The 72,089-nt window shown below is 43.1% G+C and overlaps 1 protein-coding gene across 1 annotated transcript; it reads right to left on the bottom strand.

The window, feature by feature from the left end:
* Positions 1-4,575: 4,575 nt before the first annotated feature.
* Positions 4,576-39,091, bottom strand: LOC309796252 (nuclear RNA export factor 2-like; the record flags this gene model as incomplete). Its single annotated transcript, XM_082609296.1, has 20 exons — positions 4,576-4,761; positions 27,466-27,616; positions 30,264-30,401; positions 30,940-31,006; positions 31,617-31,659; positions 31,755-31,870; positions 31,979-32,037; positions 32,144-32,251; positions 32,395-32,450; positions 32,534-32,656; positions 32,991-33,027; positions 34,832-34,962; positions 35,126-35,233; positions 35,353-35,441; positions 35,588-35,657; positions 35,796-35,876; positions 35,993-36,097; positions 37,304-37,479; positions 37,911-38,079; positions 38,912-39,091. 20 exons carry the CDS (start codon positions 39,089-39,091, stop codon positions 4,576-4,578), a joined length of 2,193 nt encoding a protein of 730 aa, XP_082465422.1.
* Between the last annotated feature and the right edge of the window lie 32,998 nt (positions 39,092-72,089).

The following is a 72,089-nucleotide window of genomic DNA, read 5'->3' on the forward strand; positions in this document are numbered from 1 at the left end:
ATTGGAAATGGTAATTTCACATTGAAAATATAATTTTCTATTTTGTGAAATTATTTTGTGTATATTAGTCTTATATCCAATAAACTGGTTAATCACTATTATTATAATTTTCCATAGATCCTCCTGAGCTTTATATGAAGACAACTATACTCACAGTTTTGTTCCTTTTCACTTTTACACATATATTAATTAATGTATGTATGTATTTTGGCTTACTTCAATGCCTAGGAGACTCAGTAAGATGTTGAACAGAAGTGATTATATGAATCATCTTTGCCTCTTCTGATTTAGAATGGAATGCTTTTAATGTCTCATTATTACTTACAGTGTTTGTTATAGATTTTTTAAAGCACACATTATAATTTTAAAGAAATATCTTTCTATTCCCAGTTAGCTAAGTGTTATTTTTGTTGTTGTTTAATCTTGATTGGTTGTTGAATTTTATTGCATGCATTTTTTTTCTGGAATCTTTGTGATAATCACCCTTTTCTTGCTCCTTTATCCTATGAATGTGTTGAACTACGTTATGACTCTCCTAATGTTAAACTAACATTGCAAGTTTGGTATAAACACAACTTTGCCCTGATGTACTATCTGTTTTAGCCATTGCTGGATTAAGTTTGTCTTTATCTTATTTCTATTTTTTGCATTTTTATAACTAATTAAGATTGACCAGTAATTTTGCCTTCTCATGCATGCAATGTCAAGAATAAGCTGAGTATTTTGTTTCCCCAATATAATGTTCTTTTGTCTAGAAATTACCCATTCAGTGTTAATTTTCAAATTATCAGCATATCTTTTTCATAATATTATCTTTTAAAGCTTTACTGTAAATACAAGCAAGACACCTTCTTCGAAAGTGGCTTATCTGTGCCTTCTAATTTTCTTGACCCTTACTGCCAAAGGTTTCCTTATTTTTTTATATTTTGAAAGCACTAACATCTAGCATTTTTATTCAACTCATCCATATCTGTTATCAATTTCATTAACTTGTGCTCTTATTTTTTTTTCTTGCCAATATGGAAATGCATGAGATGATTTTTATCAAGTATGTGACAAATCCACAGTCTTTTCATCTACCATCACGTTTTCTTTTATAATTGCTGTCCTCGAATAGCATGGATATCCAAATATCCAGTACATTTAATTACCTGGAAAAGACCTGTGGCTTACCAGTGTGGGGGGTTTAACTAAATCCACTGTTGAAATATCAGATGATTAAGGGAGACGGAACTGCAGCATTGAAGCAAAAGAACTTCTATGATAAGTACATACGAACTTCACTGAAGAGGACAGCATACAATATAGAAAGGAGTAGGAACAGAAAGAGCGCGGATTTTGAAATCTTATATCCAGAATGTGCCCAGTCACTTACTGCGTATGTGATTTTAGGCGAATATTTTACCTCTCTGAGCCTCAATTCCATCATGCGGTAGTGCTGTTTGCCATGTGTTTCCATTTGTCCCTGTTCTGGGGACCTGGAAGAGCTGTACTTCTTGACCTCCTTTGTTTGGACAGGGCTGTGTATGTTACTGGTTCTGGCTAATGGGTTGTGAGTGACATGTGCTATTTCTGGGCCAGAACATATGGTTGTTGGATTGAGACCTTGCAGGGTCCTCTTCACCTCAGGCACAGGGACCGACAACTATCTAGATGATGGCTGCTCTGTCAGTTTGGGTCTCCAAGTCATTCCAGTAAGAATGGCTCAGACCCCCAAAGTCCACCATCCTGTGAGGGGCATGCGCCTGCCATGGACATGTAGTCGAAGTGAGGAATAAACCCCTGAGATATGGGGACTATTACCACAGCAAAATCTAGCCTATCTTGATTCTTGTATCTTATCTGTAAATTAAAATAACATCCTCTCAGGATTTTTCTGAGGTTTAAATGAGAAAACTGGTATGACAAGGTTGCCACAGTGCTTGACATATAACAGGAACTCAAAAAATGGCAGCTATAATGATTAAATAATAATAGAAAACTAGTTTTGAAAAAGTGTGGAAAATTGCTATAAAAGGAGAGCTATTTCATCCACTCATCCTTACGGGTAAGTTGTATCATCTTTTCAAGAGTGGGGCATTTTATTTTATTTTTAAGACTTCCTAATGACTAGCACTTATGCACTTATTTCTTGCCATCATGATATCAGAAACATAAATTGAGGTTGTATGTAAAGAATGAAAAAGTGGAAAGATTAAGCAAAAGAGAGAATGACTAATGGCATAAGATAAAATGAGTTAGTAATAAGTAGTTTCTCAATGAGAAGAAGAGATTATAATTATTAGTAAGCATACATTCTACTTAGTAAACAAAGGTACAAGGTATTAATGCGGCAGAAGAGATTTAGTTTGAACAGGCTTTCCCAAAATGTTTTCTGAGGAACACTAGTACTTCCAGTGGACTGTGGGAAAATGTTCCATCCCCATATAGCTTGAGGAAACTACCTGCTACAGACTGACTGTTTATGTACCAACCTAGGCTCCAAGGTGACAGTATTTGAAGTTTGAGTCACTGGTAGGTGATTAGGTCATGAGGGAGGTGCCGTCATGAATGGGATTAGTGCCTTTATAAAAGAGGACCCAGAGAGCTCCCTTGCCCTTTCTGCCACGTGAGGATACAGCGTGAAGACAGCCCTTTATGAACCAGGAAGCAGACTCTCACCAGACACTCAACCTGCTCGTGCCTTGATTTTGGACTTCACAGACTCCAGAACCGGGAAAAATAAATTCTTGTAAGTTACAAGCCACCCGGTCTATGGTGTTCTACTACAGCAGCCTGAACAAGCTAAGACACTACCCTTCTATTTGAGATTCAAGTGGCATATTATCTTAAAAATATGACATATAGAAATCCTTTTTACCTTCATTTTTGTATGTCCCATATTTCTTCAATGAATAAAAGCATTTTTGTTGTTGCTGTCTCTCAGACATAGTGTGTTGTAGGACAAACCTGAAAGTGCTGAAATGAGAGGAAAGAAATGGCTATTATATAATTTTAAAAATATATCACTCCTTTAACCATCTCTCAAACAATCTTTAAATCCCTCACAAATGTAAACACCATCTTTTACTTGCTGCATTTTACTCATTAAGTACCATCTACGTGATTTTTATGATATGTATCATCTATAATTTTACTTAATATGGTTTTCTTAAATAAATTCACTGTTTTTTCCCACATGAAGGAAAGGGGAGAATTTTCAAGGCATGTAACAAGGAATGGTTATAAAATCAAGAGGAAAATCAGAAGCCAATAGTGGCTGGCTGGACTAATTTAAGCCGTTTAGAGAGTCCAAGCAGAAAAAGATTATGGCATCCCACCCCACACACACTTTGAAAAACTACTGGTCGGCAAAGCATATACAGAAAACAAATTCTGAACCTTAACGTGCTGGCTACTTTCACACTTTTACTGGAGAACTATCAAATTAAAAAAGTCTCTCTCCTTGCCTCTCTCCACAGAACAAATTAAGAGACAGAAACTCAGATCAGATTTGAAATCATCGATACGAACTGGCATCTAGGAGTTCTCTGCTGTTCCTAATAACAAACGTGGTCAGAGGAGCGCAGAGGACACCATCACATGGCAGGTAGTGAATACGGATACGAAACAGAGATAAGCAAGAGTAGGGCTTTAATGTGGGGGTTGGGAAGGAAGAGGGAAGAGAGGGGTCCACCCAGTTTCCTGAGCCTAGCTGCCGAGAGCAGGCCATGAACGCCTGCCGCCCGCTGTCCCGCCGATTCTGACTGAACCTCTAGTACTGGAGGGCGCCCCTCCTACCCGACTACCGCCTACCGTGTCAGAATATGAATGTCGATGGAAAGGTTGGCATCAGAGCCAGAGCCTCATCAAGTTCCCCCTCAGCCAGGACAAGTACCTTAATTCTAAAGGTCTTCTTCACCTCTCGGTCTGACTCCTCAGAAGGCTAAGCCGAGCTACCCACCGTTCGGCAGGCTCTCCGCACGCTATAACGGCGCCTCCCTAGGTCACGACCTTACGGCGTCACGTGACTGCGGGGTTACGTAACGTAACGTGCCGCTGTGGGGCCCTACCTGACTTCCAGGGGCTTGGCTGGCGGAGGCCACAGAGTAGAAGGATGCATGTGACGTCAGGATTCAGGAGCCCTCAATCGTGAACTGTGACCGAGAGAACTGAGCCTCAGGAGACCACAGCATGTCCCATGACCGTAGAATATACACGACCAACAGCCGAAGGGAAGGTGCGGTGTTCACATGACGGCAGGCGCTTTGCCTGCCATGTGATGGTAGCGGCCACATCCCTGTTGACTCAGGGATCTGAAGATTCTGGTAGGCAGCAATCTTCACGAGATTAGAGATGGCTGAGCCTGATGTGTGACCAAGGGGGATATGTGACGGACCATAGCATCCATATGACTCTCAGAAGCAGGTCACCTTTGTGACTTGGAGGGCTGAGGCTGCCACAGGCCACTAGCTCCTGAGGGCCACATGACAGGATGAATCCACATGATGGGGAGGTTTTAGGAGTCTGCCATTCTCTAGCGACTTGAAAAGCTGGATCTACCACATGATCATAGTGGCAATAGGTCCAGAGAGACTACACGAGCTCAGGGTTTAAGGGCTCATGGTGCTGACATGGCCAGTAGGTCTGGGCCTGCCACATAACTGTCTGGGCCTGCCACTTGATGGCCGCATCCGCGTGAACATAGCCATAGGAGCCCACGGTGCTCAAAAGCTGGGTCAGCCTCCTGAGTGTAGCGTAGTGACAGTAGGGTTCTCCCGGCTGCGTGTTTCAGGAGGCCGTTCTCTTCATGAGAGCTGGAGATCTGAGATTGCCCACATTCCTGGGCTTCCCGTTGATGGTGGTGCCTCCGGATGATCTTCCTCAGAACACAAGCTGGCTTCACCTGCCCCAACCCCTTTTTAATGTGCTAATGTGCTTCGTTCGTGTGCTAATTTTTTTTTCCTAATAACACGTGGAATTTAATGCATAAATTAACACATAGCAATGGACTAGGTCCTCCCTAAATCCATAACCATTGCCATATTTTAGGGTCTACTTCAAAAACCTAAGCAGTGGGTACAGGTAAGCTTTGTTGCCATAATTTCATGCAAGTCTAAGAGAAATTAAAGCAAACACAGTAAGTGAATTTTAGCTGTTAATTTGAAGAAAATGTATATAATGATTACTATGTGTCAGGCACGTTAAAACGTCAACTCCTTTAATAGTGGCAATTCTATCAACTAGGTATTACGATTATTATTCCAGTTTTCACAGATGAGAAAGTGGAAGCACAGATGTGTTAAGTCACTTGCCTAAGTGGTAACTGAACCTATAGGTGCCAAACCAGGGTTTACTCCCAGGCACCCTGGCTCCAGACTTTGTGTTTCGATCACCCACAAGAGCCTCCAAAGAAAATTAAGAATAATTCAGTCTACCTTATTCAGACTAAGCGGAAAGGCATCCGCAGTTACTGAAAAGATGAGATCATAGAGGACCTCTTTAAAGTGCCATTTAAATAATTTCCAGTACTACCAGTAATTAGAACTAATCGTAGCTGAAGCCAGTTAAGGCCCTTGGATTCATTTTAAGGTATAAATATAAGCTTATCCTTAATAAGTGAAATATATGTGTATATAAAAGGTGGTATAAAATGCTAGACGTTAGTTGAAAACGTTTCCTTCTTTTATTTTTAAACACTCTAAAGAGAAATACTGCAGACTTTATGGCTCTTTTTCTCTAAATATAAATATTGCAGACTTTATGGCTCTTTACAGAATTCCAAAAGTTAAAAGTAAGCATAATCTGAATTAGATATTACTGCACTTATATTTTATTTGCATCTGCCTAGAAAGGACAGAGAAAGGGAAAGGAGAATATAAAATATAGTTTTGTTTTTTTTTTTAATCGAAGTTTTACAAACACCTCTTCTGCTGATTTGTGTGGAAAACTGAATATCTGTCTGTATATCCAAAGGAGATTTGAAGTGAACTTGCGTGTTTGCTGGTTTAGGCAAAATTAATGCTATACAAGCAGTGGGATTATTTTGCTGGCACCCTGCATCGTGGCATGGCTACATAAATAACCTGAAGAAAATATAACAGACCAAATTTTGCACCATGGTTAAATTTGAATATACTAGTAAGGATAACAGACTGTTTGTAGTTGTAAGCCTATTGAAGGAAGTAGTGATTTTTTGGAGTGACTCTGTTTGGGCACATTGGTGTTACTTAGATAATTTTGGAAAATTATTTATGGGACAAATGTAAATGCAGGGTATGAAAATGGAGCCACGTGTTTACAATAGAGCCTATTATGAAACCTCAAGATGGAATTAGGAAGCATCTGTATACAATCACTGGATGGAATCCGCCATCAAGACCTGATGTCTGTCCCAACTGAAGCTTCTGTAATGGACAAATCCACTAATGGTGATTGAGGTCAACTTCTTTCACCAAAAGGCAAACCCTGGAGTTCTAATTATAATTTTCTTGCAAAAGGTTAGATATTCTCCTGTCAGAACTAATGGTCGTATCATTTATTCTTGCCCTGCAATGATTACCAGGAGCTATTTTAGGATTAAAAAATATATTTAGTTACACCAGTGGGTGCCTGTCAGCTCTTTCTTACATACATTGGGGAAGGGACGGTAAGGCTATGGATAAACACCTATATGAACACAGCTTATGTGAGCTAGGCAGTTTAGGCACTGCACGTATCAGGTGCTGTGTCTGTTTAGGTGAGGCAGGCTGATAAGTTATTCTTCTTGAATGTTGTTTGGCAAGGTTTACTGGGAACAACTTTTACTTCTTTTATATTTCTGTTTTGGGGTGGACGTTTTGGAGGTCAGTGCTAGTGGCTTTGTTTAACACAGAGAAATGGGAAAGGAGAATAGCAGACATTTGTGATGCTGCTAAATTAAACACAAATACTCAAATGCTTTTGGTTCAAACACAAATATGTACAACTCAAGTAGAGGTCCTAAGTGAATTTACTTTCAGAAAGGAAAATTGACTTAATCTGGTAACATTATCCAAGAGAACTTATCAGATATTGCTGTACCTTTATAGAAATGGTAATCGAAACATGTTTTTCTTTGTTCCTTTAAGAAGCTCGTTAATTAACTAGAAGTGACTTTACTGTCAGTGTCAAGCAATGGGAAAGAAGAGAAACAATTGTAGATAGTGCTCCCTGTCAGAGTACTCAGTGTGCGTCCTTCCCCCAGCACAGTGTAAATTTTAACAGCTCTAGGTGATGAGCTCATTCTTGGGGACTACCACAGCGAGGAAACAAAAAATTACATCCACAGTGAAAACTTCTTTTGAGGCCAAAGGATGATAAGAGTCAAGAAGGCAGGGTTTCCTTTCACGGTTTTTGCTCATAAACTATGTCATTTGTGATGGTATGATTCTCTGGTACAGTTTGAAAATCCCTTCCGGGTGAAGACCATTTAAAAATTAAATAAGTGTGTTTCAAGGCTTTAAAAATTATTAGACAGGGAGAATTGAAGTGGTCCTAGCTTGGCTCTTGTTATCCACTCATTGTAACTATTTTTTTGCCACACCCCCCAAATAATTCTAACTATAGTCTTTGAAAGTATTGTGATATGTGTTTTTACGTAAACAGCCACATTGTTTTCTTGTTACGATATCACACTGCCATCTACTGCTGGTGGATATGTTCCCATATGATGTAAATGAGTGACATTTGCCAGCTTTCTTTAGGATAGAAGCAGGCTTTGAGGACTAAGTCATATCAATGAACTCTGCATTTTCATCACATCACCACATGATATTTTAATTATCTAATTCATGTAGCCTGTTTGGGTCCAAAGATCATCTAAAATGTACATGATGCTCTACCTTTTTTCCCCCACAAAATCTGGAAAAACCTGGCATATCCTGTGCTCTCTAAAAACTGACAGGCACTTGTGATAGGTAACTATCACTGGATTCTGAAATTCTACTTTAGTCTAGTGTATCTGTTTTTATATGGGACACGTTGATGCAATTCAAAGTCTCCCAAATAGGGAGGAGTATCAAGATGGTGCAGTAGAAGTATGTGGAGCTCACCTCTCCCCACAAACACATTAAAAATACCCCTACATGTGAGGCAATTCTCTCAGAAAACCAACTGGAAACTGGCAGAAGATCTCCGACACAACCAAAGCTGCAAGGAATATCTCTACATATCCAGGAAGGACAGAAAAAAATTTTAAAGACATGAGGACAGTCCTGGCACTGCTGGGAGAGATCTGTAAAGGAGAAAAGGTACACATAGGCAGACCCTTGCCCCGGGGAGCCCCCTTGCCTGCTGGAAAAGCCGCTGGGATAGATGGAGGGGCTGGAAAAGCCTAAACTCTGCTCACAAGGAGTGCATGCATGCTGGCTTGCTAACAATCAGGGCAGAGAGAGACTGGCACTGGTGGCTGCTGCCTTGCTGCACTTCCCAATCCAAAGCACACACAAGGTGGTGGGGCCACAGATGCACACAGCAGCTGAGCATTGAATCTTAGGTAGACAGGTCCAGGGAGAGGACTTGATCTAGATGTGTGGAGACAGACCGCAGGGCCTGGGGTATGGTCTGGGCCAAACCAAGGAGCCCATTGTCAGCCTGCACATAGTGGGGGCAGGTCCTGCCACAGTGCCCATTATCAGTGTGCACACAGTGGGGGCAGGTCTGGCCATGGTGGACTTTGCCAGCACGTGCTCCAGATGGCGCCATGGAAAGGCAGAGCAGCTGGGCACTGCATCTCGGTTGGATGGGCACAGTGCAAGGGTATGCAGTTGTTCATTTCACGGTGGGAGCACACTGGCCCCGCTCACTCTACACCATAGCTAGGAGCCAGATCTGGAGCTGACAGGTCCTGGGAGAGTTCTGACACAGAGGCAGCCCAGGTTCCAGGCAGTGGCACAACCACCTCAATTCCTGCAGCCACAGGGCTCCAGCCCCCAGCACCAGCCTACTCCACACCACATCCCAGCACTAGGTCTGGGGTGAACACAACAGAGAAAGAGATGCAACCATGTGCTGCTTCTGGGCAGAGCCATGGATGCCTGCACTGGAGGCACATAGGTTTGCAGTGACCTCACGGGCCTCATTAGCTTCAGTGGTCACCTCCTTTGCATCAGGGCATGGGCTCAGGGGCAGTGGAACCTGACTGAACCTGACCCTCAGGGCTTCTGCTCCAACATCTGGGAATCAGACCCCAGCCCCAACAGGGCTGTGACAGCCATAATGCAAAGAGGAGGCCCCAGCCAACAACCAGTGCAGCCTCTGGTCAACACAACTTCAAGCACACACCCTATCAAGGGAACAAGGGCCAGCACACTTTAAGGAAATACGTGGCAAGCACCCACACCAAAACCAGCCCTTGCACCTAAAATATTGGACTCATACTGTCTACAGAGGGATCCTCCAACCTAAAAACACCCCTTCAAGAACACAGTAGATTCATGTCTGTCCTAAATTCAGAGACGAAGAAAGTTAAGTAGAATGAAAAACAGAGACACTATTCCCAATAAAAAGAACAAGAAAAATCCCCTGAAGGAACAAATAATGAAGGAGACCTCACCAGTCTACTAGACCCCAGATTCAGAAAGGAGGTAAGGAAAAGGCTAAAGAAATTAAGGAAGATTATTGATAGAAATGCAGATCACTGCAACAAGGAAATAGAAACTATAAAGAGAAATCAATCAAACTGGACAATTCAATTGCTGAGATAAAAAACAAACTAAAAGCAATAAATAGCAGACTAACCAAAGCAGAAGAATAAATAAGTGATCTGGAAGATAGAATAATGGAAATCACCAAATGAGAACAGCAGACAGAAAGACAAATTTTTTAAAGTGAAGAAAACATATGAGATCTATAGGATAATATAAAGCATGCGTAATATACATAATCATATGCATAATGGGCACAGTCATATGCATAATAGGGGTACCAGAAGAAGAGGAGAGAGAAAAGGGGATAGAAAATGTATTTGAAGAAATTATGGCTGAAAACTTCCCAAACCTAAAGAAGAAAACCGATATCCAGGTACAGGAAGCACAGAGGGTCCCACACAAGAAGAATCCAAATAGAGTGACAGCAAGACGTAGCATAATTAAAATGGCAAAAGTGAAAGATATAGAGAACTACAAAGTCAATTGGAAAACAGGGTTTAAAATGGCAGTAAGTTCATACTTATCAATAATTACTTTAAATATCAGTGGACTAAATGCTCCCATCAAAAGACAGTGGCTGAATGGATAAAAAAAAAACCCAAGAACCTACAATATGCTGCCTATAAGAGACTCACTTCAGGGCACAAGACACAGACAGATTGAAAGTGAGGAGATGGAAAGCTATTTCATGCAAATGGAAACAACAAGAAAGCGAGGTGAGCAATACACATATCAGACAAAATAGACTTAAAGACCATAAAGACAAAGAAGAACATTATGTAACTATAAAGGGATCAGTAAAGAAGAGGATATTACACTCGTTAGCATATATACACCCAATAGAGGAGCACCTAAATATGTAAAACAAATACTTACAGACATAAAGGGAGAAATTAACAGGAATACTCTAATACTAGGAGACTTTAACACCTCACTGACATCAATGGACATATCTTCCAGACAGAAAATCAGTACGGCAACAGAGGCCCTAAATGACACAATAGACCACTTGGACTTAATTTTTACCTGCAGGACACTACATCCCCCAAATAAACAGAATACACATTCTTTTCAAGCGTGCAAGGCACGTTCTCTAGGAGAGGCCACATAGTAGGACAGAAAACAAACCTCAACACATTTAAGAGGATAGAAATGACTCCAAGCATCATTTATTACCACAATGTTATGAAACTAGAAATCAACCACAGAAAGAAAAATGGGAAAAGAACGAATACATGGAGACTGAACAACATGCTACCAAAAAACCAGTGGGTCAATGATGAAATCAAAGAAGAAATCAGGAAATACTTCAAGACAAATGACAATGAAAACACAACCTTCCAAAATCTATGTGATGCAGCAAAAGCAATTCTCAGAGGGAAGTACAAAGTGATTCAGGCCTTCCTCAAGGAACAAGAAAAATCTCAAATAAACAAAAAGAGAAAAAGAATTCGAAAAAGAAGAACGAAAAAATTCCCAAAGTCAGTTCTTTGGGAAAGATCAGAGGGAAATAATTAAAATAGAGGTAAAAATAGAAAAGATCAATAAAACCAAGGGCTAGATTTTTGAAAAGACACACAAAATCGACAAACTTCTAGCCAGGCTCACCAAAAAAAAAAGAGAAAGGGCCCAAATAAACAAAATAAGAAATGAAACAGAAGCAACAACTAATACCAGAAAAATACAAAAAAAAATAAACTCACAAAAACCAAAACACATAAGAGAATACTATGAACAGTTATATGCCAGAAAATTAGACAACCAAGAAGAAATGGACAAGTTTCTAGAAATATACAGCCTGCCAAATTTGAGTCAAGAAGAAACAGATAATTTGAACAGACCCATCACTAGAAATGAAATAGAATCTGTAATTAAAACAAAACAAAAACTCCCTGCAAACAAAAGTCCAGTACCAGACAGCTTCACCAGTGAATTGTACCAAACATACATAGAACTTATACCTATACTTCTCAAACTCTCCCAAAAGGTTGAAGAGGAGGGAACAGTCCCAAATTCATTCTATGAAGCCACCATCACCTTGCTACCAAAAGCAGACAAAGACACTATCAAAAAAGATAATTACAGGCCAATATCTGTGAAGAATATAGATGCAAAAATCCTCAACCACATATTAGCAAACCGAATCCAACATTACATTAAAAAGGATCATACACTGTGATCCAGTTGGATTCATTCCAGTTGCTCTGATAGCCTTATGGGAGTTCCCCTCCCATAAGGCTTTTTTGTTGTTTTTCCCTTGCTGCTTTTAATATTCTCTCTTTATCTTTAATTTTTGCCATTCTAACTCCAGTGTGTCTTGGTGTGATCTCCTTAGGCTTGACCCTGTTTGGGACTCTCTGTGCTTACTAAACCTGGATATCTCTTTCCTTTCCCAGGTTAGGGATGTTTTCAGCTATCATGTCTTCACATATGTTCTCTGCCCCTTTCTCTTTCTCTTTCTCTTCTCCTTCTCAGACCCCTATAATGCAAATGTTAGTACACTTGCTGTTGTCCCAGAGGTCTTTTAAACTGCCCTATTTCTTTTTCTCTTTTTTCTTTCTTCTATTCTGCTTCAGTTATTTCTTCTCCTCCGTCTTCCAGCTTGCTCATCAATTCCTCTGCATCATTTCATTTACTGTTGATTCCGTTTAGTGTATTTTTCATTTCAGTTATTTTATTCTTCTCTGTGTGGTTCTTCTTCATATTTTTGAAATCTTTGTTAAAAACTTCTCACTCTGTTCATCCAATCTTCTCCTGAGTTCTTTGAACATCTTTATGATCATTACCCTGAACTCTTTATCAGGTAGATCTCCTATCTGCACTTCACTTTGTTCTTCTTCTGGGGTTTTATCGTGTTCCTTTGTTTGGAATAGATTCCTCTGTTGCCTCATTTTGTCCAATTTTCTATTTTGTTTCTCTGTATCTGGTAGGTTGGCTATATTTCCCAACCTTAGAGAAGTGGCTTTTTGTAGGAGACGTCCTGTGTGTCCCAGCCGAGCTCTCCCCTCTGGTCACCAGAGCTACATGCTCCAAGGGTGCCCCCTGTTAGGGCTGCGTGTGTCCTTCTGTTGTGAACAGCACACTACTGTGCATGGTGTGGTAGGTGTGGCTGGCCCCTGTTCCAGTGGGTTGCCAGGCCCTGCCTTGTGCAGAGGCTGGTGACCACTGGCGAGTGAGGCTGGTTCATGAGGCTACTGGCTGCAGTGCCTCATGAAGTCCCGGGATTAGCGCTGGCCCACTGGTGGGTGGTGCTAGGCTCTGCAGTGTGTGGTGGTGGGGCTAGAGGTCCTGTATGTAGTGTCAGCCTGCTGGTGGGCAGGGCCAGTTCCACATCGCTGGCTGCCGGGTTTGGGGGTGTCCAAAAGCTAGTGTTGGCCCACTGTTGAGTGGGCCTGGATCCCAGGGCAGCTGGCTGTGGGGACCAAGGTGTCTTGGAACTGGTGTTGGCCTGCTGGTGGTTGGGGCTGTGGCCCAGAGAGTCCTGGAGCTAGTGTTGTCTCGCTGGTGGGAACAGCCAGGTTCCTGGGTCTCTGACTGCTGGGCCTCGGAGTCCTGAAGCTAGTATCTGTTTGTTGGTGTGTGGGGCCAGTTCCTGACATAGCTGGGTATGGGGTCTGGGGTGTCTGAAGGCTGGCTTCATCCCACTGGTGAGTGGGGCCAGATCCAGGAGCAGCTGGTTGAGGGGCCCAATGTGTCCCAGAGCTGGTGCCAGGCTGCTGGAGTATGGGCTGGGTCCTGGTATGCCAGGTGGCAGGGCTGTGGTGGTTCTTGGGCTAGTGTTCCCAGAGGAATATTCCTTTTTACATATTTACAAATATGTACACTAACAGAAGATGTTCTTTAATGTTATTACATTTTTATAAGACTGAATTTCTTCTAAAAGCTTGAAGCTTTTTTGTTTTTTTTTTTGCGGTACGTGGGCCTCTCACTGTTACGGCCTCTCCCGTTGCGGAGCACAGGCTTCGGACGTGCAGGCTCAGCGGCCATGACTGACGGACCCAGCCACTCCGCGACATGTGGGATCTTCCTGGACCGGGGCACGATCCCGTGCCCCTGCACCGGCAGGCGGAATCTCAACCACTGCGCCACCAGGGAAGCCCAGCTTGAAGCATTTAAAGATATTCCATATTGAAATTTAATGGTGCTCTTTAAAGAAAATTGTTGCTGATCATAAATGTTGACAATTTTCTTGCTTCTCATCTTTCATATCTTTATGAACTCTGTGTTGTATGTTTACAGAATGGTAATACTTGATAAAATTGTAACTATAAAGAATCCATTCCCTTCTAGTCAAACTATCCTGACACAATAATATCAAGTTACGGTAGTAAAGAAAAAGCTTTGCCAAAAATTTGAGAAAGAAAATAAGATTTAATTACGCTACCATGGATGCCTTTGTGGTTCTTCCTAAACTTACTGCAGGGATGAGAGCTCTAGTGCTTTGTAACTACCCATTCACTAATTCAATGTAGGTATTTCCTGAGTAGAAGTATTTGTTACCTGGAAAGACATAGTAGTTGAAAACCATTTGAGCTTGAGTACTGTGGGTATTATGCTTATATTGATAATTGTGCTTTCAAATGGGGCCTGAAGGTGACATTTTTGTTTACCTATGCAATATACATTCCTCATCTTCCTAACAGGTCTCAGATTTTCATTAGTGCATTTCCTCCCTCATACAGTCTCATGTTTGGGGGGAATTTGACTGCTAGTTCCAAGGGTGAGACCAGAGTTACTCTAGATCTCACGCAATAATCCTATGTCCCTAGCCACAGTCATTGGTTCAAGATTGGGCCTGAGTCTTTATATCTTTGAGCCACTGGATCAACTAATCTAAAGTCTCCTCTACCTCTGGGCTCTCAGTTATATAAGCAAGTATATTTCCTTATGGTATACACAAAAGTGGATTTTACTTTCTGTTACTTGTAACTTTGTTACTTACTGCTATATCTGTTTTTGAAGATATGTTATTAGGTGAATGTAAGTTCAGAATTTGTAATCTTAATACATTTTCTTTTATGGTTTGATAGCAGCCTTCTTTGTTGCAATTGCTTGATGTCTATTTTGCCTGATAGTAATACAAATTAACCACGTTCCTTTCAGTTTTACTGATCATTGGTATTTTTTACCATCACTTTATTTTCATCCTTTCTGAAAGTCTACTCTACCTGCTTCATAACCTACTGAAACACGTTCATAATGTCTGTATTAGACTGTTCAGACTGCCACACAAAAATACCAGGGACTAAGTGGCTTAACAACAGAAATTTGTTTCTCACAGTTCTGGAGGCTGGAAGTACAAGATCAAGGTGTGAGCAGGGTGATTTCTTCTAAGGCCTCTCTCCTTGGCTTGAAGATGGCCATCTTCTTGCTTCTTTTTCACGTGGTTGTCCCTCTGTGTATACACACTTCTGCTGTCTCTCTGTGTGTCCTAAACTCCTCTTCTTATAAGCACACCGGTCAGATGGGATTAATGTATCCCCTAACAGCCTTAAATTAACTTAATCCCCTTTTAAAGGCCCTATCTCCAAATCCAGTCACGTTCTGAGGCACTGGTAATTAGGGCTTCAGGATATGAATTTTGGGAGAACACACTTCAGTCAATAACAAAACCTAATGTTAAGATGACATTACCATAGAAAACAAGAGAGCAGAGGCAGGAGCAATGATGCGGAGCAGGCAGGAGGATGGCATGTTAGGCTTTCATTTTCCTGTAGCTTCTCCAGTTCCTAAAATTCTCTAATGGCCAATGAATCCCAGGCCTTTGACTGGGAAACTTGCATTGCTACTACCTCAGCCTGGACCTAACGGATGGGAACTAGTCATCCACACTAGTTAAGAGCTCACAGCTTAAAATCTAACACTTTCCTATTATCAGTAGATCTGCTGTTTTCTTCCAAGATACTTGACCCTTCTTAACCTCAGCTTATTAATTAGCCACAGAGACAAAATAATTAGTCATACAACTCCAACTGTGAGAATTAAATGAAATTGAGATCTACTTCTGCACATCATCAGGGCTGTTTGCTGGGTGGAAGGTTTGGAAAGCTGTTTCCTCAGCCATTTATGCACAGCATGTTCAGGCTCATTCTATTCTAACAGCTCTATATTCTAGGTCATGCCACAGCATTGTCTATGAGACATGCAGAAGGGGAAGAGTTGCATCTGTGCACTGGGGTTAGACCTTTTGGGGGCCCAATTATCTCACCAAATACCTCCCTTACTATTTAGCAACCAGAGCCACTTGCAGTTCTCTATTTCGACTCCTAAACTTCAGGAAGACAGAGACATTGTCTGAATTTTTTCATGGTCCTATCTTCCCTTCTTAGCACAGAGCTTGACATGCGCTAGGTGCATGAATGAATGAATAGGTGGGTGAATGATAGTTATATTCCAGACATACATGTTCCTTCTCTGACAGTTAGTAGCCCCTGGCAGGCCAGAGCCTTAGCCTTATAGCTAAGTCCAGTGGTTAGGACTCGGTGCTCTCACTGCAAGGGGCCCAGGTTCGATCCCCGGTTGGGGAATTAGGATCCTGCAAGCCGTGCAGAACAGCGAAAAAAAAAAAAAAAAAAGATGGATGCATTCTGTTGAACGTAAATTATAACTCAGTGAAGTAGGTTTTTATTATGTCATTGTATCCCTTCCAGAATCTAGACCTGCATCATGCTCATATGTGGAATCAACCTGTATTTTCAGATTGAACTGTACAGTTGGGTTTTTCGTTTGTTTTCTTGCATGCTTGTTCTTTTGTTTTTTTGTTTGTTTTTTGTTTTTTTTTGTTTTTGCCACAGCCAAGAATATTCTCAGGATCTCCTGACTTATACATACACCCACATGCTCCCCACCCAGATTTTTCATAGGCTCTGCAAACGACATGGTCAAAACAGAACTGTCAGTTTCCTGGCATTGCACTGAAGCTGGTCCCCCGTTCATTTCCCCAGCGAAGAAAACCACCCTAACCCAGCTGCCAAAATCCACATTCCAAGAGACACACTTACTTCTTCTCTATCCCTTACCACAAACGTGGACTTCATCAACAAGTTCAGTACTTCCAAGATACATGTCATTTCAAACCCCATCTCACCCCTTCCATTGCTATGACTGTGGTCTACGAGACTGTAACCTCTCACTGTCATGTGTGTTGTAGCCTCCTAATCTTGTCCCTTGATCTTACAGTTGCTCTAGTTCAGTCGGTCCTCCAAGGAACATTTAGAATGAACTTTAATAAAGTAGATTATAATAATAATTTCCCTTCCTTTCAGAAAGCACCCATCATAATAAGATCAAAAGCCAGAGTCCTTACCATGGCTCACAGGACCTTCTGTTATTGGGCCCCTCCTACCATTCTCACCTCATTTTCTAACGTTGTCCTCCCAATACACACTGGCATACAAGCTGTTCCCTAAAACTGCCAAGCTTGCCCATATCTTAGGGCCTTTCGTCTTGCTCTTCCCTCTGCCTCGAGGGCTCAGCTCCGATATCTTCCCACTGCTGACTGTGTACTTCTTGTTATTTGAATATTAAATCTAAGTTACGCCTTCAGAAAATCCTTCCTTGCCTTCCCCACCCTAGTCATTCTCTGTCACATTTTCCTATATTATTTTCTTAATGGCTTTTAAATCTTGAGTGAATCAACCCCTGTAGAATGTGAGCTCCATGAGAACCATGACCCTGTCTGTCAGGTTCTCTGATTTATCTTCAGTGCCTATTACAGTGCTTCACATATCATTGGTAACCAATAAATATTGGTTGAATGAATGAATGAGTGAGTGAATGACGTAGATTAAGCACGCTAAGTTGTGAGGACTCAGGCATAGTCTGGGACATGGGATTTGGGCGGATGGGAGAGTGAGCTCAGGTGTCTCTGAAGCAGCAGTTTTGTTTGAACCCATGAAAACTGTGGTTGGAAAACTGGGTAGAAAGGACATGATAATTGAGGTAGTGCTTCTAGCTGCCTTGGGTATGAAAGTGTAGCATATGTTCTATACCAATTCTCCTTCTTTCTTAATAAAAGAATCCCACATTTATTTGGTACAGTAATGTTTCCAGTAAAAGAACATATTTATAGCCTGCTTTGCAGGCAAGAATGGTCATATGACCAACTCCTACCTAATGAGGTGATGGCAGAAGTGTTGTATAGTAGTTCCAGGAAGGTAGCTAAAAGGGAGATGAATTTCTCAGACCAAGGTATTTCTCATACCATCTGTTGTGGACTGAACTGTGTCCTACTCAAATTCATATGTTGAAGCTTTAACCACCAGTACCTCAGAATGTGGCTGTGTTTGAAGATAGGGTCTTTAAAGAGGTGATTAAATTAAAATGAGGCCATTAGGGTAGACACTAATCCTATATGATTGGTTTCCTTATAAGAGGAGTTTAGGACACATAAAGAGATACCAGGGTGTGTATGCACAGAGGGACAACCATGTGAACAAGGACTAAGAAGGAGGCCATTTGCAAGCCAAGGAGAGAGGCCTCAGAAGAAACCAAACCTGTAGACACCTGGACCTTGGACTTCCAACCTTTAAAATGTGAGAAATAAATTTGTGTTGTTTAAGCTACTCAGCCTGTGGTATCTTGTTATGGCAGCCATAGCAAACTAATACACCATCAGATAAGGTTTTCAATTTTGACATCTGATTAGAATCAACTGAGGTGAACCTTGAAGATACTGATGACTGGGCTTATCCCTAGAGGCTCTGATTCAGTTGGTTGAATCTGCGCATTAGAGGGGATCCTAATGGATATCCAGAGTTGAAAACCACATGTCTAGCAGAAGAGTTTTGTGCACTCCATTGAGCAGGCTGAGAGTGATGAATCCAGCATCATTTAGAAGGCATCCCCCCGTATCTCCCTCCTTCCACTGTTCTTCCTCTCCCCCATATCCCCCTTCTTTTTCTGACCTATCCAGATCTCCACAGACGGACCCAGAGATGCCCCCACCTCGTAATCCTGTTCCATATCCAAGTTCAGTCCTAATTTGAGGAACATTTAATAGCTTCAGCCCCATTTCTGCCCTCCCTGTCAAGAAAAGTGAGTCTCGAGGGGCCTCACATTCTCTTACTCTGCCTGTTAGCCAGAGCCAGGGCAGCTCTCTAGAGGTAACTTCTTGCCTCTTAATCCAATTATAAAATCGATGAAAGACATGAACAGAGGGCAAATAGGCTTAGGAAAAGCTATTCAACATCTTTAGCCCACATGCAAATGCAAATTAAAAGTACAAAGAAATGTTAAACCCACCTATCCGAATGGCTGAAAAAAACAGTGACAAAACCAAATGCAGGCAACACTGGATAAACTGAGTCACTCATACATTGCCAAAGGGAATGCAAAATGGTACAGGCCATCTGGAAAACAATTGGGCAGGTTTTTGCAAACGATACATGCAATTACCATACGATACAGCAGTTGCACTCTGGGCAATTTGCCCAGAGCAATGAAAATTTATGTTTACACAAAAACCTTTACATGAAGTTCATCACAGTTTTACTCACAATACTTAAAAAGTGGAAATAGCCCCGATGTCTTTCAATGGGGGAATGGCTAAACAAAGTGTGGTACATTCACAACATGGAATCCTATTCAGCAGTAAAAAGGAACAGACGATAGACACACTTTACAACTTGGATGGATCTCAGGAGAGTTATGCTGAGTGAAAGAAATCCATTCCTACAGGTAATGTACTATAGGATTCCATTACTATGACATTTAGGAAATTATAATTGTGTTTGACAGAGTGTAGGGATGTGGGATCAGGAAGAAGGTGGGTGTGGCTATAAAGGCTAACATGAGGGAACCGTGTGGTGATGAAACAGTTTTTGATCTTGTTTGTGGTGATAGTTAGAACACCTGCATAGCTGGTAAAAGTGCATGGAATTATATGTATGAGTATTATGCACAGGCGTTCTAACACACAAATGAGTGCATGTAGAACGGCAAAATCTGTCTTTAAAACTTTGAACTCAAGGCATACCAGAGAGAGATTTGCTTCCTTCATAAAGATATGTATATTCTCATTAGGAGAAAGAATGAAAAACGCATTTCCACAGTGCCTGCCTTAGCCCTAAGGCTGAGCCAGGCCCTGCTACTGAGTCTTGACTTTTAAAGAGCCCTTGAAGTCCCACAGTATGCCATATACTTTGGGCAGGTTTTCTCAGTTTCTCCTTGGGATGGCTGTGTGACAAAAGGATCCTGAGTCCCATTTCACAGACAACAAAGCTGAGGCTCATAGAACTGACAGCACCTCTTCAGATAAGTGGCAGGATTCAAATGAAGTTACATCCCTTGCCCTAAGAAGAGGACACAGAGCAGCCTCCCTTTGAGAAAATGGGCTTCCAAGGCTTGAGAAGTGAGCCTCTTACATTCCCCTGATATTGTGGCCCCATGGGTGCTCACCCAAAAATCCCTCTTGACGATGAAGATGATAGTGCACATTTGTGTGCACATACATTCTTCACGTTATAAACATTCATTACATTCAATTTTATAGAAGAACAAAGTAGATTTTAAAATTGAATTGACACTGTGTGTATGTGTGTGTGTGTGTTTCTATATGTCCTATGGCTTGTACAGTCCACGTCACAATCTTTTTCTTCATATCAGACCAGAGCTTGATTCCTATCTCAGATTTAGATATGGCAGAAAAATGGTAGATACAGAGAAATTGCCACCAGCAAGTGAACAATTCCGGAAAACACTGGCTAAAACCATTAACCCAGAGCCCAAACTTCGTCCTCACTCTCCTTTGCCAAGCTCCCTGGTCAGAGCCTCAGAGCATCAATCCTGGATCTGGCCAGCAGGTGGCTTCCACCTCCATTTTTCTTTTACAAAGAAAATGAGCGCATGACGCCAAGAATAAGAAGATCTTGGGATGTTTTGTTTACTAAGACACTAATTATGTTTGTGAAATTTATATGTATTACTAGAGCAGTCCCATCTGCTGTTGACCGGAAAAGAACATCGAGTTCATTGAGGTATCTCCTTCCCTCCTAAGTGTAGTTTGAAGTGTCCACGCTGCAGATGGGGGTCCCTCCCAGAGAGTAGGGTGTTCACCCTCCAGCCGCACCCACCCCGTAGAGTCTGTCCAGAACTTTTCCCATTCTGTGTCTGTCATACCGTGTCCATGACACTGGACACAGCCGCCAAGACCCCGCTCTGGAGCCCCATTCTCTCTTCCACCTCCCACCAGTCCTGCAAAGCCCTTCAACAGCGGACCATTGCCAACACGCTACTGCCACCTGCTATTTCGTCTTCGTATTCAAGACCCGGAGTGTATGTTTTTACCCTCTGCTTTTACACCTAACAGGTTCTTCAGACAAAACTAGAAGCATTCTATACATAGGTTCATGGGCTGGGTTTTGAGGAAGAGGATGGAATTTTTTTGCTCTTTGAATGAAAGTCTTTGTGGAGAAGTTTGACCATCGAGGTACGAAGGTGCCACCTCGTGACAGTGGACTGAACTGAAGCATGAACATCGCTGAGCCAGAAGGTGGGAGGGAAAGGCCTAAATCCAGAGAGCTTTCTGGAAGTCTGGGTGGAAAAGGGGCACACTCCGGCTACAGGGATACTGAGGTATCTAGACAGAAAGTGCAGCTTCTTTCTATGCTGAATGGAAAGCTCTATGTGATTTCAACAGAAAGACCATTTTTGTTTTTTATATTTTAACAGAAGGATTTTTTTTAAGGACCTCTGGATAAAGGGGTATACACCTATATAAGCAAATCTGGATCCCTGTCATTTATGATCATTGTAACCCACCTTGGCACTTATTGTGACCGTATTTCCATGTAAATGAATTTCTGTGATAATATTTTCAGTTACTTGGCAATAAAATTTCACTTATTTTTTTATATTGACCTCTTGTTGCATCATATGGATGCTCCAGAATTCACTTTTCTAGTACCAGTGATGTAAATATAGTTCCTTTACCACGTTTTCTATTACAAACTATAGTGTGCCTAACATTCTTGTTCATATACATGCAGATATCTTAGTAAGCATTTTTATAAGTTCCTGAAGTGTTCTTTCAAAACAATGAAAAAACTATTTTATTTGAACAAACTCTTACTATTTTATATTTCTAACAATACTATATGAAAATTCCTGTTTCTGCACACTTTAGAAATAATGTGAATCACTGCTAATCTGATAGGCCACAAATCCTCTCTTCTTGTCGTCACTATAACTCGTTTTTGCTGCCTGACTAGAATTCCATCCTATGGATGTGACATAATGGAGTGTCACAACCTCGTGTCATTTGGAATTCAGTGTTCCTTATATTCCCCATTGTCAAGGCTGTGTGGATGGCATTTAACTGTGCTGAAGGGCACAGCTCAGGATTCATGTGGCTATTTGCACATGAGCTGAATGTGTCCTCTTTGAGCACACATTGCACTCTCTGGTGAGAGTCCTAGGATTCAAAACGCAGCCTGGTCGATGCATGAATATATATGGTGTGAGTGTGTCAGTGTATGGGTGCATGTGTGTGTGTGTGCGCACTGACAACCACATTTCCTTCTGTTTCATTCAGCCCCTTCATGGCCTTGCTTCTCATTCGTTCTCCCTTCCTAAATCCAGGCTCAGGAATGAAGGTAGGGAATTATCAGGATGGCAATCCTTATAACCAACTCCTATCACCATCCTTAACTGCGTCCATCCTGAATGTAATTTGCTTGGTATGGTGGTACAAAAGAAGACCAGACCAACATCATATTGTATTTTTATTTTTAATTTCTTTTATTTTAAACAGCTTTCTTTGGGTAAAATTTACAGGCAATAACGTTCACACATTTTAAGGGTACAGTGTGATGATTTTTAGTAAATGCACGCAACCATCACCATAACTGAATTTTAGGCATTTCTGTAGTTCCCAAAACTTCCATAATGCTTGAAAACACTGAAGCCCCATACCCATACTTAGTACCAGGCAAGCAATGATTTGATATCTGTCTCTACGGATTTGCCTATTTTGAACATTCCCTATAAATTGAATCATACAGTATTTGGTCTTTTATGTTTGACTCTGTTCACCTAGTATAATGGTATCAAGGATCATATATGTTGTACATGTATCAGTGCTTCATTCATTTCATGGCTGAATAATAGTTTGTTGTATGGCTAGGCCAAATTTTACTTGTGCATTTATCAACTGATAGGCATTTGAGTTGTTTCCACTTTTTGGCTGTTATGAGTAATGGTACTATGAATATTTTTCCCCGAGTTTTTATGTAGACGTGTTTTTATTTCTCTTCAGTATGTAGCTAGAAGTGGAACTGCTGGGCCATACGGCGCCTCAACACGTGAGACAACATTACAATTTCAGATGATTTCATTCCATAATTGGAAATACCTTGAGAAAAAAAAAAGAGAGACAAGTGAGACAGTCTCTAATGAGATGACCCTAATAAACATGGTTATCCTGCTGTAGACCTATTTGTAAAATCCCTTTCAATGATGCAAAAGGATGAGACATGTGGGGGACATTTTCAACTTCATTTGAAAGCCTACTGTCTATAGCACACACTTCCCCATTATCTGACTTGGTCTCCATGGAAGGTGTTTTACCATTCTAGATTTCAGGTAACTGACAGTATCAGTTTGCAATGTAATCCTTGTCTGTAGACAAGCAACTTAATTGTATCCTGGCTAGGGAAACCTCTGTCTCCATTTGACCATGCATTTCAACACTCATGATGTATAAATGTGACAAATGTGTGGTTGTTGACTTTGGCAAGATCAATTTCAGTGGAGGAGTGGAGGGACGTCCCCATTAGATGAGAGATGAAGACTGAGTTGTAGGGGAGGTCGGGGGATGTGAATTGAGTATCAAGAGTTCATTGTAGATCTTTGGTTGCAGAGTGCAGAATATATATGTAAAGAGGTCAGTAACCAGAGATGTGGACAGAGGTCCAGAGCATTAAATGATGTTCTATAATCACCATTTATAAGATACTTGAGCAGCTTGAAATCTTAATGAGAAGGATCTGTCTCTTCTTAGATTTAACATCTGAATTTACCACACCAGCCTTCCCACACTTTATTTCCTTGTTTCCTTCCATTCAGGAGAAGCCTAAAACTTACTGAAGGGCTAGTGCAGAGTTTCTTCTTAATGTCTGTTAAACGTATGAACAGATGAATAGGTGGATGCATGACGTGTCAAAGATGTGCTAAGAATTTAAGGATTTTTATCCCTGAGTGCGGAGCTCCTCGTGCAGATGACTGAACCCATGGTGGTGGGTGGCTGAGAGGATGCAGCTTCTCAGGACTCTGCAACTGACAGCTGCAAGATGGGAGCCCTCAACTTCAGTGTTCAGAAGCACATATAGGCAGACTGCCACACCTTATGTCCTGGAGGGATCCATCCCTGACCTGAGCAGGTGAGTTCACAGACAGGCTTGCCTTCCATCTGGGGGAATGAAACTATTGTCTGCTCAGAAGCTTGCTGTGGTCCAACTCTTGTGCCATTTCGAAAGACTCCAGAACGAGCAGATCCAGCTCCTCTCTAAACTTGAACTCAACATATATCACAAAGAGATATTCTCAGTCTCTTTCTAGGGTTACACATTGTCCATAGGAGCCCCCAGAGGACACACACACACACACACACACACACACACAGCCTGGAGCCTTCATGCAGGCAGTAGCCCTAGGAAAACTTGCTGGCGTATAAGGCCGTCACTCATGGTTTGGTAGGTTGCAGAGGTCACTGGAACTTTTTGTATTAATAACTAATGCAAATGATGATTAGCAGAATAGTCTGCACACTAGGGATACTTTTAAATAACCTTACTATCCAATTAAATCTGATGACAATAAGACAATTTCTATGTTCCTGTTTTTCAAGTGTAACAATAAACTACTGAGAATTTTTAGTGTGGGTGTGCATATGGGGACTCCTACAAAGTCTGATATTGCTGGTGGGGATTTCACTTAGTACGACTTTTTCACAGGTTGATTTATCAATATGCATTAATGAATCCAGGAAGTTTTGACCTTCTTGCATTTGGAGACTGTTCCTTCAATTATTCATCCTCAGCATAACACCTGTCCCTCTATTATACTGTGCGTATTCCTTATGTTGTCTGGGAATTCACTTTCAAACACTAATGACCTAATCACATTCACTTGTCTCCACAGAATAGGAAAATGAAGTACAACTTGCATAAATACAAGCAGGACTATCAGCCTGGCATCGGAAGTGAAGATAGATTTCAGAAGTGACACAGATCAGCAGGAAAGCAAGACTTATTTGAATACGGTGTCATGTGCGGCTGAGCATCATGCAGTCTGCACTTGGACATACAGGGTGTCAGTCTCTGCTTTTCCTCTTAAGAGAAGGATGGCCCCCAGCCAAGTAGCGTAACCTCTGTACATTACTGTTTCTCCAGCTACAACATGATGTAAAGATATGTTATTCTCTGCCTTCCAGGAATGTTGTGGAAAATGCATGAGAGAGAAAAATGCATGCATTCACAATACATAAGCCCCTATGATTTTCTGGGTCAGAGGTCCTTCCCTAATATATAACTTTTCAGTTCCAACCATCCAAACACTATTCACAAATGGCCATTCAAGTACAAAGTAATGCAAGGACTTATGCCTATTGAATCCATTCAACACAGAGTATGATAATATCTGAAGTGTAGATTGGAAAGTAATTACGTAGAAATAATAGCTTCTTCCATCCCATCTAAGGTCTCAAAAGTGCTTTCCCAGATGGTATCTCATTAGCCTCTACATCTGAGAGGTTTTATCCAAAAAAATGGCCAGCATGGGGGAAACGATTTAGCCAAGAACCTATGATGTGCCTGAACCCCAGTGATTTACTGTAGTGTTCTTCTGCAAAGCCCATTCTTGCTGGGTTACAGTACATGTTATTCTTTTTTTTTATTATTGAAGTATAGTTGATTTACAATGTTGTGTCAATTTCTGCTGTACAGCAAAGTGATTCAGTTACGCATATATATTCCTTTGGACTTTCTTTTCCATTATGGTTTATTAGAGGATATTGAATATAGTTTCCTGTGCTATACAGTAGGACCTTGTCGTTTATCCATTCTATGTATAATACTTTACATCGGATAATTCCAAACTCCCAATTCATCCCTTCTCCACCCCATCTCCCCCTTGGCAACCACAAGTGAGTTCTCTGTCTGTGAGTCTGTTTCTGTTTCATAGATAAGTTCGTTTGAGTACACATGTTATTCTTAAGAAATTAACATAATTATTAAAAGTGGAATGGGAAAGGATATGAAATAATGTGAAATGGACCAATGGTTTTCTTTCACACACCCACTGGAAATGCTGGAGTCAGGTTTCCTTTCTCCTAAATTATCTGAGAAATGACTCCAGCACAGAGGAATGACACTGAAGTGAATACGTAATGAAAACTTATACATTTCCCTTCCATTTAATATTTCCACATTATTGTCTTATAATCATGTGGTTTGGATTGTATCAAGGGAATCTCCTTTAAAGGATGGTCAGGTATGAAATAAGACTATTCATCCCTATTCAGTACTATATGTATCATCTGCCCGATTGACCTTTTGCTCCTCACAGTAATTGTCTAATATGGATAGAATTGTTTCCATTTTACAAGTGAGGAAAGGCAAATTCAGAGATACTGTGATGCAGCTATTATAAAATTTCCCAACCGCTTTTCACATCCCTTTTTTTTGCAGCCTCTAATGATCATTGCCTAGAGCTACGTTTCATAAAAGGTTGCAAAAGAATGATGTACAAATTCTTTAATTGCTTCTGCATGTATCGGTGGAAATTCTTTTATAAAAGAATTCTTCCCTCAACAACTATGCGTAGGTATAACATGCACAGGAAAGGCAAGTTGTATATACAGTTCATTGGCAATATTTCCACTTTCAAAAATTAGGTGTTTCCCTAGGACTCTCAAAGGTGAGCACTGAGTTGGTTTTGTTGGCTTTTTTTTTAGAGTTGTCATAGATGTCTCCATATTTGATGTGTTTTAGTGCATGATAATCATTAATGTTTGTTCTATCTTTGGCCAATGGGAGGCCCTGAGGTTATGAGCCTTTTTTTTTTTTTTCCGGTACGCGGGCCTCTCACTGTTGTGGCCTCTCCCGTTGCGGAGCACAGGCTCTGGATGCGCAGGCTCAGCGGCCATGGCTCAGGGGCCCAGGCGCTCCACGGCATGTGGGATCTTTCCGGACCGGGGCACGAACCCGTGTCCCCTGCATCGCCAGGCGGGCTCTCAACCACTGCGCCACCAGGGAAGCCCCAGAAGCAATTTCTTATTGAGCCCAAGGAAGAAGAATTAGCACAGAAGAGCAAAGAATAGGCACAGTTCAGCTAGACAGAAGTCATCAAACATATGTCCAGTTCCAGAGCCATCCACTGACCACAGGACCTGGGTTGAGTCTCTTCCCCTGTGTCGGCCTGAGTCCTAACATAGAAGTACACTCGATATAGAAACAGGGGTTAGGGGTGGGAGGTTTTCGGTCAGAAGACCAGGATTTGATACTGGGAACCATTACTGTCTGGTTGACTTATCTCGAGCAAGTAATTTATCTAATATGTGTGCTATACTTGTTGCTATCTTTTATTACTATTGTGGGTTTATTCTTTCAGTTTTATGAGTATTATTATTTTCCTTACCACCCAGCCAAGTGTGAATGGTAGGAGTGGTGATTAGCACAAAGTTGGGGACGAACCCAACTGAGGGTGGAGAATATAGGAAGTGAAGACAGAGAATGGAGGTGAAGAAAGCAGACAAGGCCTGGGCTCTCTCTGGGTGCCAGGCCCTGGGCCCACCCTTTCATGACCCAGGGAAGGTTCTTACCCAACAGCACTCCTGCGTCTCAGCTGCAGACAGTGGTGACCTGGGGGCTGCCAGGGAGGTGCCCAGATGAAGGACTATAGCCTTATTAGCTCCCTCCGCACTGAAGACCACCAGAGCTGCCTCTCCATTGCCATCTCCCTGCTCTTTGCTTCTGAGTATCGGAAAAGGTACCACGTGGAAACCTCCACACCTGACCCTTGGAGGGCTTTCCTCATACAAAAGATACTCTACATTCCTCAGTCCTCAAAGGTTGTCCTGCACAACTTACATTCCCACCAACAGTGCAAGAGGGTTATGACCCAGCAATTCCACTACTGGGCATATACCCCGAGAACACCATAATTCAAAAAGAGTCAGGTACCACAATGTTCATTGCAGCTCTATTTACAATAGCCAGGACGTGGAAGCAACCTAAGTGGCCACTGACAAATGAATGGATAAAGAAGACGTGACACATATATACAATGGAATATTTACTCAGCCATAAAAAGAAATGAAATTGAGTTATTTGTAGTGAGGTGGATGGACCTAGAGTCTGTCCTACAGAGTGAAGTAAGTCAGAAAGAGAAAAACAAATACCGTATGCTAACACATGTATATGGAATCTAAAAACCAAAAACGGTTCTGAAGAACCTAGGGGCAGGACAGGAATAAAGACGCAGATGTAGAGAATGGACTTGAGGACATGGGGAAGGGAAGGGTAAGCTGGGACGAAGTTAGAGTGAGGCATGGACTTATATACACTACCAAATGTAAAACAGACAGCTAGTGGGAAGCAGCTGCATAGCACAGGGAGATCAGCTCGGTGCTTGGTGACCACATAGAGGGGTGGGATAGGGAGGGTGGGAGGGAGGCGCAAGAGGGAGGCGATATGGGGAGACAAATACACATATACCGCATTCACTTTGTTATACAGCAGAAACTAACACAACGATGTAAAGCAATTATACTCCAATATAGATGTTAAAAAAAAAAAGTTGTCCTGCACACTAAGGAATGCGGACTCTGAGGTAAAGAAGGAAGTGCCTTCCTCTCAGAGGTATGTCATCTCCACGTTTTTACCTGACATATTGTACTTTTATCACTAATGACTTTATACATTTCCTATACACAGCCCATCGATACACACACACAAACACACACACACACACACGGAGATATGCTGTCAATTCCATTTGGTTCTACTTTATCTCCCCCATGAAACTGAGCACAATGAATGCTTTTCCAAGTTAATGAAAGCATGTGCACATGTATGTGTACTATCCTATTCCTCAATAGGGGTTTTGAGGGAGTACCCCTTGGGCCTGTTATATCAGGGGAGAACAAATTGACCATTTCCCCAGCCCTAGAAGCCCATTGTCTAAAAGGGAGGCTGCTCCACTGTCCTCTAGAGAGGGCGAGGGATGGAACCTCATTCCCAAACTCCCACTTACCTGGATAGGTGACAGAAGCTATATGAGGAGGAGCTTTGTCATGTGTGAAATGGGACTCATCTTTAACACAGATCTGTCCTGAGGGGTGAATGAGAAAACCTGGGGCTAAGGCAGGCATTGTGGAAAGGTGTTTCTCATTGTTTCTCCTAATGAGAACATAGATATCTTTATGAAGGAAGCAAATCTCTCTCTGGTACGCCTTGAGTTCAAAGTTTTAAAGACAGAAGGATCTGTAGCTTCTTGGGAGACTCAGAAGCTCCTAAGAGCTGCCCAACATCGTGCCTCTGAGCAGACCCTAACCCAGTTCCCCACGCTGGGAAGACAGGCTTGCCTTTGATTCACCTGATGAGCTTAGTGAGAGATGGCACCAGGGCAGCAAGCTGTCGTGTTTGCCTAACTGCTGCTCCTGGACTGCTCCGCCTGTTAATACGTTTATGGGAAAATTCTAGACCTGTCTCCCATTCAACAGTGCAGGGGTCCTCAGATCATGTGTCATCCAGCCACGTCACACCACAGTTTCAACCATCTGCTGCCTCCCTGTGAGACCAAAACCTAAAAAGTACTACCATTTCATTGAAATACAATTGTCCCTTCTTTCATTCACTGATAACTAAATATATATTGGGCTTAAAATTTATACTATTCCATTTGAGGTGTCTCATTAGCTCTGTAGTAGAAATAAGATAAGAAGGAAAATTAATATATGGGCAAATTTAAGAGTGAAAAATGAGCTGAGATGGCTCCTTCCCATTAGCTGTTAACTTGCTCAAGCTTCAAGGCACTGAAGATTAAATAATCCCTCTTTGGACCCCTCTTCCCCATTCAGCCACAAGCCTCTCTTTCTCTTTGTCTCTGTCTCTCTATTTCCTTCTCTCTCTCTCTCATGATGAGATCTCATTTTCTGTAGATAAATATAGAAATATATAAACGTGCATAATAAATATGTAAACACCTACATAAGCAAACTTACAGGAAGATATGATGAAGATGAAAACATTCAACGGTTACCTCTGGGTAGTATGTTTTGGGCTAACGATTTTTTCCCCCTCCACATATACTGTGACATATACAGTGGAATGAACCTCATGCACACTCCTGAACACCCAACTCTCTGTTAATACAGAAGCAGCATCCATGAAATTAATAAAAATAATACAAGGCTGCTCAAAATAACTAGGTAGCTTTATATGTACCACGAATGAAATGTTCAGATTAAAAATGACTGAAATAAACAAGGAAAACAAATTACCTTTAAGTTCCCATTAATCCCTCCTCTACTCGTCCCAGCTCCCTCCTATCCCCATGCAAACCCAGCACTCACTTCTGAGACCACTAGAGGTTCATCTCAGATGGGGTAGAGGATACCTCCATAATGTCCTGCTGCTGCTGGGATAGGGTGTGCATGGAGCTGGAGGTGGGTGTAGGCACTGGGATGCAGAACACCTCTGGGTCTCACTGGGGTTGGCATCACTCACAAACAGCTCGTCATTCACGATGCACAGACTGAAGGAAAAATGGGCCCTCAGACAACTGATGGATGGACACCCTCACCCCCAATACTGACTCTGCTCCCAGTGGCACTCAGCAACCAGATTCCTTTCACGTCCCTCCTGTGTCTGTCTCCCAGGTTCCTTGACTGGTACCTCTGCCCCTCCCCACAGAGCTCACCTTTGGAGAGGCTGTCTACCACCTTCACTCGATTTATAGGTTTATCCCCAACCCATGGGCAATTTCGCATTTACCCTTTACCACAGCCCAAGGGCTGGACGCTCTGATCCCCATTCTCGGAAGAAGACACTGAGTCACACAGAGGTCATGTGACTTGACCAAGATCACACAGCGAGTGAGTGTTGTGTCAAGGAGAGAACCCATAGGCCGATTCCAGAGCCCACGCTCTTCTTAACCACTAGGCTAGACTGCTCCTGGGATCTCCCTGCTGGCTTTCCACAGTACCGAGTAAACCTAAGGTCTGTGCCATATCATTCCCACGCCACTGAGCCCAGGGAAGGATGGGCATTCCCACGCACAACAGGGCTCTCACCTGCAGTAGCTGGCAGGGGTAGCGACGAAGGTCCGGGTGAAGGCACGCACACAGCCCTGACAACTTCCTTCAACAGCAAACAACAGTACCCCTTAGAGTAGCACATGCTGTACATGCTCACACGGTGGTCCCCAGTCAGGGTGTTACTGGACACTCATGTTGAGAGGGCAGTTGTTCACGGGGGCCAGGGTGTCGGGAATGGGCAGGGCCACTATAGGAGCAGTCTGCGCCCAGTGACAACAGAGCCCCTGACAACCACTACACAAGTTCACGGGATGCATTTTTCACAGCCGCCCAAGAGGTGGATACTACTACCGCATTGTGCAAATGAGGAAACTGAGAGGTTTAGTAACGGCTCATGTTCTCAGAGTAAGTATCCGGGTAGAGAGCCACCAAACTCCACAGCCTATGTCCCCAAAGTCCAGGGTATGCAGGGCAGACAGGCATGGACACAGCTCAGACCTGGATTGTCTGTGGGAAGACTGAGGGCTAGAGAACACAGTGGGGAAGGGAGGGGAGGGGAGGGGAGGTGGAGGAGGGCAGGGGGGAGGGAAGGCGGGAGTGGAGGGAAGGGAAGGGAAAGGAAGGGGTCCAGGAAGCTGGGTGGTTCTGGGAGTGAGCCTGGCTAAGGGGAGGCAGCAGTGGGGCATCTGGGCAGGGGGTCTACACACACTTACCTTCCTCGAACACCCCGCTGATGGAGAAGCAGAGCATCGTTTCCTGAAAGGGAAGAGCCCAGGCGCCCAGTCACCACCTCCACCTCCTACCCACCCGCGGCTTCCTGGGACCGCCCGAGGGAGGAAGCAGGCGCTCACCATCTGGAACCAAATGTCCACCACGAAGGAGCTGAAGTCATGCTGAGTCTTGGGCAACCCACAGAGGGTGTGCACAATGACACGTTTTGTGTGCTTCAGCAGCTGGACCCGCAGGTCTGTAAGGGGAGGGCAAGCGAGCAAAGGTCAGGGGCTGCCACGCCCTGGGCCCTATGATTGACCCCTTCACCGCCCTTTCCCACCCAGTCTTCCCATCGCACACTCACGGGGGTCCTTGAGCTTCTTCATATTCCTACTGTCCTTGAAGTACTCGCACAAGCTGCTTCTAGGAGACAAAGAGCAACAGTGGGTGGTGGGTGTTTGCAGGAGCTGGCCTGTGTCTGCTACGGAGCCACACGGCCCAGGAGCAGAGCCTGTGCTGTGATACTCACGGGGCTGGGTCCTCGGGGTGGAAGGGGATGGTCAGGGAGAAGCAGGCCTCCTCGTGATAAGCACCCGTGAGATGCTGTCTGTCTCCATAGTCATGGATCAAGTAATACCTAAGGGGGGGCAGTGAAGACAGTCTATCTCTGTGGTCTGGACCTCAAATGAGACTTGAAAACTCCCCTGAGCAGACCTGTGCTTAGGTGGCCTCACCTCTCCTAGCCCTCCACCCCTTGCTCCGCTTGTCAGAGGTACTTACTGCTGTAGGAATTGCAGGACTAGGCTCTTCAGCTCATCAGATCCAAGGAAGATGTGCTGGAATCAAATGGCACTTGAGAATATGCAGTAGATAAAGCCTCCCTGCAAATCCCCAAATGTTGTTTGATCCACTTCCTCACCTTGCAGGGCTTTACTATGTAGGGAGTGTCAACGTCAAGGGTAACTGGTGACTGTAACTCCTGGCCATCCTGGAGAAGGGAAGAGGAAGTCAGGAGTGGAGACCAGGGGAGTGGCCCTGGATGATCCGGGAAAAGGATGGGCCCAGGAGGGTGAGGGTCAGAGGTCAGGTGCGAAAGGGCCCTGGAAATTCCATGGGAAAGCTTACAGTGGATGTCTTCATCATGAGGTCCTGGAAGTCTCTAGTGTTATATTCAACTTGTGTGTGTGTGTGTGTGTGTGTGTATTTATGGGTATTTTTCCAGCAAGTATATCCATGTCATTTTCAGGAGTCCCTGTCCCCCAAAATGGTTAAGCTTCTGATGCTAATATGTGATCTAGGTAAGACCCAACGGGCTTGAGGGCAGGTGCAGAGGCCACCAACATTTGTAAGATACAATGATTTACATAGGCACTTACCAGACGTAACAACTTCGGGAAATATTCTCTGATGGCCCTGTCCAAAACCAAAAATAGAGAAGAGGTGGTTGATAGTTCAAGGTTGCAATGCTTCCTTTGAGGTAAAAGTAATACCATAAAGAGAAGTCAGTGTGTTCTGGCCAATCCAGCAGCACCCTTTGCCCACATCTGCTCCTGATTTTAAGGGTTTTCGGTCCACTTGCCTGTTGAGCACTGAGCATCTGTCATCCTACTGTCCAAAAGGCACTGTCTCCTCCTCTCTCTCAGTACCTTCACTTTAATATTCCTTCCCTCCCTCCATCTCCTTCGCCTTGGTAGCTCCCACCCAGACTACTCGGACTCCCTTCTCCAGTGCCACAGGGACCAGCATTTCAAACCCATGCTGCAGGGCTTGCTTCTCCTCCCTTCCTTCCTCCAGGGCCCCACTGAAGGCTGTGGGGAGAAGAGGGCATGGAGTGGGAGCCCCGGGGCCCTGCGACCTCACCGGGAGTCCAGCACTCTGGCAAGACCCGGACACCCCCCCGGGATGGCCCAGGATGCTGGGCTAGGGAGGTGAGTGAGGTGGGGCTCAGGGAGGGAGATGGAGGGGATGAGGACAGAAAGGGAGTGAAGGTAGGAGGGGAGAGATGAGAGAGACCTAGGGGCACAGAGACAAGGGAGAGAGAGAAAACAAAGGGAAGGGAAAGAAGCTCTCCCGTGGTGGGGGTCAGGGAAGAAGAGAGAAGAAAGGGGAAACGGCACACCCATTGCGGCTCTTCACCTGCCTCAGAATCGCCCAGACACACCAGGTAGGAATGGAAACTATGCACATATTGGGCTGGGGGCCCACTGGATACTGGCTGAAACTTTGTCACCTGTGTGAGCTCAGCCAGACTTGGGCATGGGAAAATGAGCAGCCATGGGGGCAGATCTTCCCCAGATGGAGGAAAGGGTCAGGTCGCAGCTCCGTATGGGGCTGAGGATCCATGGCCCCCCTCTGATGACCACCGTCTTCTCTCCTGATGACCCCTGCACCTGTCTGAGTTGGTTCTTTATCTGAGGAAGCATACCTGTCTCAGGCTGCCCAGGGCTCCTGTGAAGGACCAGGCGGGATGCTGTGACGTGTGCAGGGAGGGATGGCAAGTGCCCCTGAGAGGCCTGTCCTGTCTCCGCTACCGCCTCTGCCCTCTGCCTTCCACTCCTGCCTCAGGAAGCCCTCTGATCACTGGCGGGAGCCCACGTCTGGCCCCTTGACTCAAGGAGCCCTGCTTTTTCCCAAGCTGGACCCCAAGGAGGGTCCAATTCCTGGCACTGGGCCAGCAGAATGGATGTCATGACAGCAGCCACCCACGGCCTCAGCCCTCAGCATGGCGCAGGAAAGCCCCCATGTCAACCTGGGAGAGGAGGGTGGACCCCTTTGGAGGCAGGGGAAGAGGGCCCCACTCAGAACGGGGGAGGCACACCCCAGCTCAGCACGAAGAAGGAAGGCTTCGCTCAGCAAGAGGCCCGGGACTGGAGGACCCTTCTCAGTCCAGGGCGCCAGCATCTGGATCAAGGCTGGTCGCTCCTGGTTCTGGTGAGGAGGAGAAGCCCTGCTTCCTGGGGCACACTCTTGGGAGGCCTTGGTGCAATATAGCTGGGCGCAGAGAGCTGGAAACAGACCCCAGAGCGCCTGCAGAGGTGAGCAGGTCAGGGGAAGGAAACTCCTCACCGGTGATAGGCACAGAGAGAGCAGAAGGTGGGGCCTGTGATCCTCCCAGAAGACCAGGGCTGCCACCTCTGGCATAGGGGCACTGTCACAGATAGTCTAGGCTCCCATGGGTGAAGGTCACCAAGAAGGGTGACAGGGTGTTCACACTGACCTTACATAGGTGGACTGGTCTGCGAAGGTGCTACACAATGGGTTCCCTTGCAGCCACAGCTCTTCAAGCTTCAGCCCTTGCATCTTGCTCAACTCCCACACAGACTTCAGCTGAGAAATATGGGGTGGAAGTGAGAAAAGGAATCCCAGGGAAAGAGGGACATCCGGATCCCTGCACCCCCAGACCCCTCCCTCCCCCACAGGTACCTTCACCTGCCTCCTGTCATCACTCTGATGGCCACTAACACGCCCCCTCTACTCTCAACCCAACTTTGACCTGGCTCCCTCTTCTCACCTCATTTTCAGAGACATTCAGGATCTTGACCGTGGGGGCCACCTGTATAATGTCAGACAGGCCATCCAGCTGGTACAGTTTGTTGCTGCTCAAGTTCAAGGACAACAGCTTTGGGGCAAGAAGAGGTAGAGTGAAGGTTACTATCGAGGACCTTGGAGACAAATCTGCCCTGCACCCCAGCTCTTCCACCCCCTACCCTAATACCAGCACTGGGCCTACAGCCTTACCTCAGGGAAATTCTTTTCGATGATCTGCAGGGTGGCGGACATGCAGCTTCTTCGATTCAGAATTATATCAATATCATGGCCTACCAAGTCTTCAGGAAGGAGAGGGGAGGGAATCAGATGGCTGAGTGGGGTCTGGGGCCAGCACCAGCCCCTCCCCACGTTACCATCCCTAAGTCACCCTCCAGGAAGACCCCTCTGCCCTCGGCCGCCCTAGAATTACTGCTGTCAGCCATACCTGGGTCAAAGCGGAGCCTCTGGAGGTCAAGTGCTTGCCTGAAGATATTATATCGTTTGCTCAATGTCAGCTGTGGAGAGAGAGATGGAGACAGCCGCTCTGAGGCTGTGGTGATGGCAGGGAAATCGGGGGTGAGGGGGACGGGGCACTGGAGGAAGGAGAGGTGGGTCTGAGCGCTGGCACACAACACGCCTTGAGTCTGCATTACCTTTAGCTGCTCCATTTCTTCTGGCTTCAACTTATCCCGCACAGAGTAGGGAACAGCGGAGGGGCCGACAAAGACAGGTATCTGCAGGAAGCAGAGGTGGGGTAAGCACCAGGAACTCTAGTTCCAAAGAAGACAACCAGCCCCTGGCCTGTCCTCCTTCCTCAGGATGAGGTACACGTCACGCCCTCGACACACACCTTTCGTCTCTCCTCGTCACAAATCTTGTAGCTGACATCCATCAATGCACGGGCAGTGTTAGCTTCCTGGACAAAGAACTGAGCCCCATTTTGCAAAAAGTGGAACTACAGGGAGTGAATGCAACAGCAATAGTATCAGAAGCCAACAGACCCTGCTGAACCAGGTCTCCCTCTCTCCCCCTTCCCTGTGCCCACGCGTCTGGCTCCGGCATCCTCTCTTACGTCCACTGGAGTGAAGGGGACACTGCAATGGCTCTGGATTGAGTTCATTAGCCATGTCTTGTCATACTTCATCCCACAAGGAATCTGAGGATGAAAAGAAGGGATGGGAGAGAGGACAGACAGCAGGGTATTTAGGCTGGAGGACGAACCTTTTCCTGTTATTTTCCGGCCTTCTACTGAGCTTGAAAGGGCTTCTAAAGAAGGGACCACTGGTCCGATTTCTTATGGGTGTTCGTAATATGGATTTCCTAAATACTCTTTCTCTCCAGTCAAACTCTCTTCCACATAATCAAGGTGACAGAGGTGATATTCCTTTTATAAATTTCCAGGAGATCCTACCCAGTGCAGACATTGCTTGCCCCTCAGACAAGGTCTCCAGAGGCTTGACCCTGCATCTCGCACACTCAGCTTGCCAAGCTGAGACCTCCAATGTGGAGTTGCTCCATATCCTTGGCAGTAGTTTCCATCTTTGCTATGAGACAGGCTCCTCCGTTCACCTCACAGTCAGCCTGTTCCATTTACATTGCTTCTCTGAATCTGATCTTAGATGAACAAGAGTGTTAACTCCTGGTAATTAAAGGGACAGATTACAAACTGTCCCCAGTGAAATAAACTAGCATGTCTACATGAGACCAACACAACTCCCCCTGGCTTTTCTCTCCTGCACATTCCATACATTTTTCAGGATACTCACTGTGACCCTGAACCAGCTCCCTGGGGTTCCATCATGTGTGTTCTCCCCCATTTCTCTCTCCACAGGTGTTCTCTTTCTCCACACAGTCTTATGCATGTGGCCTTCACTGTGCCATCTCACTGTCCTCTTGTTGCCTTGGATGGCACAGGGAGAGCTGCAGGAGGGATGTGGAGAGAAGGAGGGTGAGGGGCCATAAGTGCTAAGAAAGTCTTCTGTACACCCTGGTCTCTTTGACACCAGCAGTACAATTAGCTTTGCTCAACCATTATTTCACTTCGAGCAAGCTTCTGTTTTGCAGTGAGAGAAGAAAAACAAGTCCACGGAGACTGAGAGAGGTGCATGGTCCCAGTGTCTGCTGTGTACAAACCCTGCTGCCTGGCCACTTACTGTCTTACTTCGGGGTCCTCCTGGACATCCCTCTTCACCACGTTTCCAGCATCCTCCTGGAGATGTGAGGGCTGAGGCTCACACCCATCGTGTTCGTAATGAGGGCTCCTCTCGCCAGAATTACCTGGGAAAGAACTCCAACCTTTCTTTCTTCCTTGAGGTGATCTACCACCATCACTGTATTCTGAAAAGAGGAACAAAAATACAAGTTTGCAGACACATCTGTGGTCCACTTACCACGTACCATGTCTTAGGCTAACAGCATGGTAGGGCAGGCAAAGTGCCAACCTAGCCTAAGGGACCAATCCCACAAACCTCAGAAAGGACACTCTTCTGCCTGTCCAGAGAGGACAGCCTTATCCGACAGATGGCACTATCAGGGGAAGAATCGAGGAGGAGCAGGATGAGGAAGAGGAGGACAAGGAGGAGAAAGAGAGAGGAGAAGAGGAGGGAGGAGAGGACAACTGCGGTGAAACTTTTAAAACAGTGGAGCTGGACTGATAAAGAACCGTGGTGTATGCGTCCATGGGTTAGACTGGACAGCAGTCATATATATACCAGGAAGGCACCCGAATCTTGCCTTCTCTCAGGACTTTCCAGCAACCGCACCAATACCTCTCTTGTGCTTGACAAATCCAATGAGCCACCAAACCGATTCCACTAACAACCAGCAAGCTGGCTGGACTTCCTTTGCCAGTGCACTAGGAGCTTTAATGTCAGGTGGCACTGATGTAACAACCTCCTGAACTGTCTCCCTTCCTCCAGCCTTGCCCTGAACAATAGGCTGTTTGAAAGAGCCAGAGTGAGCTCTTTATTGGGCCAGCCTGAAATGCCTTTCAGCTCAGCAGGCAACTCTTCCTCACTTCAGCTCTTCTATAACAAGGGTGTGAATGATAACCTGGAATGATGTGTCAACCAGCATTTCCAAGTGTTTAGGGATCCTTCTATTTGCTTTCTATTACTGGTTTCTAATTTGATTCCATCGTGGCCAGGGAGCACACTCTGGGAGATCCCAAGTCTTCTTATTTTTTTTAATAATTTTCTTTCTTTATTTATGGCTGCATTGGGTCTTCGTTGCTGCACACGGGCTTTCTCTAATTGCGGCTAGCGGGGGCTACTCTTCGTTGTGGTGCATGGACATCTCATTGCAATGGCTTCTCTTGAGCTCTAGGCGCGCGGGCTTCAGTAATTGTGGCACGCGGGCTCAGTAGTTGTGGCTCGAGGGCTCTAGAGCACAGGCTCAGTAGTTGAGGCGCAAGGGCTTAGCTGCTCCGCGGCATGTGGGGTCTTCCTCACCAGGGCTCGAACCAGTGTCCCCTGCACTGGCAGGCAGATTCTTAACCACCGCACCACCAGGGAAGTCCCTCAATTATGTTTGAATTTACTGACAATTGTCTGATGGTCAAGGAGATGGTCTAACTTGGTGAATGTTACAGAGACCCCCGGGGAAAAACCTGTACTCTGCTGTTGGTGGGCGGACTGTTCTATTTATGTAATGTACATCTCCTTAGTTTACTGTGTTATGCAGGTCTTCTATATCCTTGCTGATTTTCTCCTTAGTAAATCTGTCACTTGCTAAGAGGGAGGTGGGTGTCAAAGGCCCCCACTATAATTACAGATCTGGTTCTTTCTCCTTTCAGCTCCACCAGCTTCTGCTTCGTGTACTTTGAGGCTCTGTTGTTTGGTGAGTACGCATTTAGGATCTTTATGTCTCCCGGGTGTCCTGATCCTTTCATCATTCCGTAAGGCTTTGGCTCTTGTTCATTTTCTTTACTCTGACATCTACTGTACTGCATACTGAAGCTACAGGCACGCTTAGAAAGTGTCCTGGGTACACTTCACCTTGTATTCACTCCCAGAAGTTGTGTTGCTGTTCACCCCTCCACCCACAAATTCTCCCCTCCAACATGTCTAATTCACCATGGAAAAAGATTTGGAAGTTTTTCGGCCCCTGCAGAAATAAGGTCGTGTCAATTCTCTTCCCCATAGGTGGATTCACTAAGGGTATTTTATTTTTAACACATTCCACTGAAACAGTGAATCAGGAGATAATCATACTAGTGGCTTGTGGGGAGGGAGGATTATGGTAATTACACTGTTAGAAACCAGCTTCCTTTGGGTTGTAATGCTTAAGGTTCTCTAGGTTTGTGTGCTGTGCCTTTTGTACATTAACTATTCCATGTTGTCTCAGGGCACACATATGAGTAAAGATCCGTCCACGGCTGATCACTCCACGATGGAGTGATTACGACCAGGCCTCAGATGAACTCCTCTGGGGAGCTGTTGCTTTCCCCGTGTGGCCCGCTGTCAGGGCAATCCTGCTACTCACAACCTTGGGACTTTCCTTGTGTGGCACTGGAAGTGAAAGTAAACACAGATAGGGCACTTGACCCACAAATGTCACTTGCTCAGTCCCCAAAACTCGGAGGGGGCATGGTGTGCTCTCTTTCTCCCACACTCCACATCCAACTAACTGGTCAGGAAATTCTCTCGGCCCCTCTCTCAAAGTATGTCCAGAAGCCAGCCACTTCTCACCACCTCCATTACCACCACCCTGGCCAAGACACCAACATCTACCTCCTGGACTGGACTGCTGTCCAGCTGGTCCCTCTGCTTTCATCCTGGCTCCCTTACCTGTCTGTTTTCAGCCCAGCAGCAGAGCGCAAGTCACATCATTTCAGTCCTCTGCTCAACAGCACATCACAATGGTTTGAAGCCCACCAACATGCTCAAAAGCCAGGAGTTCATAATGACCCTCATCAACAATAACAACAACAAAGAGGAACCTTATTGCTGACCTTTGGAGAATGCCGGGCAACCAACTCGTTTTCAGGGAAATCCAGCAATGAAAGGGAAAAGTTCACATTTTAAAGGGAGCAGTAAGGGCATGTGGTCTACGTACAGTGTATAGGAAGAGTCAGAGTCATTTGCAAGAACCCACATTCCTTCCGAAATAACGTTGCCGAGGGGAAAGGGTAAAAGGAGCTAGCTGACAGCTACTGCAGTCCCCTGGCTGACCAACTGCATCAGGTGCCTGAACAGGGCTAGAGACCTCCCTCAGCAAGGTGATTCAGACACAAGCAGTCTCAGACATCGCCCTGTCAAGTATTTGATAGAATAATCCAGTGAAACCATGTGGTCCTGGGATTTATTTTGCTGGGAGATATTTGTTAACTGATTAAATCTCCTTACTCATTAATCGATCTGTTCATATTATGTATTTCTTTATGATTCAGTCTTGCTAGATTGTCTGTTTGGGGGACTTTATCCATTTCTTCTAGGTTTTCCAATTTGTTGGCATACAATTATTCACAGTATTCACTAATAATCCTTTTAATTTCTGTAGTATCAGTTGTAATGTCCCTCTTTCATTTCTGAATTTAATTATTTGAGTGTCCTCTATTTTCTGTTTCTTAGTGAGTCTAACTTAGGGTTTCTTAATTTTGTGTAGCTTTAACAAAAACCCAACTCTTAGTTTCATTTACTTTTCTTCTATTGTTGTTGGGTTTTTTCTCTATTTCATTTATCTCTGCTCTTATATATCTCCTTCCTTCTGCTAGCTTTGGCTTTAGTTTTTTCTTCTGTTTCTAATTTCTTGAGCTGTAAAATTAGGCTGTTGATTTGAGATCTTTTGTCTTTTCAATGTACACATTTAAAGCTATAAACTTCCTTCTTAACACACCTTTGCTGCATCCCTTAACTTTTGGTATGATGGACTTTCCTTTTAATTTGTCTCAAAGTAGTTTCTAATTTCCTTTGTGACTTCTTCTTTGACCCATTCATTCTTTATGAGTGTGTATGGGGATTCCAGAAAAAATGAAAACTAGAACTCCCATATGACCCAACAATCCCACTTCTGGGTATATGTCCAAAAGAACTGAAAGTAGAATCTTGAGGGGATACCTGCACATCTATGTTCATAGCAGCACTACTCACAACAGCCAAGAAGTAGAAACAATTAAAATGTCCATCGATGGATAAAAGGATGAACAAATTGTGGTATAGATATATACACACACACACACACACACACAATGGAATATTATGCAGCCTTTTAAAGGAAGGCAATTCTGTCATATGCTACAGCATGGATGAACCTTGAGAACATTACGCTAAATGAAATAAGCCAGTCACGAGAAGACAAATACTGTATGATTCCACTTACATAAGGTTTCTAGGGACTTCCCTGGTGGTCCAGTGGGTAAGACTCCATGCTCGCATTGCAGGGGGCCCATGTTCAATCCCTGGTCGGGGAACTAGATCCTGCAAGCATGCTGCAACTGAGAGTCTGCATGCCAAGGCTAAGAAGCCTGCATGCCACAACTGAGTCCGCATGCCGCGACTAAGAAGTCTGCATGCCGCAACTAGAGATCCAGCATGCTGCAACAAAGAGCCGGCGCAGCCAAAATAATAAATAAATATATATATATATTTAAAGTTGGGAAAACTATCGTAAACAGAGTCCATGGGTTTAATCCAAATAAGGTATCTAAAGTAGTCAGATTCATAGAAACAGACAGTAGAATGGGGTTACCAGGGACTGGGGGGAAGGGACAAAGGGGAATTGCTGTTTAATGTATAGAGTTTCAGAATTGAAAGATGAAAAAGTTCTGAAGATTGGTTTCACAGCAATGTGAATCAACTTAACTGTACTGAACTGAACACTTAAAAATGGTTATGATGGTAAATTTTATGTCACGTATTTTTACCATAGTTTTTAAACCTGTATATTAGAGTGTGATTACTCAAAAGGAAATATTAAGAAAAGTTTTTGTTTGGATATGTAAATACAAACGTAAAGAAGTCAACGTAAAGGAACACGTGAGAATGTCAACTGTGCTTATGAGTAGGTGTTTGGAATGCACAAGAGGTGTACTTTCACGTGCATGCTTTACTTGCATAAAAGGCTGGGTCAGGTTTTGCCACGGGCTTGGGGGGAAGCACTATTACTATTGACTCATTCCATAGCATAACAGGAACAATTACTGATAATCAGATCCACCTGTCTTCTCTCTGATTATTAAGCTACATCACTTTGGACAATTCACCCAACTTCTCCTGATCTCAAATTACTTACATGTAAAAATCAGGGATTAGAGCTAACCACCAGCTCAATCAAGACACAAGGCATACAGCCATAAAAAGAAACGTAATTGAGCTATTTGTAATGAGGTGGATAGACCTAGAGTCTGTCATACAGAGTGAAGTAAGTCAGAAAGAGAAAGATAAATACCGTATGCTAACACATATACATGGAGCTTAAGAAAAAAAATTTCATGAAGACCCTAGGGGTAAAACAGGAATAAAGGCACAAAATTACTTGAGAATGGACCTGAGTATATGGGGAGGGGGAAGGGTAAGCTGTTGCAAAGCAAGAGAGAGGCATGGACATATATACACTACCAAACGTAAGGTAGATAGCTAGTGGGAAGCAGCCGCATAGCACAGGGAGTTCAGCTCGGTGTGGTGCCTTGTGACTACCTAGAGGGGTGGGATACGGAGGGTGGGTGGGAGGGAGATGCAAGAGGGAAGGGATATGGGAACAGATATTTATGTATAACTGATTCACTTTGTTATAAAGCACAAACTAACACACCATTGTGAAGCAATTATGCTCCAATTTAAAAAAAATGTTATAAAGCATATATCACACTCCAAACGGTTCCCGGTTAATCTTTCCACTTCCCAGCTCCATATAAACCTTCATCTGCTCACAGTCCCTATATATTTGTTTTGCCTGCTGTAGAATTTCTTGTAAATGGAATCATACATGCTGCACACCTTTGTGTCTGGCTTTTTAAAGTCAGCATCATGCTTTTGAAATCCATTTATGTTCCTGCCTATTCTATTGCTGAGTAATGTCCCACGGTATGGGTTGTAGTTCTCCACCTCGTTTACACAGTAGAGCCACTTGGGGAGTTTGAGAATATCACCAGCTCCAAGCTATACCCACAATAATTAAAGCAGAACTGGGTTGAGACCCAGGCACCCACATTTTGTAAATTCTCCACGTGACTGCAGTGTGCAACCACAGTTGAAAGCTACTGTATTAAAGTATCAGCTTTTGGTTTATGCTTGCCAGAGACCATAGCAATGGATGCCACCTCATTTTGCTGGCTTTCCACTCTGTTGTTTTAGGGACCCAGTGATTCCATTAGCTTAAATTAGAGACTGGCAGACTACAGCCCATGGGCCAAACCTGGCCTGGGGCCTGTTTCTCTAGGGCCTGCAAGGTAAGAATGGTTTTTACATGTTTAAATGGTTAAAACAATAATATTTCTTGACATGTGAAAATTATTTGAAATCCACACGCCAATGTCCATACGCAGAGTTTTAGTGGAACACAGCCATACTTGTCTGTGGAGGCTTCCGCTCTACAACAGCAGAGCTGAGTAGTTACGAAAGAGACAAAATGGCCCACAAAGCCTCAAATATTTGTCACCTGGCCCTTTCCAGGGAGTTTGTTGAGCTCTGGCTTAGAGCAAGTGTCCTTAAAGCAAATGCACAGTAACTGTGGTAAATGGCTGACGGTCCCTTTGGCTAAGCCTGGGAAGAAGATTTACTGCAGTAACGTGTGACTTCACCGTAGGGTCCTTCCTCAGTAGTCCACTCACTCATGGTGTTCTGGGTCAAGTGTGGGAATTGAGTAAAGGACTACCATTTGCCATCAAGAGAGGTCAAGTCACCAGACCTAGAGCTTGATTTATTTATTTTTATGTTCTTATATTTTATTACAAATCTTTGTTTATATTTTATTTATTTTTACACTGATCAAATGCAACTTTGGAGTATGTTCAGATATTTCAGATCCAAGGGATCTGTTGATCAATTAGCAATCTTCAGAGGTTGCTACAGGTCAAACCAGTGTGACTACCCTTCCATCCTTGCTGTTTATTAAGTAAACAGCACTCACCTTGAGGCAGGAGATTAAGTGCTCCTACTGGGCCTGCAACTCCAGAACCCCAACATCCCCACTCAAGTGAGGGTGACCATGTCAATGGCAGAATCTCCCATCTCATCTGTGGCCTACACAAGTCAGCCACTTCAGAACACTTCAAAGGTGAAGATGCCCTCCACACTAATGTGTTTCTCAATGCTGTGGGGGAAAGGAGTGTCCTCTGGGTCCCAAACAGCAGCTGCCTGGCCCACCAACACACTGACTTCAAAGGCATTTCAATTCAAGTGACCAGAGGTACAGCTGGTAACGCTTGAAACTGAGTCCCCCTAAAACCGAGTTCCCTTGCCAAGTTTATGATTAACTTCTCTATCCAAAACTTTATTCCCTCTCTTGCCCCACTCATGATCCCCTCAGGATTGAGGAGTATCAAAGAAAAGGGGGGACTGACACTGAACAGAACCCTTCAGGGCCCTCCCGGGTACAAAAGCCCCACTGTGTTCCCTGTTTCTTGTCTGTAGGAAAAGGCTTTGGCCTCCTAGGCCTTCCCTGAGTTCCAAACAACAGACTCAAGCACTTACTAATTAGGGAAGTGAGGAAATGCAGAAACAAAGGAAAAGCAGTCAAAGAAACGAAATTGAGTTATCTGTAGAGAGGTGGATGGACCTAGAGTCTGTCATACAGAGTGAAGTAAGTCAAAAAGGGAAAAAGAAATACTGTACGCTAACACATATATAGGGAATCTAAAAAAAATTGGTCATGAAGGACCGAGGGGCCAGACGGGAATAAAGACACCGACCTACTAGAGAATGGACTTGAGGATACGGGGAGGGGGAAGGGTAAGCTGGGATGAAGTGAGAGAGTGGCATGGACACATATACACTAGCAAACATAAAATAGATAGCTAGTGGGAAGCAGCCGCATACCACAGGGAGATCAGCCTGGTGCCTGGTGACCACCTACAGGGGTGGGATACGGAGGGTGGGAGGCAGGGAGACACAAGAGGGAAGAGATATAGGGACATATGTATATGTATAACTGATTCACTTTGTTAGAAACAGAAACTAACACACCATTGTAAAGCAATTATACTCCAAGAATGATGTTTAAAAAAAAGAAAGAAAAGCAGGGAAGAACAATAGTGCAGTGATAAAGCAGAGTCCTAGTTTCTCTGCAAGGGATAACAACTTCATACATATCTTTGAGCCGTTATGCAGAAACTAAGATCCCCTGCCCAGGTGGAGGATGGTGACTCCATGCTGACCACAAGCACACCGACCCCAGACTGGTTAGAACCAGAATGCTGATGATTAAGATCCCTGAAACAGCACCCTGTTTCCTCACCAACAAACAATCAGAGGAAAGTCATGCACTTCCCTGAAAGTCAGCAGGGAGTTAGAGTCTTCTGAACACAAGCAGCCAGTTCTCCTTGCTTGGCACCCAGAAAACAAACACTGTACTTTCCTTCACCGACAACCCAGCGTCAGTAGATTGGCTTTGCTGTGCAGCAGGCAAGTGGACCCAAGTTCTGTCCAGTCACGCAACTGCAACTCTTTCACCATTGTGTGCCATGGAACACTAATGATTCGTCCTCTGTTACCAACTGGGTCCTTACTATCTTCAGATCCACCTAGACTGGATAACCCATCCCCGATCCCCACTTCCTTCAGGGCCCTTTGCTTGCAACCAATTTTGGTGTCAAGTACTCTATTAATCAAAGTCCCCACTTCCTTATGCCAGATATTCATTCTAGCTATTTTACAAAAATAAGACATCTTTAATAAAACATATCACACAGCTTACAAAAATTCTGTGAGGGCCAGAAAAGTGGGCTTGGATGCCGCACAGCCAGGGGAAGCCCCCTCACGCCGTGGGACTGGTATAGCTGAAACACCCCTGCTGCCTATGAGCTAACCAACATGTATGACAGAGACTGAATTCCAGGCACTCTGCTGTGGCTGCCCATAAAAACCAGAGACCTCTCCCATCATACGTAGCTGATCCTGCTTGTGGCTCCCACATTACTCAGTTCTACCTCCAAGTTTCACTATGGTGCATAGGCTTGATACACAGAGGTCTTCTTTGGGACCCTAGACAAAAGGGGGTCTAGAAAACATACACACACACTAACGTAGGTCTCCATTCTTGTTTTTACCTTTCCATTTCTCTACGGTACAAGAAAACATGTAAGAGTGTTTATGAGTGTTGGAATACTTGCCAGCTGAGCCAACTTGAGGTATATTCCACAGGTCCATTTTTTTGGCTATTGGAAATGGTAATTTCACATTGAAAATATAATTTTCTATTTTGTGAAATTATTTTGTGTATATTAGTCTTATATCCAATAAACTGGTTAATCACTATTATTATAATTTTCCATAGATCCTCCTGAGCTTTATATGAAGACAACTATACTCACAGTTTTGTTCCTTTTCACTTTTACACATATATTAATTAATGTATGTATGTATTTTGGCTTACTTCAATGCCTAGGAGACTCAGTAAGATGTTGAACAGAAGTGATTATATGAATCATCTTTGCCTCTTCTGATTTAGAATGGAATGCTTTTAATGTCTCATTATTACTTACAGTGTTTGTTATAGATTTTTTAAAGCACACATTATAATTTTAAAGAAATATCTTTCTATTCCCAGTTAGCTAAGTGTTATTTTTGTTGTTGTTTAATCTTGATTGGTTGTTGAATTTTATTGCATGCATTTTTTTTCTGGAATCTTTGTGATAATCACCCTTTTCTTGCTCCTTTATCCTATGAATGTGTTGAACTACGTTATGACTCTCCTAATGTTAAACTAACATTGCAAGTTTGGTATAAACACAACTTTGCCCTGATGTACTATCTGTTTTAGCCATTGCTGGATTAAGTTTGTCTTTATCTTATTTCTATTTTTTGCATTTTTATAACTAATTAAGATTGACCAGTAATTTTGCCTTCTCATGCATGCAATGTCAAGAATAAGCTGAGTATTTTGTTTCCCCAATATAATGTTCTTTTGTCTAGAAATTACCCATTCAGTGTTAATTTTCAAATTATCAGCATATCTTTTTCATAATATTATCTTTTAAAGCTTTACTGTAAATACAAGCAAGACACCTTCTTCGAAAGTGGCTTATCTGTGCCTTCTAATTTTCTTGACCCTTACTGCCAAAGGTTTCCTTATTTTTTTATATTTTGAAAGCACTAACATCTAGCATTTTTATTCAACTCATCCATATCTGTTATCAATTTCATTAACTTGTGCTCTTATTTTTTTTTCTTGCCAATATGGAAATGCATGAGATGATTTTTATCAAGTATGTGACAAATCCACAGTCTTTTCATCTACCATCACGTTTTCTTTTATAATTGCTGTCCTCGAATAGCATGGATATCCAAATATCCAGTACATTTAATTACCTGGAAAAGACCTGTGGCTTACCAGTGTGGGGGGTTTAACTAAATCCACTGTTGAAATATCAGATGATTAAGGGAGACGGAACTGCAGCATTGAAGCAAAAGAACTTCTATGATAAGTACATACGAACTTCACTGAAGAGGACAGCATACAATATAGAAAGGAGTAGGAACAGAAAGAGCGCGGATTTTGAAATCTTATATCCAGAATGTGCCCAGTCACTTACTGCGTATGTGATTTTAGGCGAATATTTTACCTCTCTGAGCCTCAATTCCATCATGCGGTAGTGCTGTTTGCCATGTGTTTCCATTTGTCCCTGTTCTGGGGACCTGGAAGAGCTGTACTTCTTGACCTCCTTTGTTTGGACAGGGCTGTGTATGTTACTGGTTCTGGCTAATGGGTTGTGAGTGACATGTGCTATTTCTGGGCCAGAACATATGGTTGTTGGATTGAGACCTTGCAGGGTCCTCTTCACCTCAGGCACAGGGACCGACAACTATCTAGATGATGGCTGCTCTGTCAGTTTGGGTCTCCAAGTCATTCCAGTAAGAATGGCTCAGACCCCCAAAGTCCACCATCCTGTGAGGGGCATGCGCCTGCCATGGACATGTAGTCGAAGTGAGGAATAAACCCCTGAGATATGGGGACTATTACCACAGCAAAATCTAGCCTATCTTGATTCTTGTATCTTATCTGTAAATTAAAATAACATCCTCTCAGGATTTTTCTGAGGTTTAAATGAGAAAACTGGTATGACAAGGTTGCCACAGTGCTTGACATATAACAGGAACTCAAAAAATGGCAGCTATAATGATTAAATAATAATAGAAAACTAGTTTTGAAAAAGTGTGGAAAATTGCTATAAAAGGAGAGCTATTTCATCCACTCATCCTTACGGGTAAGTTGTATCATCTTTTCAAGAGTGGGGCATTTTATTTTATTTTTAAGACTTCCTAATGACTAGCACTTATGCACTTATTTCTTGCCATCATGATATCAGAAACATAAATTGAGGTTGTATGTAAAGAATGAAAAAGTGGAAAGATTAAGCAAAAGAGAGAATGACTAATGGCATAAGATAAAATGAGTTAGTAATAAGTAGTTTCTCAATGAGAAGAAGAGATTATAATTATTAGTAAGCATACATTCTACTTAGTAAACAAAGGTACAAGGTATTAATGCGGCAGAAGAGATTTAGTTTGAACAGGCTTTCCCAAAATGTTTTCTGAGGAACACTAGTACTTCCAGTGGACTGTGGGAAAATGTTCCATCCCCATATAGCTTGAGGAAACTACCTGCTACAGACTGACTGTTTATGTACCAACCTAGGCTCCAAGGTGACAGTATTTGAAGTTTGAGTCACTGGTAGGTGATTAGGTCATGAGGGAGGTGCCGTCATGAATGGGATTAGTGCCTTTATAAAAGAGGACCCAGAGAGCTCCCTTGCCCTTTCTGCCACGTGAGGATACAGCGTGAAGACAGCCCTTTATGAACCAGGAAGCAGACTCTCACCAGACACTCAACCTGCTCGTGCCTTGATTTTGGACTTCACAGACTCCAGAACCGGGAAAAATAAATTCTTGTAAGTTACAAGCCACCCGGTCTATGGTGTTCTACTACAGCAGCCTGAACAAGCTAAGACACTACCCTTCTATTTGAGATTCAAGTGGCATATTATCTTAAAAATATGACATATAGAAATCCTTTTTACCTTCATTTTTGTATGTCCCATATTTCTTCAATGAATAAAAGCATTTTTGTTGTTGCTGTCTCTCAGACATAGTGTGTTGTAGGACAAACCTGAAAGTGCTGAAATGAGAGGAAAGAAATGGCTATTATATAATTTTAAAAATATATCACTCCTTTAACCATCTCTCAAACAATCTTTAAATCCCTCACAAATGTAAACACCATCTTTTACTTGCTGCATTTTACTCATTAAGTACCATCTACGTGATTTTTATGATATGTATCATCTATAATTTTACTTAATATGGTTTTCTTAAATAAATTCACTGTTTTTTCCCACATGAAGGAAAGGGGAGAGCTTTCAAGGAATGTAAAAAGGAATGGTTATAAAATCAAGAGGAAAATCAGAAGCCAATAGTGGCTGGCTGGACTAATTTAAGCCGTTTAGAGAGTCCAAGCAGAAAAAGATTATGGCATCCCACCCCACACACACTTTGAAAAACTACTGGTCGGCAAAGCATATACAGAAAACAAATTCTGAACCTTAACGTGCTGGCTACTTTCACACTTTTACTGGAGAACTATCAAATTAAAAAAGTCTCTCTCCTTGCCTCTCTCCACAGAACAAATTAAGAGACAGAAACTCAGATCAGATTTGAAATCATCGATACGAACTGGCATCTAGGAGTTCTCTGCTGTTCCTAATAACAAACGTGGTCAGAGGAGCGCAGAGGACACCATCACATGGCAGGTAGTGAATACGGATACGAAACAGAGATAAGCAAGAGTAGGGCTTTAATGTGGGGGTTGGGAAGGAAGAGGGAAGAGAGGGGTCCACCCAGTTTCCTGAGCCTAGCTGCCGAGAGCAGGCCATGAACGCCTGCCGCCCGCTGTCCCGCCGATTCTGACTGAACCTCTAGTACTGGAGGGCGCCCCTCCTACCCGACTACCGCCTACCGTGTCAGAATATGAATGTCGATGGAAAGGTTGGCATCAGAGCCAGAGCCTCATCAAGTTCCCCCTCAGCCAGGACAAGTACCTTAATTCTAAAGGTCTTCTTCACCTCTCGGTCTGACTCCTCAGAAGGCTAAGCCGAGCTACCCACCGTTCGGCAGGCTCTCCGCACGCTATAACGGCGCCTCCCTAGGTCACGACCTTACGGCGTCACGTGACTGCGGGGTTACGTAACGTAACGTGCCGCTGTGGGGCCCTACCTGACTTCCAGGGGCTTGGCTGGCGGAGGCCACAGAGTAGAAGGATGCATGTGACGTCAGGATTCAGGAGCCCTCAATCGTGAACTGTGACCGAGAGAACTGAGCCTCAGGAGACCACAGCATGTCCCATGACCGTAGAATATACACGACCAACAGCCGAAGGGCAGGTGCGGTGTTCACATGACGGCAGGCGCTTTGCCTGCCATGTGATGGTAGCGGCCACATCCCTGTTGACTCAGGGATCTGAAGATTCTGGTAGGCAGCAATCTTCACGAGATTAGAGATGGCTGAGCCTGATGTGTGACCAAGGGGGATATGTGACGGACCATAGCATCCATATGACTCTCAGAAGCAGGTCACCTTTGTGACTTGGAGGGCTGAGGCTGCCACAGGCCACTAGCTCCTGAGGGCCACATGACAGGATGAATCCACATGATGGGGAGGTTTTAGGAGTCTGCCATTCTCTAGCGACTTGAAAAGCTGGATCTACCACATGATCATAGTGGCAATAGGTCCAGAGAGACTACACGAGCTCAGGGTTTAAGGGCTCATGGTGCTGACATGGCCAGTAGGTCTGGGCCTGCCACATAACTGTCTGGGCCTGCCACTTGATGGCCGCATCCGCGTGAACATAGCCATAGGAGCCCACGGTGCTCAAAAGCTGGGTCAGCCTCCTGAGTGTAGCGTAGTGACAGTAGGGTTCTCCCGGCTGCGTGTTTCAGGAGGCCGTTCTCTTCATGAGAGCTGGAGATCTGAGATTGCCCACATTCCTGGGCTTCCCGTTGATGGTGGTGCCTCCGGATGATCTTCCTCAGAACACAAGCTGGCTTCACCTGCCCCAACCCCTTTTTAATGTGCTAATGTGCTTCGTTCGTGTGCTAATTTTTTTTTCCTAATAACACGTGGAATTTAATGCATAAATTAACACATAGCAATGGACTAGGTCCTCCCTAAATCCATAACCATTGCCATATTTTAGGGTCTACTTCAAAAACCTAAGCAGTGGGTACAGGTAAGCTTTGTTGCCATAATTTCATGCAAGTCTAAGAGAAATTAAAGCAAACACAGTAAGTGAATTTTAGCTGTTAATTTGAAGAAAATGTATATAATGATTACTATGTGTCAGGCACGTTAAAACGTCAACTCCTTTAATAGTGGCAATTCTATCAACTAGGTATTACGATTATTATTCCAGTTTTCACAGATGAGAAAGTGGAAGCACAGATGTGTTAAGTCACTTGCCTAAGTGGTAACTGAACCTATAGGTGCCAAACCAGGGTTTACTCCCAGGCACCCTGGCTCCAGACTTTGTGTTTCGATCACCCACAAGAGCCTCCAAAGAAAATTAAGAATAATTCAGTCTACCTTATTCAGACTAAGCGGAAAGGCATCCGCAGTTACTGAAAAGATGAGATCATAGAGGACCTCTTTAAAGTGCCATTTAAATAATTTCCAGTACTACCAGTAATTAGAACTAATCGTAGCTGAAGCCAGTTAAGGCCCTTGGATTCATTTTAAGGTATAAATATAAGCTTATCCTTAATAAGTGAAATATATGTGTATATAAAAGGTGGTATAAAATGCTAGACGTTAGTTGAAAACGTTTCCTTCTTTTATTTTTAAACACTCTAAAGAGAAATACTGCAGACTTTATGGCTCTTTTTCTCTAAATATAAATATTGCAGACTTTATGGCTCTTTACAGAATTCCAAAAGTTAAAAGTAAGCATAATCTGAATTAGATATTACTGCACTTATATTTTATTTGCATCTGCCTAGAAAGGACAGAGAAAGGGAAAGGAGAATATAAAATATAGTTTTGTTTTTTTTTTTAATCGAAGTTTTACAAACACCTCTTCTGCTGATTTGTGTGGAAAACTGAATATCTGTCTGTATATCCAAAGGAGATTTGAAGTGAACTTGCGTGTTTGCTGGTTTAGGCAAAATTAATGCTATACAAGCAGTGGGATTATTTTGCTGGCACCCTGCATCGTGGCATGGCTACATAAATAACCTGAAGAAAATATAACAGACCAAATTTTGCACCATGGTTAAATTTGAATATACTAGTAAGGATAACAGACTGTTTGTAGTTGTAAGCCTATTGAAGGAAGTAGTGATTTTTTGGAGTGACTCTGTTTGGGCACATTGGTGTTACTTAGATAATTTTGGAAAATTATTTATGGGACAAATGTAAATGCAGGGTATGAAAATGGAGCCACGTGTTTACAATAGAGCCTATTATGAAACCTCAAGATGGAATTAGGAAGCATCTGTATACAATCACTGGATGGAATCCGCCATCAAGACCTGATGTCTGTCCCAACTGAAGCTTCTGTAATGGACAAATCCACTAATGGTGATTGAGGTCAACTTCTTTCACCAAAAGGCAAACCCTGGAGTTCTAATTATAATTTTCTTGCAAAAGGTTAGATATTCTCCTGTCAGAACTAATGGTCGTATCATTTATTCTTGCCCTGCAATGATTACCAGGAGCTATTTTAGGATTAAAAAATATATTTAGTTACACCAGTGGGTGCCTGTCAGCTCTTTCTTACATACATTGGGGAAGGGACGGTAAGGCTATGGATAAACACCTATATGAACACAGCTTATGTGAGCTAGGCAGTTTAGGCACTGCACGTATCAGGTGCTGTGTCTGTTTAGGTGAGGCAGGCTGATAAGTTATTCTTCTTGAATGTTGTTTGGCAAGGTTTACTGGGAACAACTTTTACTTCTTTTATATTTCTGTTTTGGGGTGGACGTTTTGGAGGTCAGTGCTAGTGGCTTTGTTTAACACAGAGAAATGGGAAAGGAGAATAGCAGACATTTGTGATGCTGCTAAATTAAACACAAATACTCAAATGCTTTTGGTTCAAACACAAATATGTACAACTCAAGTAGAGGTCCTAAGTGAATTTACTTTCAGAAAGGAAAATTGACTTAATCTGGTAACATTATCCAAGAGAACTTATCAGATATTGCTGTACCTTTATAGAAATGGTAATCGAAACATGTTTTTCTTTGTTCCTTTAAGAAGCTCGTTAATTAACTAGAAGTGACTTTACTGTCAGTGTCAAGCAATGGGAAAGAAGAGAAACAATTGTAGATAGTGCTCCCTGTCAGAGTACTCAGTGTGCGTCCTTCCCCCAGCACAGTGTAAATTTTAACAGCTCTAGGTGATGAGCTCATTCTTGGGGACTACCACAGCGAGGAAACAAAAAATTACATCCACAGTGAAAACTTCTTTTGAGGCCAAAGGATGATAAGAGTCAAGAAGGCAGGGTTTCCTTTCACGGTTTTTGCTCATAAACTATGTCATTTGTGATGGTATGATTCTCTGGTACAGTTTGAAAATCCCTTCCGGGTGAAGACCATTTAAAAATTAAATAAGTGTGTTTCAAGGCTTTAAAAATTATTAGACAGGGAGAATTGAAGTGGTCCTAGCTTGGCTCTTGTTATCCACTCATTGTAACTATTTTTTTGCCACACCCCCCAAATAATTCTAACTATAGTCTTTGAAAGTATTGTGATATGTGTTTTTACGTAAACAGCCACATTGTTTTCTTGTTACGATATCACACTGCCATCTACTGCTGGTGGATATGTTCCCATATGATGTAAATGAGTGACATTTGCCAGCTTTCTTTAGGATAGAAGCAGGCTTTGAGGACTAAGTCATATCAATGAACTCTGCATTTTCATCACATCACCACATGATATTTTAATTATCTAATTCATGTAGCCTGTTTGGGTCCAAAGATCATCTAAAATGTACATGATGCTCTACCTTTTTTCCCCCACAAAATCTGGAAAAACCTGGCATATCCTGTGCTCTCTAAAAACTGACAGGCACTTGTGATAGGTAACTATCACTGGATTCTGAAATTCTACTTTAGTCTAGTGTATCTGTTTTTATATGGGACACGTTGATGCAATTCAAAGTCTCCCAAATAGGGAGGAGTATCAAGATGGTGCAGTAGAAGTATGTGGAGCTCACCTCTCCCCACAAACACATTAAAAATACCCCTACATGTGAGGCAATTCTCTCAGAAAACCAACTGGAAACTGGCAGAAGATCTCCGACACAACCAAAGCTGCAAGGAATATCTCTACATATCCAGGAAGGACAGAAAAAAATTTTAAAGACATGAGGACAGTCCTGGCACTGCTGGGAGAGATCTGTAAAGGAGAAAAGGTACACATAGGCAGACCCTTGCCCCGGGGAGCCCCCTTGCCTGCTGGAAAAGCCGCTGGGATAGATGGAGGGGCTGGAAAAGCCTAAACTCTGCTCACAAGGAGTGCATGCATGCTGGCTTGCTAACAATCAGGGCAGAGAGAGACTGGCACTGGTGGCTGCTGCCTTGCTGCACTTCCCAATCCAAAGCACACACAAGGTGGTGGGGCCACAGATGCACACAGCAGCTGAGCATTGAATCTTAGGTAGACAGGTCCAGGGAGAGGACTTGATCTAGATGTGTGGAGACAGACCGCAGGGCCTGGGGTATGGTCTGGGCCAAACCAAGGAGCCCATTGTCAGCCTGCACATAGTGGGGGCAGGTCCTGCCACAGTGCCCATTATCAGTGTGCACACAGTGGGGGCAGGTCTGGCCATGGTGGACTTTGCCAGCACGTGCTCCAGATGGCGCCATGGAAAGGCAGAGCAGCTGGGCACTGCATCTCGGTTGGATGGGCACAGTGCAAGGGTATGCAGTTGTTCATTTCACGGTGGGAGCACACTGGCCCCGCTCACTCTACACCATAGCTAGGAGCCAGATCTGGAGCTGACAGGTCCTGGGAGAGGTCTGACACAGAGGCAGCCCAGGTTCCAGGCAGTGGCACAACCACCTCAATTCCTGCAGCCACAGGGCTCCAGCCCCCAGCACCAGCCTACTCCACACCACATCCCAGCACTAGGTCTGGGGTGAACACAACAGAGAAAGAGATGCAACCATGTGCTGCTTCTGGGCAGAGCCATGGATGCCTGCACTGGAGGCACATAGGTTTGCAGTGACCTCACGGGCCTCATTAGCTTCAGTGGTCACCTCCTTTGCATCAGGGCATGGGCTCAGGGGCAGTGGAACCTGACTGAACCTGACCCTCAGGGCTTCTGCTCCAACATCTGGGAATCAGACCCCAGCCCCAACAGGGCTGTGACAGCCATAATGCAAAGAGGAGGCCCCAGCCAACAACCAGTGCAGCCTCTGGTCAACACAACTTCAAGCACACACCCTATCAAGGGAACAAGGGCCAGCACACTTTAAGGAAATACGTGGCAAGCACCCACACCAAAACCAGCCCTTGCACCTAAAATATTGGACTCATACTGTCTACAGAGGGATCCTCCAACCTAAAAACACCCCTTCAAGAACACAGTAGATTCATGTCTGTCCTAAATTCAGAGACGAAGAAAGTTAAGTAGAATGAAAAACAGAGACACTATTCCCAATAAAAAGAACAAGAAAAATCCCCTGAAGGAACAAATAATGAAGGAGACCTCACCAGTCTACTAGACCCCAGATTCAGAAAGGAGGTAAGGAAAAGGCTAAAGAAATTAAGGAAGATTATTGATAGAAATGCAGATCACTGCAACAAGGAAATAGAAACTATAAAGAGAAATCAATCAAACTGGACAATTCAATTGCTGAGATAAAAAACAAACTAAAAGCAATAAATAGCAGACTAACCAAAGCAGAAGAATAAATAAGTGATCTGGAAGATAGAATAATGGAAATCACCAAATGAGAACAGCAGACAGAAAGACAAATTTTTTAAAGTGAAGAAAACATATGAGATCTATAGGATAATATAAAGCATGCGTAATATACATAATCATATGCATAATGGGCACAGTCATATGCATAATAGGGGTACCAGAAGAAGAGGAGAGAGAAAAGGGGATAGAAAATGTATTTGAAGAAATTATGGCTGAAAACTTCCCAAACCTAAAGAAGAAAACCGATATCCAGGTACAGGAAGCACAGAGGGTCCCACACAAGAAGAATCCAAATAGAGTGACAGCAAGACGTAGCATAATTAAAATGGCAAAAGTGAAAGATATAGAGAACTACAAAGTCAATTGGAAAACAGGGTTTAAAATGGCAGTAAGTTCATACTTATCAATAATTACTTTAAATATCAGTGGACTAAATGCTCCCATCAAAAGACAGTGGCTGAATGGATAAAAAAAAAACCCAAGAACCTACAATATGCTGCCTATAAGAGACTCACTTCAGGGCACAAGACACAGACAGATTGAAAGTGAGGAGATGGAAAGCTATTTCATGCAAATGGAAACAACAAGAAAGCGAGGTGAGCAATACACATATCAGACAAAATAGACTTAAAGACCATAAAGACAAAGAAGAACATTATGTAACTATAAAGGGATCAGTAAAGAAGAGGATATTACACTCGTTAGCATATATACACCCAATAGAGGAGCACCTAAATATGTAAAACAAATACTTACAGACATAAAGGGAGAAATTAACAGGAATACTCTAATACTAGGAGACTTTAACACCTCACTGACATCAATGGACATATCTTCCAGACAGAAAATCAGTACGGCAACAGAGGCCCTAAATGACACAATAGACCACTTGGACTTAATTTTTACCTGCAGGACACTACATCCCCCAAATAAACAGAATACACATTCTTTTCAAGCGTGCAAGGCACGTTCTCTAGGAGAGGCCACATAGTAGGACAGAAAACAAACCTCAACACATTTAAGAGGATAGAAATGACTCCAAGCATCATTTATTACCACAATGTTATGAAACTAGAAATCAACCACAGAAAGAAAAATGGGAAAAGAACGAATACATGGAGACTGAACAACATGCTACCAAAAAACCAGTGGGTCAATGATGAAATCAAAGAAGAAATCAGGAAATACTTCAAGACAAATGACAATGAAAACACAACCTTCCAAAATCTATGTGATGCAGCAAAAGCAATTCTCAGAGGGAAGTACAAAGTGATTCAGGCCTTCCTCAAGGAACAAGAAAAATCTCAAATAAACAAAAAGAGAAAAAGAATTCGAAAAAGAAGAACGAAAAAATTCCCAAAGTCAGTTCTTTGGGAAAGATCAGAGGGAAATAATTAAAATAGAGGTAAAAATAGAAAAGATCAATAAAACCAAGGGCTAGATTTTTGAAAAGACACACAAAATCGACAAACTTCTAGCCAGGCTCACCAAAAAAAAAAGAGAAAGGGCCCAAATAAACAAAATAAGAAATGAAACAGAAGCAACAACTAATACCAGAAAAATACAAAAAAAAATAAACTCACAAAAACCAAAACACATAAGAGAATACTATGAACAGTTATATGCCAGAAAATTAGACAACCAAGAAGAAATGGACAAGTTTCTAGAAATATACAGCCTGCCAAATTTGAGTCAAGAAGAAACAGATAATTTGAACAGACCCATCACTAGAAATGAAATAGAATCTGTAATTAAAACAAAACAAAAACTCCCTGCAAACAAAAGTCCAGTACCAGACAGCTTCACCAGTGAATTGTACCAAACATACATAGAACTTATACCTATACTTCTCAAACTCTCCCAAAAGGTTGAAGAGGAGGGAACAGTCCCAAATTCATTCTATGAAGCCACCATCACCTTGCTACCAAAAGCAGACAAAGACACTATCAAAAAAGATAATTACAGGCCAATATCTGTGAAGAATATAGATGCAAAAATCCTCAACCACATATTAGCAAACCGAATCCAACATTACATTAAAAAGGATCATACACTGTGATCCAGTTGGATTCATTCCAGTTGCTCTGATAGCCTTATGGGAGTTCCCCTCCCATAAGGCTTTTTTGTTGTTTTTCCCTTGCTGCTTTTAATATTCTCTCTTTATCTTTAATTTTTGCCATTCTAACTCCAGTGTGTCTTGGTGTGATCTCCTTAGGCTTGACCCTGTTTGGGACTCTCTGTGCTTACTAAACCTGGATATCTCTTTCCTTTCCCAGGTTAGGGATGTTTTCAGCTATCATGTCTTCACATATGTTCTCTGCCCCTTTCTCTTTCTCTTTCTCTTCTCCTTCTCAGACCCCTATAATGCAAATGTTAGTACACTTGCTGTTGTCCCAGAGGTCTTTTAAACTGCCCTATTTCTTTTTCTCTTTTTTCTTTCTTCTATTCTGCTTCAGTTATTTCTTCTCCTCCGTCTTCCAGCTTGCTCATCAATTCCTCTGCATCATTTCATTTACTGTTGATTCCGTTTAGTGTATTTTTCATTTCAGTTATTTTATTCTTCTCTGTGTGGTTCTTCTTCATATTTTTGAAATCTTTGTTAAAAACTTCTCACTCTGTTCATCCAATCTTCTCCTGAGTTCTTTGAACATCTTTATGATCATTACCCTGAACTCTTTATCAGGTAGATCTCCTATCTGCACTTCACTTTGTTCTTCTTCTGGGGTTTTATCGTGTTCCTTTGTTTGGAATAGATTCCTCTGTTGCCTCATTTTGTCCAATTTTCTATTTTGTTTCTCTGTATCTGGTAGGTTGGCTATATTTCCCAACCTTAGAGAAGTGGCTTTTTGTAGGAGACGTCCTGTGTGTCCCAGCCGAGCTCTCCCCTCTGGTCACCAGAGCTACATGCTCCAAGGGTGCCCCCTGTTAGGGCTGCGTGTGTCCTTCTGTTGTGAACAGCACACTACTGTGCATGGTGTGGTAGGTGTGGCTGGCCCCTGTTCCAGTGGGTTGCCAGGCCCTGCCTTGTGCAGAGGCTGGTGACCACTGGCGAGTGAGGCTGGTTCATGAGGCTACTGGCTGCAGTGCCTCATGAAGTCCCGGGATTAGCACTGGCCCACTGGTGGGTGGTGCTAGGCTCTGCAGTGTGTGGTGGTGGGGCTAGAGGTCCTGTATGTAGTGTCAGCCTGCTGGTGGGCAGGGCCAGTTCCACATCGCTGGCTGCCGGGTTTGGGGGTGTCCAAAAGCTAGTGTTGGCCCACTGTTGAGTGGGCCTGGATCCCAGGGCAGCTGGCTGTGGGGACCAAGGTGTCTTGGAACTGGTGTTGGCCTGCTGGTGGTTGGGGCTGTGGCCCAGAGAGTCCTGGAGCTAGTGTTGTCTCGCTGGTGGGAACAGCCAGGTTCCTGGGTCTCTGACTGCTGGGCCTCGGAGTCCTGAAGCTAGTATCTGTTTGTTGGTGTGTGGGGCCAGTTCCTGACATAGCTGGGTATGGGGTCTGGGGTGTCTGAAGGCTGGCTTCATCCCACTGGTGAGTGGGGCCAGATCCAGGAGCAGCTGGTTGAGGGGCCCAATGTGTCCCAGAGCTGGTGCCAGGCTGCTGGAGTATGGGCTGGGTCCTGGTATGCCAGGTGGCAGGGCTGTGGTGGTTCTTGGGCTAGTGTTCCCAGAGGAATATTCCTTTTTACATATTTACAAATATGTACACTAACAGAAGATGTTCTTTAATGTTATTACATTTTTATAAGACTGAATTTCTTCTAAAAGCTTGAAGCTTTTTTGTTTTTTTTTTTGCGGTACGTGGGCCTCTCACTGTTACGGCCTCTCCCGTTGCGGAGCACAGGCTTCGGACGTGCAGGCTCAGCGGCCATGACTGACGGACCCAGCCACTCCGCGACATGTGGGATCTTCCTGGACCGGGGCACGATCCCGTGCCCCTGCACCGGCAGGCGGAATCTCAACCACTGCGCCACCAGGGAAGCCCAGCTTGAAGCATTTAAAGATATTCCATATTGAAATTTAATGGTGCTCTTTAAAGAAAATTGTTGCTGATCATAAATGTTGACAATTTTCTTGCTTCTCATCTTTCATATCTTTATGAACTCTGTGTTGTATGTTTACAGAATGGTAATACTTGATAAAATTGTAACTATAAAGAATCCATTCCCTTCTAGTCAAACTATCCTGACACAATAATATCAAGTTACGGTAGTAAAGAAAAAGCTTTGCCAAAAATTTGAGAAAGAAAATAAGATTTAATTACGCTACCATGGATGCCTTTGTGGTTCTTCCTAAACTTACTGCAGGGATGAGAGCTCTAGTGCTTTGTAACTACCCATTCACTAATTCAATGTAGGTATTTCCTGAGTAGAAGTATTTGTTACCTGGAAAGACATAGTAGTTGAAAACCATTTGAGCTTGAGTACTGTGGGTTTTATGCTTATATTGATAATTGTGCTTTCAAATGGGGCCTGAAGGTGACATTTTTGTTTACCTATGCAATATACATTCCTCATCTTCCTAACAGGTCTCAGATTTTCATTAGTGCATTTCCTCCCTCATACAGTCTCATGTTTGGGGGGAATTTGACTGCTAGTTCCAAGGGTGAGACCAGAGTTACTCTAGATCTCACGCAATAATCCTATGTCCCTAGCCACAGTCATTGGTTCAAGATTGGGCCTGAGTCTTTATATCTTTGAGCCACTGGATCAACTAATCTAAAGTCTCCTCTACCTCTGGGCTCTCAGTTATATAAGCAAGTATATTTCCTTATGGTATACACAAAAGTGGATTTTACTTTCTGTTACTTGTAACTTTGTTACTTACTGCTATATCTGTTTTTGAAGATATGTTATTAGGTGAATGTAAGTTCAGAATTTGTAATCTTAATACATTTTCTTTTATGGTTTGATAGCAGCCTTCTTTGTTGCAATTGCTTGATGTCTATTTTGCCTGATAGTAATACAAATTAACCACGTTCCTTTCAGTTTTACTGATCATTGGTATTTTTTACCATCACTTTATTTTCATCCTTTCTGAAAGTCTACTCTACCTGCTTCATAACCTACTGAAACACGTTCATAATGTCTGTATTAGACTGTTCAGACTGCCACACAAAAATACCAGGGACTAAGTGGCTTAACAACAGAAATTTGTTTCTCACAGTTCTGGAGGCTGGAAGTACAAGATCAAGGTGTGAGCAGGGTGATTTCTTCTAAGGCCTCTCTCCTTGGCTTGAAGATGGCCATCTTCTTGCTTCTTTTTCACGTGGTTGTCCCTCTGTGTATACACACTTCTGCTGTCTCTCTGTGTGTCCTAAACTCCTCTTCTTATAAGCACACCGGTCAGATGGGATTAATGTATCCCCTAACAGCCTTAAATTAACTTAATCCCCTTTTAAAGGCCCTATCTCCAAATCCAGTCACGTTCTGAGGCACTGGTAATTAGGGCTTCAGGATATGAATTTTGGGAGAACACACTTCAGTCAATAACAAAATCTAATGTTAAGATGACGTTACCATAGAAAACAAGAGAGCAGAGGCAGGAACAATGATGCGGAGCAGGCAGGAGGGTGGCATGTTAGGCTTTCATTTTCCTGTAGCTTCTCTAGTTCCTAAAATTCTCTAATGGCCAATGAATCCCAGGCCTTTGACTGGGAAACTTGCATTGCTACTACCTCAGCCTGGACCTAACGGATGGGAACTAGTCATCCACACTAGTTAAGAGCTCACAGCTTAAAATCTAACACTTTCCTATTATCAGTAGATCTGCTGTTTTCTTCCAAGATACTTGACCCTTCTTAACCTCAGCTTATTAATTAGCCACAGAGACAAAATAATGAGCCATACAACTCCAACTGTGAGAATTAAATGAAATTGAGATCTACCTCTGCACATCATCAGGGCTGTTTGCTGGGTGGAAGGTTTGGAAAGCTGTTTCCTCAGCCATTTATGCACAGCATGTTCAGGCTCATTCTATTCTAACAGCTCTATATTCTAGGTCATGCCACAGCATTGTCTATGAGACATGCAGAAGGGGAAGAGTTGCATCTGTGCACTGGGGTTAGACCTTTTGGGGGCCCAATTATCTCACCAAATACCTCCCTTACTATTTAGCAACCAGAGCCACTTGCAGTTCTCTATTTCGACTCCTAAACTTCAGGAAGACAGAGACATTGTCTGAATTTTTTCATGGTCCTATCTTCCCTTCTTAGCACAGAGCTTGACATGCGCTAGGTGCATGAATGAATGAATAGGTGGGTGAATGATAGTTATATTCCAGACATACATGTTCCTTCTCTGACAGTTAGTAGCCCCTGGCAGGCCAGAGCCTTAGCCTTATAGCTAAGTCCAGTGGTTAGGACTCGGTGCTCTCACTGCAAGGGGCCCAGGTTCGATCCCCGGTTGGGGAATTAGGATCCTGCAAGCCGTGCAGAACAGCGAAAAAAAAAAAAAAAAAGATGGATGCATTCTGTTGAACGTAAATTATAACTCAGTGAAGTAGGTTTTTATTATGTCATTGTATCCCTTCCAGAATCTAGACCTGCATCATGCTCATATGTGGAATCAACCTGTATTTTCAGATTGAACTGTACAGTTGGGTTTTTCGTTTGTTTTCTTGCATGCTTGTTCTTTTGTTTTTTTGTTTGTTTTTTGTTTTTTTTTGTTTTTGCCACAGCCAAGAATATTCTCAGGATCTCCTGACTTATACATACACCCACATGCTCCCCACCCAGATTTTTCATAGGCTCTGCAAACGACATGGTCAAAACAGAACTGTCAGTTTCCTGGCATTGCACTGAAGCTGGTCCCCCGTTCATTTCCCCAGCGAAGAAAACCACCCTAACCCAGCTGCCAAAATCCACATTCCAAGAGACACACTTACTTCTTCTCTATCCCTTACCACAAACGTGGACTTCATCAACAAGTTCAGTACTTCCAAGATACATGTCATTTCAAACCCCATCTCACCCCTTCCATTGCTACGACTGTGGTCTACGAGACTGTAACCTCTCACTGTCATGTGTGTCGTAGCCTCCTAATCTTGTCCCTTGATCTTACAGTTGCTCTAGTTCAGTCGGTCCTCCAAGGAACATTTAGAATGAACTTTAATAAAGTAGATTATAATAATAATTTCCCTTCCTTTCAGAAAGCACCCATCATAATAAGATCAAAAGCCAGAGTCCTTACCATGGCTCACAGGACCTTCTGTTATTGGGCCCCTCCTACCATTCTCACCTCATTTTCTAACGTTGTCCTCCCAATACACACTGGCATACAAGCTGTTCCCTAAAACTGCCAAGCTTGCCCATATCTTAGGGCCTTTCGTCTTGCTCTTCCCTCTGCCTCGAGGGCTCAGCTCCGATATCTTCCCACTGCTGACTGTGTACTTCTTGTTATTTGAATATTAAATCTAAGTTACGCCTTCAGAAAATCCTTCCTTGCCTTCCCCACCCTAGTCATTCTCTGTCACATTTTCCCATATTATTTTCTTAATGGCTTTTAAATCTTGAGTGAATCAACCCCTGTAGAATGTGAGCTCCATGAGAACCATGACCCTGTCTGTCAGGTTCTCTGATTTATCTTCAGTGCCTATTACAGTGCTTCACATATCATTGGTAACCAATAAATATTGGTTGAATGAATGAATGAGTGAGTGAATGACGTAGATTAAGCACGCTAAGTTGTGAGGACTCAGGCATAGTCTGGGACATGGGATTTGGGCGGATGGGAGAGTGAGCTCAGGTGTCTCTGAAGCAGCAGTTTTGTTTGAACCCATGAAAACTGTGGTTGGAAAACTGGGTAGAAAGGACATGATAATTGAGGTAGTGCTTCTAGCTGCCTTGGGTATGAAAGTGTAGCATATGTTCTATACCAATTCTCCTTCTTTCTTAATAAAAGAATCCCACATTTATTTGGTACAGTAATGTTTCCAGTAAAAGAACATATTTATAGCCTGCTTTGCAGGCAAGAATGGTCATATGACCAACTCCTACCTAATGAGGTGATGGCAGAAGTGTTGTATAGTAGTTCCAGGAAGGTAGCTAAAAGGGAGATGAATTTCTCAGACCAAGGTATTTCTCATACCATCTGTTGTGGACTGAACTGTGTCCTACTCAAATTCATATGTTGAAGCTTTAACCACCAGTACCTCAGAATGTGGCTGTGTTTGAAGATAGGGTCTTTAAAGAGGTGATTAAATTAAAATGAGGCCATTAGGGTAGACACTAATCCTATATGATTGGTTTCCTTATAAGAGGAGTTTAGGACACATAAAGAGATACCAGGGTGTGTATGCACAGAGGGACAACCATGTGAAGAAGGACTAAGAAGGAGGCCATTTGCAAGCCAAGGAGAGAGGCCTCAGAAGAAACCAAACCTGTAGACACCTGGACCTTGGACTTCCAACCTTTAAAATGTGAGAAATAAATTTGTGTTGTTTAAGCTACTCAGCCTGTGGTATCTTGTTATGGCAGCCATAGCAAACTAATACACCATCAGATAAGGTTTTCAATTTTGACATCTGATTAGAATCAACTGAGGTGAACCTTGAAGATACTGATGACTGGGCTTATCCCTAGAGGCTCTGATTCAGTTGGTTGAATCTGCGCATTAGAGGGGATCCTAATGGATATTCAGAGTTGAAAACCACATGTCTAGCAGAAGAGTTTTGTGCACTCCATTGAGCAGGCTGAGAGTGATGAATCCAGCATCATTTAGAAGGCATCCCCCCGTATCTCCCTCCTTCCACTGTTCTTCCTCTCCCCCATATCCCCCTTCTTTTTCTGACCTATCCAGATCTCCACAGACGGACCCAGAGATGCCCCCACCTCGTAATCCTGTTCCATATCCAAGTTCAGTCCTAATTTGAGGAACATTTAATAGCTTCAGCCCCATTTCTGCCCTCCCTGTCAAGAAAAGTGAGTCTCGAGGGGCCTCACATTCTCTTACTCTGCCTGTTAGCCAGAGCCAGGGCAGCTCTCTAGAGGTAACTTCTTGCCTTTTAATCCAATTATAAAATCGATGAAAGACATGAACAGAGGGCAAATAGGCTTAGGAAAAGCTATTCAACATCTTTAGCCCACATGCAAATGCAAATTAAAAGTACAAAGAAATGTTAAACCCACCTATCCGAATGGCTGAAAAAAACAGTGACAAAACCAAATGCAGGCAACACTGGATAAACTGAGTCACTCATACATTGCCAAAGGGAATGCAAAATGGTACAGGCCATCTGGAAAACAATTGGGCAGGTTTTTGCAAACGATACATGCAATTACCATACGATACAGCAGTTGCACTCTGGGCAATTTGCCCAGAGCAATGAAAATTTATGTTTACACAAAAACCTTTACATGAAGTTCATCACAGTTTTACTCACAATACTTAAAAAGTGGAAATAGCCCCGATGTCTTTCAATGGGGGAATGGCTAAACAAAGTGTGGTACATTCACAACATGGAATCCTATTCAGCAATAAAAAGGAACAGACGATAGACACACTTTACAACTTGGATGGATCTCAGGAGAGTTATGCTGAGTGAAAGAAATCCATTCCTACAGGTAATGTACTATAGGATTCCATTACTATGACATTTAGGAAATTATAATTGTGTTTGACAGAGTGTAGGGATGTGGGATCAGGAAGAAGGTGGGTGTGGCTATAAAGGCTAACATGAGGGAACCGTGTGGTGATGAAACAGTTTTTGATCTTGTTTGTGGTGATAGTTAGAACACCTGCATAGCTGGTAAAAGTGCATGGAATTATATGTATGAGTATTATGCACAGGCGTTCTAACACACAAATGAGTGCATGTAGAACGGCAAAATCTGTCTTTAAAACTTTGAACTCAAGGCATACCAGAGAGAGATTTGCTTCCTTCATAAAGATATGTATATTCTCATTAGGAGAAAGAATGAAAAACGCATTTCCACAGTGCCTGCCTTAGCCCTAAGGCTGAGCCAGGCCCTGCTACTGAGTCTTGACTTTTAAAGAGCCCTTGAAGTCCCACAGTATGCCATATACTTTGGGCAGGTTTTCTCAGTTTCTCCTTGGGATGGCTGTGTGACAAAAGGATCCTGAGTCCCATTTCACAGACAACAAAGCTGAGGCTCATAGAACTGACAGCACCTCTTCAGATAAGTGGCAGGATTCAAATGAAGTTACATCCCTTGCCCTAAGAAGAGGACACAGAGCAGCCTCCCTTTGAGAAAATGGGCTTCCAAGGCTTGAGAAGTGAGCCTCTTACATTCCCCTGATATTGTGGCCCCATGGGTGCTCACCCAAAAATCCCTCTTGACGATGAAGATGATAGTGCACATTTGTGTGCACATACATTCTTCACGTTATAAACATTCATTACATTCAATTTTATAGAAGAACAAAGTAGATTTTAAAATTGAATTGACACTGTGTGTATGTGTGTGTGTGTGTTTCTATATGTCCTATGGCTTGTACAGTCCACGTCACAATCTTTTTCTTCATATCAGACCAGAGCTTGATTCCTATCTCAGATTTAGATATGGCAGAAAAATGGTAGATACAGAGAAATTGCCACCAGCAAGTGAACAATTCCGGAAAACACTGGCTAAAACCATTAACCCAGAGCCCAAACTTCGTCCTCACTCTCCTTTGCCAAGCTCCCTGGTCAGAGCCTCAGAGCATCAATCCTGGATCTGGCCAGCAGGTGGCTTCCACCTCCATTTTTCTTTTACAAAGAAAATGAGCGCATGACGCCAAGAATAAGAAGATCTTGGGATGTTTTGTTTACTAAGACACTAATTATGTTTGTGAAATTTATATGTATTACTAGAGCAGTCCCATCTGCTGTTGACCGGAAAAGAACATCGAGTTCATTGAGGTATCTCCTTCCCTCCTAAGTGTAGTTTGAAGTGTCCACGCTGCAGATGGGGGTCCCTCCCAGAGAGTAGGGTGTTCACCCTCCAGCCGCACCCACCCCGTAGAGTCTGTCCAGAACTTTTCCCATTCCGTGTCTGTCATACCATGTCCATGACACTGGACACAGCCGCCAAGACCCCGCTCTGGAGCCCCATTCTCTCTTCCACCTCCCACCAGTCCTGCAAAGCCCTTCAACAGCGGACCATTGCCAACACGCTACTGCCACCTGCTATTTCGTCTTCGTATTCAAGACCCGGAGTGTATGTTTTTACCCTCTGCTTTTACACCTAACAGGTTCTTCAGACAAAACTAGAAGCATTCTATACATAGGTTCATGGGCTGGGTTTTGAGGAAGAGGATGGAATTTTTTTGCTCTTTGAATGAAAGTCTTTGTGGAGAAGTTTGACCATCGAGGTACGAAGGTGCCACCTCGTGACAGTGGACTGAACTGAAGCATGAACATCGCTGAGCCAGAAGGTGGGAGGGAAAGGCCTAAATCCAGAGAGCTTTCTGGAAGTCTGGGTGGAAAAGGGGCACACTCCGGCTACAGGGATACTGAGGTATCTAGACAGAAAGTGCAGCTTCTTTCTATGCTGAATGGAAAGCTCTATGTGATTTCAACAGAAAGACCATTTTTGTTTTTTATATTTTAACAGAAGGATTTTTTTTAAGGACCTCTGGATAAAGGGGTATACACCTATATAAGCAAATCTGGATCCCTGTCATTTATGATCATTGTAACCCACCTTGGCACTTATTGTGACCGTATTTCCATGTAAATGAATTTCTGTGATAATATTTTCAGTTACTTGGCAATAAAATTTCACTTATTTTTTTATATTGACCTCTTGTTGCATCATATGGATGCTCCAGAATTCACTTTTCTAGTACCAGTGATGTAAATATAGTTCCTTTACCACGTTTTCTATTACAAACTATAGTGTGCCTAACATTCTTGTTCATATACATGCAGATATCTTAGTAAGCATTTTTATAAGTTCCTGAAGTGTTCTTTCAAAACAATGAAAAAACTATTTTATTTGAACAAACTCTTACTATTTTATATTTCTAACAATACTATATGAAAATTCCTGTTTCTGCACACTTTAGAAATAATGTGAATCACTGCTAATCTGATAGGCCACAAATCCTCTCTTCTTGTCGTCACTATAACTCGTTTTTGCTGCCTGACTAGAATTCCATCCTATGGATGTGACATAATGGAGTGTCACAACCTCGTGTCATTTGGAATTCAGTGTTCCTTATATTCCCCATTGTCAAGGCTGTGTGGATGGCATTTAACTGTGCTGAAGGGCACAGCTCAGGATTCATGTGGCTATTTGCACATGAGCTGAATGTGTCCTCTTTGAGCACACATTGCACTCTCTGGTGAGAGTCCTAGGATTCAAAACGCAGCCTGGTCGATGCATGAATATATATGGTGTGAGTGTGTCAGTGTATGGGTGCATGTGTGTGTGTGTGCGCACTGACAACCACATTTCCTTCTGTTTCATTCAGCCCCTTCATGGCCTTGCTTCTCATTCGTTCTCCCTTCCTAAATCCAGGCTCAGGAATGAAGGTAGGGAATTATCAGGATGGCAATCCTTATAACCAACTCCTATCACCATCCTTAACTGCGTCCATCCTGAATGTAATTTGCTTGGTATGGTGGTACAAAAGAAGACCAGACCAACATCATATTGTATTTTTATTTTTAATTTCTTTTATTTTAAACAGCTTTCTTTGGGTAAAATTTACAGGCAATAACGTTCACACATTTTAAGGGTACAGTGTGATGATTTTTAGTAAATGCACGCAACCATCACCATAACTGAATTTTAGGCATTTCTGTAGTTCCCAAAACTTCCATAATGCTTGAAAACACTGAAGCCCCATACCCATACTTAGTACCAGGCAAGCAATGATTTGATATCTGTCTCTACGGATTTGCCTATTTTGAACATTCCCTATAAATTGAATCATACAGTATTTGGTCTTTTATGTTTGACTCTGTTCACCTAGTATAATGGTATCAAGGATCATATATGTTGTACATGTATCAGTGCTTCATTCATTTCATGGCTGAATAATAGTTTGTTGTATGGCTAGGCCAAATTTTACTTGTGCATTTATCAACTGATAGGCATTTGAGTTGTTTCCACTTTTTGGCTGTTATGAGTAATGGTACTATGAATATTTTTCCCCGAGTTTTTATGTAGACGTGTTTTTATTTCTCTTCAGTATGTAGCTAGAAGTGGAACTGCTGGGCCATACGGCGCCTCAACACGTGAGACAACATTACAATTTCAGATGATTTCATTCCATAATTGGAAATACCTTGAGAAAAAAAAAAGAGAGACAAGTGAGACAGTCTCTAATGAGATGACCCTAATAAACATGGTTATCCTGCTGTAGACCTATTTGTAAAATCCCTTTCAATGATGCAAAAGGATGAGACATGTGGGGGACATTTTCAACTTCATTTGAAAGCCTACTGTCTATAGCACACACTTCCCCATTATCTGACTTGGTCTCCATGGAAGGTGTTTTACAATTCTAGATTTCAGGTAACTGACAGTATCAGTTTGCAATGTAATCCTTGTCTGTAGACAAGCAACTTAATTGTATCCTGGCTAGGGAAACCTCTGTCTCCATTTGACCATGCATTTCAACACTCATGATGTATAAATGTGACAAATGTGTGGTTGTTGACTTTGGCAAGATCAATTTCAGTGGAGGAGTGGAGGGACATCCCCATTAGATGAGAGATGAAGACTGAGTTGTAGGGGAGGTCGGGGGATGTGAATTGAGTATCAAGAGTTCATTGTAGATCTTTGGTTGCAGAGTGCAAAATATATATGTAAAGAGGTCAGTAACCAGAGATGTGGACAGAGGTCCAGAGCATTAAATGATGTTCTATAATCACCATTTATAAGATACTTGAGCAGCTTGAAATCTTAATGAGAAGGATCTGTCTCTTCTTAGATTTAACATCTGAATTTACCACACCAGCCTTCCCACACTTTATTTCCTTGTTTCCTTCCATTCAGGAGAAGCCTAAAACTTACTGAAGGGCTAGTGCAGAGTTTCTTCTTAATGTCTGTTAAACGTATGAACAGATGAATAGGTGGATGCATGACGTGTCAAAGATGTGCTAAGAATTTAAGGATTTTTATCCCTGAGTGCGGAGCTCCTCGTGCAGATGACTGAACCCATGGTGGTGGGTGGCTGAGAGGATGCAGCTTCTCAGGACTCTGCAACTGACAGCTGCAAGATGGGAGCCCTCAACTTCAGTGTTCAGAAGCACATATAGGCAGACTGCCACACCTTATGTCCTGGAGGGATCCATCCCTGACCTGAGCAGGTGAGTTCACAGACAGGCTTGCCTTCCATCTGGGGGAATGAAACTATTGTCTGCTCAGAAGCTTGCTGTGGTCCAACTCTTGTGCCATTTCGAAAGACTCCAGAACGAGCAGATCCAGCTCCTCTCTAAACTTGAACTCAACATATATCACAAAGAGATATTCTCAGTCTCTTTCTAGGGTTACACATTGTCCATAGGAGCCCCCAGAGGACACACACACACACACACACACACACACAGCCTGGAGCCTTCATGCAGGCAGTAGCCCTAGGAAAACTTGCTGGTGTATAAGGCCGTCACTCATGGTTTGGTAGGTTGCAGAGGTCACTGGAACTTTTTGTATTAATAACTAATGCAAATGATGATTAGCAGAATAGTCTGCACACTAGGGATACTTTTAAATAACCTTACTATCCAATTAAATCTGATGACAATAAGACAATTTCTATGTTCCTGTTTTTCAAGTGTAACAATAAACTACTGAGAATTTCTAGTGTGGGTGTGCATATGGGGACTCCTACAAAGACTGATATTGCTGGTGGGGATTTCACTTAGTACGACTTTTTCACAGGTTGATTTATCAATATGCATTAATGAATCCAGGAAGTTTTGACCTTCTTGCATTTGGAGCCTGTTCCTTCAATTATTCATCCTCAGCATAACACCTGTCCCTCTATTATACTGTGCGTATTCCTTATGTTGTCTGGGAATTCACTTTCAAACACTAATGACCTAATCACATTCACTTGTCTCCACAGAATAGGAAAATGAAGTACAACTTGCATAAATACAAGCAGGACTATCAGCCTGGCATCGGAAGTGAAGATAGATTTCAGAAGTGACACAGATCAGCAGGAAAGCAAGACTTATTTGAATACGGTGTCATGTGCGGCTGAGCATCATGCAGTCTGCACTTGGACATACAGGGTGTCAGTCTCTGCTTTTCCTCTTAAGAGAAGGATGGCCCCCAGCCAAGTAGCGTAACCTCTGTACATTACTGTTTCTCCAGCTACAACATGATGTAAAGATATGTTATTCTCTGCCTTCCAGGAATGTTGTGGAAAATGCATGAGAGAGAAAAATGCATGCATTCACAATACATAAGCCCCTATGATTTTCTGGGTCAGAGGTCCTTCCCTAATATATAACTTTTCAGTTCCAACCATCCAAACACTATTCACAAATGGCCATTCAAGTACAAAGTAATGCAAGGACTTATGCCTATTGAATCCATTCAACACAGAGTATGATAATATCTGAAGTGTAGATTGGAAAGTAATTACGTAGAAATAATAGCTTCTTCCATCCCATCTAAGGTCTCAAAAGTGCTTTCCCAGATGGTATCTCATTAGCCTCTACATCTGAGAGGTTTTATCCAAAAAAATGGCCAGCATGGGGGAAACGATTTAGCCAAGAACCTATGATGTGCCTGAACCCCAGTGATTTACTGTAGTGTTCTTCTGCAAAGCCCATTCTTGCTGGGTTACAGTACATGTTATTCTTTTTTTTTATTATTGAAGTATAGTTGATTTACAATGTTGTGTCAATTTCTGCTGTACAACAAAGTGATTCAGTTACGCATATATATTCCTTTGGACTTTCTTTTCCAT

The sequence above is a fragment of the Mesoplodon mirus genome, assembly GCF_964341445.2.
Source record: "Mesoplodon mirus genome assembly, chromosome: X".
Classification (NCBI taxonomy): Eukaryota; Metazoa; Chordata; class Mammalia; order Artiodactyla; family Ziphiidae; genus Mesoplodon; species Mesoplodon mirus.